This window comes from Nuphar pumila, chromosome 11 (assembly GCF_984573655.1).
Source record: "Nuphar pumila chromosome 11, dmNupPumi1.hap1.1, whole genome shotgun sequence".
Taxonomy (NCBI): Eukaryota; Viridiplantae; Streptophyta; class Magnoliopsida; order Nymphaeales; family Nymphaeaceae; genus Nuphar; species Nuphar pumila.
In genome coordinates, this window is record NC_143259.1 from 3218979 (window position 1) to 3291067 (window position 72089).

Sequence of the window (72089 nt, forward strand, 5' to 3'; positions counted from 1 at the left end):
AAAATCAATATTTTGAGATGCATCTATCCCAACAGAACCATTTTTAAGAAATCTTGCTTTATCTGTTTCCACTATCTGTGGTGTATGAGATGGACAATAAAACCTAAAGACTTTTGATCTTTCTGGATAACCAATGAAGAAACCACTAGTTGTCCTAGGATCAAAAGCTTTTATATGTGGGTTATACAATTTAGCTTCTGCTGGACATCCTCATATGTGCATATATGACAAAGAAGGTTTTCTACCTGTCCATAACTTGTAAGGAGTCTTTTGAACAGCCTTCGTAGGAACCTTATTCAAAATATGCACTGCAGTCCTAAGAGCTTCACCCCACAAGGTCAAAGGAAGGATTGAGTGATTCAACATCGCTCGAACCATTTCTTTAAGCGTACGGTTTCTCCTTTCAGCTACACCATTCTGGTAAGCACTACCAGGCATAGTATACTGAAGTACAATGCCTTCCTCTTTTAGAAACCGCGCTAATGGACCTTCCTTTTGTCCCATCTCAGTGAAACGACCATAATATTCGCCACCTCTATCTGACCTGACAACCTTAATAACTTCACCGGTTTGTTTCTCTACTTCTTTCTTGAAGTCCTTAAAAAATTGAAAGACTTCAGATTTTTCAGATAATAAGTAGAGATACATATACCGTGAGTAATCGTCTATAAAGGTGACAAAATACTTTTCACCCATATAACACGGTGAAAAAGGGCCGCAGACATCCGTATGCACTATTTCTAACTTTCTATTGCTGCGTTTGGCATCTTTCTTGTATGTGTTAGACTGCTTAGCCTTTATGCAGTCAACACATGGCACTATATTCGTAAAATCAAGGGATCCAAGGATTCCTTCTTTCACGAGTCTTTAGACTCTCTCTTTCGAGATATGTCCTAATCTTCAATGCCAAAGCAAATAGGATTGATCATCCTTTAGACCACGTTTATTGCCAATCATTATGTTCTCAATGGAGTGAGATTCCTGAATTTGGAGTTTGGTTCTTAATCGATACAAACCATCACACATATATGTAGAACCTATATTCATTGAATTTTTCATAATAATAAGTTCAGATTTTTACAAATTTAAAAGCAAAACCAAACTTGTCAAGTCTTGAAATTGAAATTAGGCTCCGACTATAAGATGGAACATAAAATGTATCGACCAAATCCAACATGAACCCGACTCCAACACAATTCTGCAGGTCCCAACATTTTTGACATGCGAACGCATCTTATTTCTTGAGAAGATGCTTCTTTCATGCTCCGTTGGTTCCCTTTTGTTCAGAAATGCTTGCAAAGAGTTGGCAATGTGCAGCGTGGCACCAGAATCAATCCACCAACTATGCAATGGAACATGAATTAGATTACACTCATGAGAAACGAATGACTTATTTTATTTTCGAGTCATTTCTTGAACTTCAAACAGTCCACCTTCTTATGCCCTTTCTTTTTGCAGAAGAAACACTTTATAGAAGGGCCACCTAACTGGGATTTGGCTTTCGCCTGAGAGTTTGAACTCTCCCCAGTGGCTTTCTTCTGATTCTTCTTTTTGAAGGAGTTTTTCTTTGGCCTCGACCTCTGTTTATCCTTATGAGAGGCCATATGTGCACTTGACACCCTCTCACCCTTCAATCTCTCCTCTTCTTCAACACACTTACTCAAGAGAGCATTAAAAGACCACTCAACATTATGTGTGTTGTAGGAGATTTTAAAGGGTTCATATTCAGTAGGTAACGAGGTTAAGATCAGATGGACTAAAAACGAGTCAGAGATGGTGAACTTCATGTCATTCAGTTGAGTCGCAATATTCTTCATTTCCAAAATGTGCTGTCGGATGTGACTGTCATCAGCATATTTCATAGACACTAATTTGGACATGAGGGTACTGGCCCTTGCCTTATTAGAAGTGACGAATTGAGCCTCAATGGCTCCCAGAAATTCCTTCACAGTCCTACAATGAGGAATTGCGCCTCGAATGTTCTTAGTCACCCGAGATTGCAAAAGCAACAGGCTAAGTCTGTTCGAGCGCTCCCACTTCTCAGAGGCAGCCTTCTGATCGGCTGTACTCTGCTCTGTAAGTGCGGGAAGTTCGTCAATTCTAAGGGCCAGATCTAAATCCATATAGCCCAAAGTGAATAACACAATTTCTTTCGAATCAGAAAAATTCAATCCATCTAAGATAGGGATACTACTTGAACCGTCGATATAGAAGGAACCTGATAAATCATGGAACGAAAACAAAAAGACATTACTATTATTGCTCAGACGAGACTCGTGTTGAAAAGGTAAAAGTGAGACCCTTTATTTTTACCTTTTCTGAGACAAGCATAGTTGAGCCATTATCGTTTCACTTTGGTGAAAACGACAATACTCATAATTGCTCCGTCTCTTCAATTCTTAAGGAATTGACTTCAGTTGGTGAAACTAGTAGATCATGAATCCAGAGGCAATTCAGCACTGTACATTTGGGTACGAACATACTTCATGGGCTGGAATGCACATCTACTATCACACCCTGTGTAAATTTTGGAACACAACGACCTACCTTTGGGTAGAATCGATGTTTCATAAATTCACACACAATCATAATTACGAATCTTAATACGGTCCAAAGAATCCTTAATTAACACGACTCAGATCACTTTGGTGATTACATAAATCGCTTAATCAAAATCTTTTACCGAAAAAACATATTCGTATTATGGAGCACGCCCATGCACACATTTTAATGCATGTATATTCATGACTTAATATCAGTTCATACTTCAACAAAAAATGCATAAACTAATTGTCATAAATTTAGTTATAATTCATGCTTAAAATCATTATGCATAACTTAACCAACGCTAAATACATGAATTAACATGCATAAGTCATACATTATTCAAAATAAATACTTTATAAAGCATGAAAATAACAAAAGCATGCTCATATGGGTAAAATCCAGGGTCCACATGTAGGAACCGGTCTAAAAGCACTCTGAACCGGTCTGAAACCGCCCCGAACCGGTCATCTAAGGGTCCGAACCGGTTCTGAACCTTATAAATCGATACTTAATATGAACAAAAGTTCATAAAACCCTATAACCGTATGCCAAAATCCTTGTATTTCTTTATATTTATGAAAACAGAGTCTCAGCATCTCAGAACCGGTGAGAAAATGGAAAGAACCGGTCAAAAACGGCTCTGAACCGGTTTCGGAAGGGGTCGGATCAGGTTCCTGATTCGATTAAGTCTCAATAGTGTTTGGATCCTGTTTTTATGGATCCAACCCAGTTTTAAATGGGATCCGGGTCTGACCCGACCCATACTTAATACGGGTCGGACCCGGCCCGAACACAAACCCGGGTTAGACCCGGTCCAAAACTGACCCGGGTCGGACCTGGTCCATAACAAAAACTGGGTAAGACCCGGTTCTTAATGGATCCGGGTTCGACCCGGTCCAAACCGGACCCAGGTATGACCCGGTCCTTAAATGGACTTTGGGTCGCCCCGGTCCGAAACGGACCCCGGGTACGACCCGGTCCAGACCGGACCCGGGTATGACCCGATCCTAACTGGACCCGGGTATGACCCGGTCCAAACTAGACCCGGGTACGACCCGGTCCAAACTGGACCCGGGTACGACCCGACTCTTAATGGGTCTGGATCGGACCCGATCCAAAATCAGACCGGGTTAGACCCGGACCTAAATGGACCCGGGTTAAACCCGATCCGAGAGAAAGACCCGATCCTTTCCGGATCAGACCCAGACCCGGTACCTTTATGGGTCCGGGTCAGATCCAAAAAGTAAAAGAGCAGACCTGATCCACCCAAAAGGGTTTGGATCGGGTCTCCTCGCCGGACCCGATCCGGACCATTTTTAAAACCTAAACAGAAACCCGATGGTTTCTGTTTCAGTTTTAGGGAAACCGAAAAGGGGGTTTTCTCCCTTTTCGGTTCCACGGCGACTCACGTCGCCGTAACAGCGACCGGCGACCTGTGTCACCCCACGGTGACGCGGGTCCGGCGACCCCCCCCCCCCCCCATCAGACGACGTCGCTCCACGGCGACGATGGTGATTGGGTCGTCCGATGGCTGAAGGGCATGGCAGTGCTTGCCAGTTCGGCGGCAGCCCCGGCGACATCAGCAAGGATGCCGCCGGCCAATGGCTGCCCTTGCCGGCAAAACGCCCCACGACGAAAACCCCGACGACAGATAAGGGTTTAAATAAATTTTATTATTATTATTGTCATCGCCGGTTTTGCAGGTTCCTCCGGCGATGGGGTGGGTGATTCGTGGCACCGGCAAGATCGCCGCTGTCACCTGCACCTTTCCGGCAAAAGGCCCAGACGCCGGCCATCCTCGTCAGACATCGTCGCCCCACAGGTATAAAAACGTACATTTTTATGAGTTTTGCCTGAAACCGAGAATGTAATGTCGCCCTTTTCGGTGACATTTGTCGGTGAAGACAGACTGTCGTCCCACGGCGACAGTCTGCAGCTAATCGATGGTTGTCGCCCCACAGCGACTCCACCGACGCCAAAACGCCTAAACGGCCTACACGGCCACGCGCAGCTGAAATGTGTGGTTGTGGGCCCATAACCCAATGTTGGGCGAAACCCTGTAAAACAAAACAAGACAGGGAGCGTACTTGGATTCGCCATTGTTCGTGTAGGTAGTTCGGCGTTCTCCTCAGTCGGTCGACGCCCACAATGAACCCAGGCCTAATGTCGACGGTGAGCAGGACCCTGTTCTGCTAAGCCAGAATGCGGAATTGAATTTGGGCAGGGATTCGTTACGAATTCTCATCAACTTCGTAACCTCTAAGCCCTTTATATAATGGAGGAATTGGGCAGTTACGTGAATGTGGTCTCTCTGCATTCACGTAACTCCCACCCACTATCTCCATTATTCAGCCACTTACGTGACCCATTAATAAGGTGTCAAAACCGGGTCAGACTGTGGGTTGGACCGGTAACCCAAAATGTCCAACAGCAAGGTCACCCCAAAGTGTAAGAAACTAAAAGACACGAAGATTCTTCAAGCTTATTCATGTCTACGGTGATTTTGTTTTTCTTTCTTTTCTTCTTCTTTTTAAAAAGAAGAAACCCTGTTAATAGTGGGGCTCGAGAGAGAATGATGCGTTGCTGTGTGGTCCACACTCAAGTGGTTAAAACCCTCTGCCACCCCCCTCTTGTTAATTAAAGAGTATGTCAGTTCGGCCTTGTAACAAGAGACAACCTTCTTCAACTTAAACTCCTTAAGCTGACCCATGGTTCAGACTTGTATGAGTTCCACCGTAGGTATAATAAGCCAGAAAGTAAACTAGGTTCGAGTCCTAAGAGGGGATAAAGGAAAGCAACTTTTCTTTTATTTTTACTCTGAGAATCCACCCGAGAATCATAGACCTAGTTGCATTGACTTAGCCTGTCGTACTTACCGTCCTTGTCCTGACAGCGTAAAACTCAGAGAAAAGCATTTTTTTTTTAGGTATATGGATTTGCCATTGGTGCATCTAAACAAAAAACCTGAAATCAAGCCGTCAGCCACGTGTCCCTCTAATTTGCATTTGATCCAATGGCCTACGATGAACCTAGGTAGAAGGCATTAACAGTAATTACAGTGAAAATATTGGCCTTTTGTAGGCCAAGAATAAATATAACATCTTAATCACAGTTCTAAACGGCCAAAATATCATGATATTATCGTTTATCACGATATTTATATTTATCAGCCCTATCTCAGGGGAAAATCCATTTTACTTTTATATGGGTTTTATTTTTTTCCCTTTTACATAAAATTATACTTTATTGAGTTTTACCAACAATTTTAAAAAAAATATATAAATTTCGAGAATTTGGCTGTTGTTATTTTGCCGCTCTAAGCTTTTGTCACTATAGAAGTAATTGTTTGATTAATTCATCTGGCAAAGAGATTGAGAGATACATGACCGAATTTGCTACTCTTTACGAACACAACAGATGCACGCCTCTTTTCTCAAAGATCTTCAATCGCTTGTTGAGGGGCTAAAGAAGTTGAGGGACTAAATCATTTTCATATATTAAAATATCAAAAATGGTTATTTTTTTATTAAAATTTAAAAAATCCACATCATCATGTTCTACTTTTCGAACAATTTAGAACTCACCTCAAACTCGTGTCACAAGTGAAGGTCGTGACCGTATCTTTGTGATATAGCATGAAGGTGTCAAAAGTAGGAATAACCAATAACCACAATTAAGCTCCAAGGGGTTTGGCATAGCGGGAGGGGGGCCTTGGCTGGGTGGTCAGGATTCCATTTTCATGGGCATCAACCCCTTGCATATAAGCAAGAGTAACGCTTGCTCGAAGCATGGCAACTCCCTGGGAGCAAGGGGTGCATCACGTGTTTAGACCGTCAAGAAAGCGGCCGTAAGTACAGCAGGCATAGCCAGTGCGACTAGGTCTCTGAACCCGGTGGTGGTTTTCCCATCCCACCAGAAAAAAAAAACAGTATCCACAATTAAGAGGCTACTGAGTTTTTGGAACGTAAGGCATATGACATACTACACTCTTTTTATTGAAGTAACCAGTTTCCTCCAAATACCTTAAGACAAGAAAGCACTCTTTCTCAACCTTCTAATGACATCTGAGAGGTTACAAGTCGGACATGGAGTGCATCAATTACCATCAGGAATCAAAACTAAGGAACCAGTGGTTTTCCTGGCTTCAAGATCTGCATGAGCCTGAGCTGCAAGTGATAAAGGGTAGGTGTGGTTTAGGCGAACCTGCAGCACACCAGAGGCAACATTTGCAAACAACTCCCCAGCAGCTTCAAGCAGCTCGTTGCGAGTATCTGTGTACTGCATGAGTGATGGCCTTGTCAAGAACAAAGATTTGGCAGCAAGAGAAGGGAGAGGAACTGGATCAGGAGCCCCAGATGACTGGCCATAGCTAACCATGTAACCCCGCCGTTTCAAGCATGCCAATGATCCCTGTGTCCACCCAAGAGTACAAAAACATGTCAGCAAGTAGCACTGCAAGCATGATATGTACATGTCAATGGTCCCACACATGAATGATGAAAAACATGACAACCATAAGCTTGGATCATGATCCCACACACTAGCCAGCCATTGTTGTGTGCTTCAAGAGGATATTGCAATGTGGTAACAATGTAGATAATAGAACAATTGAGTCGCTTTCAGTAGGAGAAAACGAATGAAATAAAAATGAGTGGATTATAGCCCATGAGGACTACGCCTTCCTGGTTAGGGGTGACTGTGGTTTGTCCCCTGACATGGAACGACCACAGTTCAAAGCCCACAAAGGGCATCCCTTGCTCCAAGGTTGAAGCTGGGTTGGGCAACAGGGACCTTAAGGGATTTACGAACTGGAGGCTTGCCAACATGTGGTTGGTGATTTGGGGGGTTGTTTGTTCCCCTTGGTGTAGTCAGAAAAATTTAAAAAAAAAAGGTGATCATCAACTAATATCAATGTTAGAAGTCCTGCTGGTAGCGCCTTGTGAGCATCCTGGTCCATGTTCAAGTCCATAACTACTGCTATTCATGACACTGGTCAACTTCATTTGTCACACAGTGGACTCACCCACCAGCAATCAGAAGTCCCTTGCAAAACCACATAGGCCTAATGAATGCAATCAGAACTGCAGAAACAAATCAATAAATCTCAGCCAAAAAATAACCGAATCTGATCCGTGGATAACTATAATCTGTTCATTAGATTCCATTGCCAAATTCCACTCGAATCCTAGATTAATGAAAAATAGTAAACGTGAAAGACTTTACCTGGAATGTATCTTTTCCAACTGAATCATAGACAACATTTACTCCTTTTCCATCTGTTATCTTTTCAACACAGGCTACAAAGTCCTCCTTGTTGTAAATTATCACATGATGACATCCATCCTCGGTAGCTTGAACTGCTTTTGCCTCGCTTGATACAGTTCCAATTACAGTGGCACCAAGAGCTCTTGCCCATTGGCATAGAAGCGAGCCAACTCCTCCTGCTGCAGCATGGACAAGAACAGTATGCCCAGGCTCCACCTGTACTACGCGAAGTTAATTTTTTTCTCATTGTAACAAATTAAGTTTTTCCTCATTGTAACATATTCTTGTATATAAAACACAAACACCCAGGTTAGTTTTTTCCTCATTGTTGCATATTGTTGAACATAACTCGGACAGGCATGCCTTTAGTATTTTCCTTAGTGTGAAAAGTCAGCCTGAACACCTTTTTTCATGTTTCTTCATGGCTCATGCAGATGACATGTGGTTTCACTTAATATTTAGAAGTTTTCAGATAACTGTAGTGATATTTTATTTCTGTTCAATGGGCATAACAAATGTGTTCTATTCAAAAGTACTAATTATAGGTTTTGTGCAGAAGCACAAGGATAGTATGTTAGACCACAAAGGTATGTCTTTTTCATTTGGAAGTCCAAATTTTCTATCACTAGTTCCATTTTAGAGGATCCATAGTTCAGTTTGTAGGCCACTTCAATAGACAAGCATTTTCCATGATTCAGTCAACTGAGCAGTTAAAGTGTAAGGTCAGTCCAAATAAGAACATAGAATACCAACCAATTCAAGTTCTCCTCTGTTAACAAAAGACCCCCTTGGTTATCTTGTTTAATTTCAAACTGAATTATAATTACAAGCAGCTGAATATCAAGCTACTTCAGCAAGTTCTAAATAGAACGGGACTATGTGAAACTCTGACGAGTATCTGAATACAACTTGCATGTTAGTCACATTTTTGCTACCAATTGTGCTATCAACAAATGGGTAGACCTTTGCAACTTTTTGGTGAACAAAGCTTACCTTGAAGCATCGGCGGACAAGGAATTGAGCTGTCATACCCTTCAGCATGATAGATGCAGCTAGCAAGGGATCAATGGCAGGTGGAACAGGCACAGCAACATTAGCAGGAAGGATTTGTTCCTCTGAGTAAGAACCCAAAGGATTACCAGCATAGGCAACAACATCCCCAACTTTCCTACCAGTTAATCCAGAGCCTACTGCTGTCACCACTCCAACTGCTTCATGGCCTGGGAAAGAATCAAGTGTAAAATTGGTAGTGACATAGGAAGGCATGGAAGCTAATGTGCTGGTCTGAATTTTCAAACTCACTATGACTGCATTTGAAAATTACATCTATTTTTTCTTAGTTGCAACAAGTATCAATAGTCATCATCAAAGTTCTTGCAAAATTAGTCGACATTACCTGCCTAGAGAATGAAAAGAGCACATCCGTTATGATGGTAAAACCACACTTCAATTGGAACTATTGTCCGATCGGATCATAAAATTGAAAAAACAGACTCTAAAAGACTCCTAAAATCATGTAATAGGATAAGAGTGTTTTCTTTTCCTAAAATCACATAAACAGAACAGCATTTTCAATACATGGCAATTCATTCGATGCAAATAGACACCATCAATCTGTGAAAATATCTCCAAAAAGATCAAGTCCAAAGACGACTTGATTAACCCACTATGTTCACAAATGGAAAATATGTGCACAAAATAACACTCACAAATAGTCACAAGTGCGCAAAGGCATAAAAAAGAATGTATTATAGAGAGAGAATGCTTTGCTAAAAGCATAAAATATACAAGGGGAGTCATCCCCTATTTATACATAATGAGAAGGGGCTGGCCAGCCGTTGGGGCCAGTCCAACGGCTGGTCAGCCTTGGGCAAAGCTCAAAAAAAAGGAAAAATATAAAAAGAAAAGAAAAACAAAAAAAACAAAAAAAAAGGATACAAATAAAACCTATATACATATATAATTAACTATATATATATACTATCATACACAAAGTATATGAAAAGTATATGTATATATATGTATTTACACAAAGTCTACAATAATTTTAACACTTCCCTCAAACTTACGGTTTAATGACCGAAAGTTTGCCAAGAAGAAAATTGAATATAGAAAAACAGAGCGCCTTAGTGAAAAAATCAGCCAGTTGATATTCTGATGTTACATAAGATAGATCTATAACTTTCTTCAGATATTCTTCTCTAACATAGTGGCAGTCCATCTCGATGTGCTTCGTACGCTCATGAAAAGTGTGATTCTTAGCAATATATATTGCACTCTTGTTATCACAACATAACTTCGTGGGTCCTTGAACATGAACCCCCATATCTTCCAACATTTGACGAATCCAAACAATCTCCATCGTTGTAGTTGTCATGGCTCTGTATTCGACCTCAGTAAATGACAGAGATACCTTTTGTTGTTTCTTGCATTTTCAATAAATTAATGATTCACCTAAAAACACACAAAAGCTAGTGGTGGAGTGACGGTTATTTGGATCATCTCCCCAATCAAAGTCGGTATAAGCAATTAGATTCAACTCAGAAGATGAAGATAAAAATACTTCCTTATTTATGGTTCCCTTTATATATCAGATAATTCAAAGAATTGTACTCATATGAACCGATGTAGGAGCATGTTAGAATTGACTTGCAATATCAGGTCTAGTGATGCTAAGATACATCAAAGATCCAACAAATTGTCTGTATGGAGTGGGATCTTTTAGAAGGACACCATCATCAATCTTCAACTTAGTTCCTACCATTTCAGGGGTTTCACAAATTTTATCGTTTGTAATTCTTGATCTGTCAATAATCTCAGTACAAGTTTAGTTTGAGATAAGAAATAACCATTGCGAGAGTATACAACTTCTATACCTAAAAAATATGTCAAAAATCTCAAGTCTGACATTTCAAATTTTTCTTTTAAAATAGACTTGATACTCTTAATCCCTTTAGCATCGTCACCTTTAATTAGCATGTCATCAGCATATAATAATAAAATCACGATTCTTGCATTGGGTTTTTTGACAAACAAGGCAATGTCAGTATGACATGAAGTAAAGTCATTTTCTATCATTAAACTATTAAACCGATCATATCAAGCCTTGAGAGCTTGTTTCAAACCATAAAGAGTCTTTGGCAGACAAACTTTACCTTTAGGAACATCAATACCTAGAAGAATATCCATATAGACTTCTTCATTTAGGCCACCATTTAGGAAGGCATTTTTAACATCCATTTGATATATGTTCTATTTTTTAATGGAGGCAATGGTAATAAGACACCTAACAGTGACCATACGCGCAATGGAAGCAAAAGTTTCATCGTAGTATATTCCATATTCTTGACTATACCCCTTGGCAAGTAGACGGGCTTTATATCTTGCAAGGGATCCATCACTCTTGGTCTTGACCTTAAAAACCCACCTACATCCTATTGTCTTCTTTCCACTAGGTAAATCTTGAAATTCTCAAGTTTTGGCCTTTCTAAGAGTTCTAAGTTCATTATTCATGGTTTCCCCCCACTCTACAATTTTCTTTGCTTCTTCATAGTTTTTAAGTTCCACATATGAATGAATGACACTAAGGCAAACTCTATGTTTGGTTGAAAATGATTCATAGGATATAAATCTAGTAGGCATTCTTCTAGTTCTTTCGGACTTATGAGAATTTGGATTATTTGTGGAGGTAGGCTCATCAGTTTGACTATATTTCTCAATCTCACTCCTAAAAGTATCCCTATCTCTATGTGTATAGGTAATAGGGTCAATAGATGTTCCCACTTCGGTTCAGAAGATTGATAATGACAGTTATTCTCTTCTATATTTTCATCATCACTAAGAGCATTATCATTTTTATATAGTATTTCATCATCACTAGAAACATCATCATTTCTAGATAACAACTCAAATAAAAAGGAGTAATCCACATCATCTCTATGATGTTCACATTCTTTAAAACCACTAACATTTCCCAAAAAGGTTGTGTTTCTAGAAACATACAATTTATCATTTTTAATATCATAGCATCTAAATCCTTTTTGTATTTCGAAATATCCAAGGAATGCACAAGAGATATCTTTTAGTGAAAGTTTATCATTTTTGTCGGTAAGAACAAAACATTTGCATCAAAAAACTCTCAATCTATTATAGTCGGGTTCCTTTTGATATAGAATTTCAAAGGGTGAGAAATTTTTTAAGGAAGACAATTTATAAGATAAACGGATGCAAGAGCCGCCTCGGCCCAAAATCTTTTAGAAATATTTTGAGAAATAAGCAAAGTTCTAATGGTTTCAATCAGAGTTATCGGAAACGCCTATGGACTAGGGAAAGCGCGCTTCGGAAGCGCGAAATGCGGCGCTTCCGAAATGCGTGGGAAGCGCATGTTCAATTTAGGAAGCACGCGTAGGGAAGCGCATGTTCAATTTAGGAAGCACGTACCCCTTTAAAGGGGGATGCATAAAACATGACGAGTTTGCCCTTTTTAAAAAAAAATAAACACATGAAAAACAAAAAAATTAAAAGAAACATTTTCTTAATAAGGGGGCAAAATGGACATTGTACAAAACCCGTGGAAAACATAAAACCGAAAGGGGCTTAGAGTTTTATTTTTTCATCTCTCTCTCTCTCTCTCTCTCTCTCTCTCTCTCTCTCTCTCTCTCTCTCTCTCTCTCTCTAGTTTTTGGACACTGACTTTCGGCGACCTCCTCCACCGACATCCAGCAATGAATTTGTTCATGTATGCTCTCCTCTCACTCTCTCTATCTCGATTCTATCCATCTCTTCTCTCACGACTGCAATCCCTTTAGTTGAGTGCATACTCAGCCAGTATGTTGGGTGGCCGACCAAAGGCTTGGCAAGCCAACAGTCCACCAGAGTCTCTTGTTTGGCAGTTGCCCTGGCCGCTTTCGTCGAAGTTGCAACTGGTGCGGCCCCATATGCGTGCCATAGTGGTGCCAGGGCTGACGCCAATGGTCCAAGACTCGTCGGGGTTGAGCTGGCGGCTGCCGCCGTCCGGAACGACAACAACCCAAAGGGTGTAGGGGCATTGGTTCCTTATCTCAAAGTTGGCTCCATGAGTGAGACGGGAGAGTGAGATAAAGGTGATGAAGTGGGGGAGAAGGCTCAACATGGCTTTGTGTTTCTCTTTTTTTGCTGGAAATGGATGAGATGGGTAGAAGGTTAAAGGGGTTATTTATGGTGTTGGGTTGGTTGCTTGCCTATGGTAATTGAATTCTTTAAGGGAAGAGTGTAACAGAAACAAGAGCACGTATTGGAATCATGTGGTTGTTTCACATAGTGACAACCAAAAATCATATTTCGAGGTGTCTAAAGTCTCTAATCATCGAAAAAAACCCAATTCATACATCACACAAACACTTCAATTTGCAAGTGCATCTCATAACATAGACAGCAAACATGCCATATCACTCCATGGACACGGTCAAACCTATGGCGGATATGATCAACACAAATTCGCTAACTTCGTATGTTTTTATGGACATGAATTACATGTATAGTCATTTTTACCTTTTAAAAGTTTTCATTGATAATGCATTCAACTTGGATTTGGTGTTTACTGTTTTTTGTCATAATAGTTTAGCATCATTGTTCAAGAAGTTGCAATTTTAAGAGGAGTTTTTTTTCTTTTGTTTTTTATGTGAATTCTGAACTTACAAATTGATCAAGTGTATACCAAGCATGATAAAAGAAACAAAAGAGATACTTATAAGTTATATATATAAAAAATATATTATAGGAAATTTCTTGAATTCATATTATAAAAATATATAAGTTATAATATAAAAACATATTATACAAAATGTATACCGAGCATGATTGAGCTTATCATCCCTATCAAGCATGAATTCTTTGATATACCGAGCCTGGGCACACCCAGGCTCGGCTCATTTACTCTATCAGAAGAGTGGGGCAACTAGTATGCTGCAGCTAGTTGTTTAAAATTTTAAATAAATATCATTATTGCTAGAAACAGTCGGCCAATATGAATTTTGTCTTTCTTCGTTGTTATGTTGTCTTTCTTTAACATTTTCTCATAAATGCAAACTTTTGAAAGACTTCCTTTCTTTTTTTTCCTTTTTTTTGTCTGCTTCAGTACATTATAGAATCATAGATCTTTCACCTCCTTGAATGATGTTTATTTTTTTGTTTTAGTAATTGGTAAATTATCAGAGTAATGATTTGTGTTCTTCACTCTCCCTCCTTTGTTGTGAATAATATCTTTTTTAAAGTGTTTTAAAATTATTCTTATACTTTTATGATGCAGATATATTTGTTTGTTCTTTACTTCACTAATGGCCATCACAAACTACGATCACGATGATGATTCTTTTTGCAATTTGAAGCATGAATCATCTAGTGGTGTTGGGAATGACAATGCAAGAAGGGACAAGGAGTCTTTTGTTTGTCCATATCAGTTTGAGGACAGAAAAGAAAATTGTTTTGATGAGGAAGATGAAAAAGAATATGACTTAGATGACTACTATGATGAAGATGACCTAGATGACAAAGACGAACCACCTAGCATGCATAAAACAATAGTGCTATGGCGCCATGTATTGAAACAAAAGAAGAGTGGGCAAGGAAAGCAAGGTAGAACTTAGGTTTTTATGTCCAGGCATTGCAAAAATATTTATCATGAATCATATACTCAAGTTTTTGCATATCTCATGGGAGCTCCAAAGGGGCAAAGTGTTGGGATTGCTTTTTATCCTACAGTTGCAAAAAATGCAGAATTGGCAAGAAAAATTAAGAGGCAAGTTCGACGAGTAGAGGTTTCATCAAGTGCATTTGAGTTGAAGAGATTAAGAATTGATAAACCAAAACTTATTAGTATGACTACATCTTCTAGAGGAAGCCAAAACAAAGTTGATATTCGTGATACATTTAAAAAGGTAGAAAGATACGATATAGATCATAAAATTATCAGGCTTTTTGTGCAAATGACATACCTTTTAATGTGCTTCGATCACTGTATTGAGAAGAGATGATATCTGCAATTAGTAAAATGCTTGGATATAAACCCCTATCATATGAAAAAGCTCGAATAGTGTTGCTTGACAGTGAGAAAGATTGTGTTACAGGGAGTTCAGTAAATTTCAAGAAAAGTTTGAGGAGTTTCAAGTTTCCATAGTCTCAGACGGTTAGACAAATATAAAGAACAAACACCTGATAAATATGCTTGCATTAAATTGTTTTGGCTCAATGTTCTTATATGCGAGCGACTTTTTTAATATGCAACAGTCAGCTGCAAATATTGTCGAGATTTTTAAGACGGGATTTAAACTTGTGGGGCCTTCTAATGTAGTGCAAGTGATTACAGACAATGCAGCAAATTGCAAGTTAGCTGGTAAAGAATTGAAACAAACGTATAAGTATATTTTTTGGTCACCTTGTGTTGTGCACACACTTAATTTGATCTTCAAGGATTTGGCACATGAGTTTCATTGGTTGGGAGAGATATATTTGCAAAGTAAAGAAATTATGAAGTATATCACCAATCATTCGAAAGCATTAGCAATCTTTAGAAGTAATGAAAAATTATAGCTAATAAAGATTGCTAAAACAAGGTTTGCTTTACATTATCCTACTTTGAAGCGTTTGCTTGATGTAAGGAGAGCTTGAGGCTTACAGTCATATCAGATAGATAGAGCAAGTGAAAGCAATCATGCAATGATGAGACTATGAAAAAAATGGTTGTTACAACAAAAACAACTGCTCTTGATGAAGAATATTAGGATTTTGTTCGTTTAGCATTATTGATTACAAAACCCATCTACAAGATGACTAAATTTTGTGATCAGAAAGGCCCTATAATTGGTGAAGTGTATGAAGGCATGGACAACATGTTGAAAGAAATCAAAAACAATCTAAAAGGACAACCAGATTTGTATGAAAAGATTCATAAGATTGTCTCAAATAGATGGGATAGAATGAATGTGTCTCTCCATAATCTAACCCACATGCTTACTCCAAAATATTATAAGTCAGAGTATCTCAAGATCCCAGCACCATGAGGGGTCAAACAAGTTTCTCCTGGTAAAAATTTTATTCAATCTATTTAATAAAGTTTAATGATTTAATTATTTTATTATTTCATTTGCATTTTATTGTTATAGTTAAACATTTTTTTTCTGCAGAAAAGAACAATGATATCTTAGATGATGCAATGCTCGCGCTTGAAGTCATATCTGCTGGAAATGAAGAGCTCTCTACACTTTATAAATGCATTGAATCTTATAATGACGGTCCTTAATTGGTGGCATTTTTATGGTGGTGATACACCCGAGTTGAGAGCATTAGCCGTTAAAGTTTTATCTCAACCTATTAGCACATCTTATGCAGAAAGAGTGTGGAGCACCTATAACTATATTCACAATGTTAAAAGAAATAGGATCAATGAAGATCGTGCTGATACTTTAGTGTATATTCATTCCAAACTTTGATTGATTTACATGTACAATTAAAGTAAAGTATTGTACTTTTATTTTGCTATATTATAAAATATTTATCTATCATTGATTATTTGTTAGCAACTTAGCATTCATATTTTGTATTCTTGTTATAAAAAAGTGCAACAATCGCTACAAAGAAGGACCTAGTCGAAAATGGGATATCAATATGAAACTTCCTATTATAGAAGAAAATGCGTTGAGATTAGAGGACACGTGTTGGAGAGATTTGAATGATAGTGCATAACAATCAAGCACTATTTCCAAATCCAAACCCAAAGATGCACAACCAAGAGCTCCATTGCCTCCGATAATCATACGTACAAATGAGGTTGAAGAGGATATAAATCAATCCAACAAAGCTAGAAGAACTAGTGCAGACATAGTACAAGAGCGGTCATTAGTTCTCCAAGGCTAGATTGATCGTTTCTTTAGCAGAAGACCTAGGCAAGGTATGCGTTATATGCATCTTGTGTTTTTTATTTAACTTTATTCTATATATGTATTTTTTATATTTTAAATTAAAGTTTTTGAACATTTTAATTTTTTAACATATTCATTATAGGAAATGAAGGAAGGAACAGAAGGCATGGTCGTGGAGGGCAAGAAAGACTTGATGATGCAGAAAGTTCTCGATCTACTGCTGACCTGAAGGGGAAGAGAAAAATGACAGATCATTGCTTGTTGATAATGAAATGGACTCTTGAATTCTTAATAATTCTTTTGATGATGTAGTTGGAGTAGTCCAACTTAAAAACTTTTATGCTACTTTTTTTTGTCATGGTCTTGTAAAATTTTGTTGGTTTGATATGTAATTTTATTTTGAAGCTTGCATGATGAAGTGAAGTAGTGGATTATGTTAATTTTAAGTTTATAGTTTAGAACTTTATAGCTTAAGTTTACAGTTTAGAACTTTATAGCTTAAAAATTTAACCATATCCCTATGTAATCTTTGAGTTTATTGATTTCTCATTTTCTATGTTGCAGAGATCACAAAATTCACAAGAATCACATCAAATAATAAGCCATTTGATTCTTTCATTAAAAAATGTACATTTTTTAATCAAATTTATTAGTTTTCTTAATGCATTATTTAGTATTTGCATGCACGTGAATTATGATTTTTTCTTGATGTATTATTTTTTAAATGCTTGAAAGTTGCAATATGATGAATTTGTTAGATAATTGCAACATGTATTATTTATTGTCTTAGATACTCATGTTTTATTTTGTCAATGATAACATAAATCTTATTTTTTGATAAATTTAAAATATATCATTACATTTTCGCTTCCCACTCGAATCCTAGGTCGCTTCCGAGATGCTTCTTGGTTCGCTTCTAAGTCGTCTTGTGCTTCCCGCTTCCTAAAATTTTAGAACTGTCTCGCTTCCCGCTCCCGCTTTCTCGACTGGCAACTCTGATTTCAATTATATGTCTATGTTTTCTTTCGGCTAAACCATTTTGTTGAAGTGTTTTGAGACAAGATTTTTTATGAACAATTCCATTAATTTCAAGATAATTTTTAAATTCAATTGAAAGATATTCACCTCCGGAGTCGGTTCTAAGAAATTTTAAAATACCATTAAATTGATTTTTAATCAATATATGATAGGTCTTGAAGGATGCAAAAATCTCATGTTTATGCTTAAGTATATCCAACAATATCTAGAGTAATCATCAACAAAAATGACATAATATGCAAATCCTCCTTTAGATATAATGGGTGCCGATCCCCATAGATTTGAATGCACAAGTTCAAATGGTTTGGTTGTGAATATAGATCTTTGTTCAAAAGACAAACTTCTCATTTTACCAAAAATATAATCATTACAAGTGAAGTCACTTTTACAAAGATATTTAACAAAATATAAATAAGAAAGCTTGATGATATTAGGATGCCCAAGTCTTTTATGCCAAACATTTATATATTTATGTTAGAGCAATATTACAAAGAGAATGTTTTGAAACTTGTATAAACTCCATATAGTATAGATCTTCTTTTCTAAAGCCTTCCCCAATCAACTTCCCGGACTGACGATCATGTTGTACCCAACATTTATTTGATGAGAACTTGACATCATACCTATAATCCGAGAGTTGAGAGACTGAAAGCAAATTTAAATTTAGTTTTGGTATACATTTAACTTTGAAAATAAAAAAACCTTGTTTTTCAAAAATTCCAATTTCTTTGATTTCAAGAGAAACGCCATCCACGGTTGAAACAAAAGAAAGGTGATATATTTTTGTGTATTCGAAAAGAGCAAAAATATTTAGAGTCATATAAAAAGAGGCACCCGAATCTAAAAGCTAAGGAATCTTACCGGTAGGAGAAAAAGTTGATATGGCAGCACCGAAAATTGATCTTTTGAAGAGGGGTTGAAGGACCTCCATAACTTGACTCAACAACAATGCTCCATTGTTGGAAGTAGATAGATTCTCCTCCTTGTGTGGTTGACATGGCCACCTTCTTCTTCCACTTTGGATAAATCGGCTTAATATGTCTCGGTTCTTTACAAAAATGACAAATAATTTTTTCATATTCCCTTCTTTGGTTCCATCTTCCATTTTGGCCACCTTCTTCCCTTACACCTTGATTTTGATTTTGAAATTTGTTGAAGTGAGGAGGCTTGTAAGTCCTCAAATTATTTTCCAGTCTATAAACGTCATAGGCTCTTTCATTCTTATCCTTAGTTGAAAGGATAGCTAAAACACTTTGATTGGATTTACTCATTCCTATTCAAGTTTTTTTCCCACTTAGCTTAGTAAGAACATCTTCTAGAGGTAGAGATAAAAGAGAGGATCTTATTTGCTCAAATTCGGGTCTAAGTTCATTCAAGAAGTTGAAAAAACGATCTTCTTCTAATTGTTTGTGTCGTAGCTCAATAGCTTCTCCACTCCACTTTGGTTCAAGGAGAGCAAGTTCATCCCAAATAGATGATAATTCAGTAAAATATTATCTAATAGTCATCTCTCTTTGTTGAAGAGTTAAAAGACCTTTTTTTAATATAATATGTGTGAGACAAATCTCTCAAGGTATACATTCTCAAGATATTCTCAAACTTGAGATGACTTCTTGAATTTTAAAATATTGACATTAATCCTAGTCTCAACCGTAGAGAAAAATCAAGAAAGAATTTTATAATTTTTTATTTCTCATTCTACATGTTTCTTATTGTATTCTTCAAAAGCTTTCACTCTTTCTTCTCCTTCAAGAACTTTTATTTCTCTTTTTTCAATTATAGTAATTTTAGGCTCGGGTTTTGGAATCGTACCTTTGATGTAGCTCAAAGCCCTTTTCCCTTGATATGTGCTTCCATATTTCTGGCCCAAACATGATAGTTGGGGTCGTTGAGCTTGAATCCAAGAGAGAAATGTGAATCATTTTCCACCATGGAAGAGCTTTAGAGAGACAAGTGAATCTTTGCACCACAACGGGTTTTTTTTAGCTATCTTCTACTATGAAAAAGAGGAAGGTGTTTGCAAGGAAGTCTTTCCATACCAAAGCAACAAAAATGAGGAGCAGGCATGCTTCTCGAGACAGCAACCACAATGACTGCAGCACACGCGCTTGCTTCTAGAGACCAAGCTCTGATACCATGTGAAAATATCTCCAGAAAGATCAAGTCCAAAGACGACTTGATTAACCCACTATGTTCACAAATGGAAAATATGTGCACAAAGGCACATATGTGAACAAAGGCACAAAATAACACTCACAAATAGTCACAAGTGCACAAAGGCATAAAAAAGACTCTATTATTGAGAGAGAATGCTTTGTTAAAAGCATAAAATATACAAGGGGAGTCATCCCCTATTTATACATAATGAGAAGGGGCTGGCCAGCCATTGGAGCCAGTCCAACGGCTGGTCAGCCTTGCTCAAAGCTCAAAAAAAAGGAAAAAATACAAAAAGAAAAGAAAAACAAAAAAAAAGGATACAAATAAAACCTATATACATATATAATTAATTATATACATATATAATTAACTACATATATATATATAATATCATACACAAAGTATATGAAAAGTATATGCATATATATAGTTAAATATATATGTACTTACACAAAGTCTACAATAATTTTAACACAAACTAGATGAAAAAACTCATACAAAACAAAATTTTCATTTCTCCTATTTCAGTCAGGAAAAGGCAAAGGGTCCTATATGCACCTGGAGTGAAAGGCAAGTTAGCTTTGTAAACTCCTTTCCTGTAATAGACATCAATAAAGTTCACTCCAATTGCTTTGTTTTTTACACGTATCTCCCCTTCCTTGGGATCTCCTATTTCTACATCCTCCCACTTCAATACCTACAGTGCAAAAACCAAGAAAAGATGATCAATCATTATTTGAGCATAAGCACACAAGCATGAAAATTCCCATGTTAAAAATAGTGAAAATAGAAAATTGCACCTGCAAGTAGGGAACTTCTTAAACAACCAAAGATTCCACTAAAACCAAAGGTACTTAACTAGAAAGGATCTCTTAACAATGACCATGGTTCTTAATTACAACCATGAATTCAATAGCTAACAAACTCATGTACATAACTCGCAAGTGGGAATTAATGTAATTATGAACACAAAGAGCAATTCGGCAGCTTAAAGGCATGTTTCCTGGGATATGTGTTCTAGCAGAATTCCAAAATCAAACTGTAGTGTGGTGCTGATCAACAGAAGGTGGTTGGGACCTGACCCCAAGGAGTAAGGAGACACCCTCCCGACTAAGAGTTTCAGACCCAGTTGAAACTGATGCAATTTCTTAATAGCTGCAAACCAGAGGATGTAAACGATCTCTTGTAGTGGAGATGATCTCCAGAGATGTAACCATTTCGACAAAGCATTGCTGGAGCCAGGAACAACTCCTTTAACTAAGGAGGAATTTGGAGTTGGAATCAATACCCATTAAAAGGAGCTCATGTGTTTGGTTGTCCAGCATCCCTAGAAGAGGAATGGCCTTAGCTAGTAACTATTTTACGTGTCTGACTCTTAATGAAGAAGAATCTTATTACAGCATCTTCTATCATGACCTTATTTCCAGCAACTATTTCACATGGCCTGGTCAGATAAATTGTGGAAGATCAGAAAGGCTGCCAGTTTGGTATCCATTATTTTGGTGAGCTTGGCTAAACACATGGGGAAAAGAATGGTGCAATGTCTGGAGATGGTGGCTGCTGCAAGTCACTTCGAATGTATAGATTTAATCCACTCATTCAAAATACCATCAAGGACTGGACTGATATCAGTTTTCCTGGGACACACGTCTTGGATTGGAATTCTTATGATAGGAAATTCTTGTTTGAAATTCTGCTTTGGCTCATTTCTGGTGACCATTAGTCACCCTACAGCTGCGGTTCAGACTTCTATATTTCTAATACACTTCTTTTCTAAACAAAAAAGAAAAAGAAAGCAAAGCCAAAGTGGGTCAAGAAGCAAACGTTTTCATGAAAAGGACTATTGAAAACCAGGGACACAGGAAAACTGAAAATTCTTAAAATTAAGTTTATGAACCAAAAGAGAACTCATCAATCCGAACCTAATGATGAAATTGTTTACATACGCCAAAACCAGTTGCTTGGTGGGGTGGAGGGAACAACACGCAGATAAATAATCCCCAAAAGAAACATACATAAAGAGAAAAGGAGAAGAGAAGAGCTCTGGAAAGAGTACATATGATCATATGAATGATGGAAATAACCCAATACAATTGAAGGGTACATACAATCAAACGCCAATATCATTATCAATCCAAAAAAACCCACAAAAGAGACAGAGAGAGAGAGAGAGAGAGAGAGTATACCTCAGGGCCCCCATGCTCATAAACTTTAATAGCTTTGACCATCTTTGCGGATGCTCTCGCTTGCACCACCAAGCTACAAGTGTAGAAGGATCTTGGGCTCCAGTTCTTGATCTGGGTATCCACAAGGAAGGGGGTTTTGTGAAGAACCCTCGTTAGCACACCCATTTCCTTCAAACGTTTCTATTCTGCCCCTAAGGGGTTTGGCGTAGTGGATGAGACCTAGGCCGCTAGGCAGGTGGTGTAGGTTCAAATATCATGGGCGGATGCCAGCACACCTACTAAAACCAAAGGAACAAGAAGCCTTTGTATTTTAATGCATGTATTTGATATATTCTGAGCTATTAGAGCTTTCAAAAATGAATATCTGTGAACCACTTGAAAATGAGTAGTTCAGATAGAATCGAACTTTTGATTGATCCAGGCACTTGGGATTCTATAGATCAAAAAGAAAAAAAACGGCATTGGATTTTAGAAGAGGGAAAATTCCAAAATGGAACGTCATTTCTTCCGTTTGGGTCAAGTGTTCCAAGCAATGTTGTCAGTGTCTCCAGGTTGAGTCGCCCTATACGCTATCATACCGGCAGAAAATCGAGACAGATGTGACCCAAACCAGCTAATTTTCCAAAAAAAATGAAAATTAATTTTTTAATATTATTTCAACTTTTTAACATGTGTTATTCCCTGGTTAAAAGTTGGGTGATTCAAATTGTACTTTTTAAAGAGGGTGAATTTTTCTATTGAAATTTGTACTTTTTAAAAAAACTCTTAAGAAAAAAATTCTCTTTCTTTTGGAATTGTCCAAAAATCCTTCAATTTTTCCTTACTACCTTCACTTTTCCTACATCTTTTTCACTTTCAAACCCGCCCTAAATGCTTGGTGCTTCATGTATCAAGGTGTTTCTTTGAACACATCTCTTTTAACACTTGCTTCTCCTCCTTGCTCCATGCATTGGTTCTCAAATATGCATTTTTACTCTGGTAACTGTCTATTCAAAAGTTTGAAGCCGGTTCCTTTTTCTTCAAAATCATTTTTAACATGTTTTAGAAATGCCCAAGGTGTCATGCAAGTATTCATCGGATCAAATCTGTGTAGTCTAATTTGCTATCAGACCTATTTTCACTGAGAACCCGCAGACTAATGTATGTATTCATGCATTTAAGATCCAGGTGACTGTATTGATGTGTTTAATTTGCCAGCAGTTCTTGTTTGATAAGTAGAAAAATGGTTGATATGAGAAATTTCTGAACCGAGCCCGAGCAACGAATTTGACATTGTTGTCCGGAGAATTTAATTTGGAGGAAAACAGGTTGAACTTTTTTTTTTCTTTTTTGAAAGCAAGCTGGGGTTAGGCGGACCCCTACCAGAACAACAGCCGCCCCCATGTGGCAGAGGGATTCGATCCTGGGGCTTCAGTTTGACATAAGACCCCACTTACCACATGGGATACCACCTCGCTGGTGAAAACAGGTTGAGCTTGGGCAAGACAATGGGCATCAAGTGCATTTCACATTGGTCACTTTGAGTGTGCCGCTCCACCTGACTGCCCTCCATCTCTGGGGAACATCCTGTCAGCTGTGAGCCCAACAGCTAGGGGTGCAGTGGTACACCAAAGTGTGCAATGTGATTGCACATGATCTGCCGTCAACAGCGATGCGTCAGTTTCGCCACAATTGGTGCCAGGGATCACTAGGCGACATAGTGACAAACGTTTTAAACAACAATTTCTCGTTTTTCAAAAACTCACGAGAAATTGAAAAAAAATCATAAATCTCGCATTTTTTCGGCAAAATCTCGGCAATAAAAAAATAAATTAAAAAATATAAAATTTATTTTTTATAAGAAAATATTAATAAAAATTATTTAAAAATAAAAAACACATTTTTTCACGATAAATGGCCGTTTAAAACGTAAATATCGTGTTTAAATCGCGATATTTATGTTTTTTCATAAATCTCGTGAGCAATTGAAAATCTCGCGAGAAATTGTCGTTTTAAACTTTCTGGCAATTCAGTGGCGGAGCCAGAAGTTTTTCGTTGGGTGGGCAGACTTCGGGTCTCAGGGACAATGCCAGAAGTTCCCGGCGATGACTCCATCGTAGGTGGGCTTGCCGAAGGTGGGTTTGTTTGGATCCTCGGCGGAAGGGAGGGCTACCCTCTTCGAAGATGGGTGGTCATCGATCTCCATGGCGAGGGGCTGACCACCATCGTCGGGAGCCTATCTCTTCCACTTGTTGTTCTGGTCTCCCAGACCTTCATCTAGACGTCAAAAATTGATGGTGCAGGCCATCGGTTTCAGAGAGAGAGATGGTCGTCTTCTCCTGTTCTATTTTGTCCTTGGCGGCAGAGGGAGAGAGACATATAGAGAGAGGAAAGAGAGAGTCTAAAGCTGCATACAGGTCGGACTACAGTCCAGACCCGTGTGAATTTAGGTCCGAATCAATTCATTTATGGGCTAAACAAAGACTCTTTTAAGCTAATGTATGTAAAAATATAAGGTAAAGTAACAAAATTATTGGATAATGTGCAAAAAAACTATTACTGATATTATACCTGACACTTGTTCAAATTTTTTTTTTGGGGTGGGCATGCCCACCCCTGGCTCCGCCACTGTGGCAATTTCTCATGATATTATCGCGAGATTTTCATAAATCTCGCAATATTTGTCACACTGCTAGGCGAGCAGATCAGATAAAATGTCATGTATAAAAGCAACACTTGTTCTGTGTTGTGGGACCCACAGCCTATTGTTGGCATTTTATATTAGCATCAAAAAACAATGTTTTATCTGATCTGCTCTCAGGGATTTAGAGCCTACCAAAACAAGGGTCTTGTTAGGCGCTTGATCTGCTCTGAGGTGACTAAGGTGCATAAAAGAAGGCTCCTCAAACAACATAGATCATAATACACGACCATGCTTTGGGTCCAATGTCTTCTATGGTCCACTCTAGGATGTCGTTTACTCCTGCCTCAACTCCATGTAGTCATTTTTCTTTTTCCAAGTGTTGTTACTTTAATTAGGGCCATAACTAGGAAAACACCATTAAAAAAACATCTTTTTCAATATGACTTTGAAAAAAGAAATTCATCTTTGTAGAAATAACTGCACAAAAAAAAACTCATCCATTTGATAAACCGTTAAAAAAACAAAGAAATTGTATTTTGAAAATTAATTTCCATAAAAATTCAAATATGGATCCGATTTCATTGGATCTCGGGTTAAGAACACAGTGAGTCTTATACTTCCTATATTCAAACTTGGTTTTCAGCAGAAAGGATGATATATTATGTCCATTTTGAACTCTTTTTATAAATTAAAACCAAATTAAACCCATGTATGCTATTTTCCAATTTTTATATAACTTATTTTTTTATGTTGTTTTCTTCATCCACTTTTTCAAATGATAAACTTTTTCTAATTATGTATTCAGTAACCATTTCACATATTGCTATGGTCCCGGTGGACATTTCCCAGGGTTGCCTCTCTTGTCAGTTGAACTTTTAAGGGTGTTTGTTTTATGCCCTACGAAAGAAACTCTGTTTCATATCTTTAGTAGGAAAATATGGCTTGTTTCCTACAAAAGGTGAAAGAAACATGTCTATGAGAAATATATGGTGAGAGACGCATAACAAATGCAAAAAAACAGCTTTCCTGTCAAAACAAGTTCTGCCCCTCCCTTGGGGAAGCACTTAGGGCTAAGAAACAAGTTGAGCCGTCTCCATGAGCTTGTTCGTGTTCGTGTTCAGTTCATGTAGCTGGCTGAGCTACGAGCAGCTCGTTAACCAAAAAATGAGCTGAACATGAACCAACAGTGCTCGGCTCTGTTCAGCTAGTGTAAGCTCGTACGAATGTAAGATACAGACTTTTTGTGCAATATCTATCACAAAAACTAGTTTTGTATCCTTGCTAGAGATGTGTGACATGTAGCTTATAAAAAAAAAATGTCACAGACTCGCATGTAGAAGACGGGTTTTCAGTTCAAATCCCATTGTTATCAACGTTAAAATACATGTTTTTTTTTTAACTCGATCTCAAGCTGAACTAAATGATAAATGAGCCGAGCTTGAACAAGGTGGCTTGACTCATTCGACTCTTTTACCAGCCCTAGAAACACTTTCCCTTCAAAGTGGCCCTTTCAAAGGAAAGAGGCTTCCCTTGAGTGGGAGTGTAACAAACAATGTGAAGTTAATGAAGCATGCACACTGCATCTACAGCCTAAAAGATCAGCCCACACTCGCCACATGCGCGCACTTCCGCACATAGATGCATACAAATTCCAGGTGGTTCTGTTTTTTTATTTCACTACAATATGACCATGTGCAATCTGATGTTCTACTAAACTCTTTTACTAACGTACTATTAAAGTCACCTATTCTGCACATCATGATCATCATCAATCAGCTAGCTTGATTTTAACAAGCAAAACTTTCCCAAGATTGGCAATGGATACACCTTGCAGAGGATCGTTAAGTGGGAGACCATCAATTCTTGGTCTATAACTTCATCTTATTCATCTTGGAAGCGTGTGATACTAAAACCGAGAACTCCACCTGCATAGATCTCAGAGCTTTGATTGACCAATTGCCACGTCCATTAAGTCTTGAGAATCACTTCTCTTTGTTTCTTTCAGTGACAATTTGGCTAAGCTATTACCAGCTGGTAACCTGATGCAAAGGGAGAGTGCAATCACGAAGTTTTTCACATCTTCTGTGGTATGAACTGCACTTAAAGTTATGCGCAACCTGAAAGAAACAAACTCAACCTTTAACATTTTAAACTAAAACATTGTGATGTAATTCATCACACTTATTTCAAGCGTACAACGGAAAAATGACTGTCTGAGACAGTATACAAGTTTTTTATAATTCAGCAATGTTTATATCGTGGTGGAACGAGGATGTCAAATTAGCTATTAAGGTTAAAAGAGAGTGTTATAGAAATCTAAGTAAGAGTCGTGATAATGAGAATTTGAAGAAGTATATGATAGCAAAGAAGGAAGCTAAAAAAGTTGTTCGAAACGCGAGGGCTAAGGTATATAAGGAGGTTTATGACAAGTTGGATACCAAAGAAAGCGAGAAGGATATTTATAGGCTTGCAAAGATGAGAGATAGGAAATCGAAGGATTTGGGTATGGTTAGATGTATCAAAGATGAAACGCAAAGGGTTTTAGTCAAAGATGAGGAGATTAAGGAGAGATGGAAAGATTATTTTGATAAGCTATTTAATGATAGTCATGCTCAAGATCTTGGAGACTTCTCCATTCCTTTTCATGAGATAAATCGTGACTTCATGCGCAAGATTCAAAAGAAAGAGATTGCAGAGGCTTTGAAGAAAATGAAATCAAGAAGGGCAGTTGGCCCAGATAGTATACCTATCGAGGCTTGGAAATGCTTGGGAGAGAAAGGTTTAGAATGGTTGACAAATCTTTTTAACTTGATTTGGCGAACAAATAAGATGCCTAATGAGTGGAGGAAGAGTACTTTGGTGCCTTTATATAAGAATAAGGGTGATATACAAGATTGCACAAACTATCGTGGTATAAAACTCATGAATCATACTATGAAACTTTGGGAGAGGGTGATTGAGTCTAGGTTGAGGAAGGTTGTCATGATATCGGAGAATCAATTTGGTTTTATGCCTGGAAGATCAACTATGGAAGCTATACATCTTCTTAGACAACTTATTGAAAGATATAGAGAGAGGAACAAAGATTTGCATATGGTTTTTATTGATTTAGAAAAGGCATACGATAGAGTACCTAGGGACGTTCTCTGGTGGACAATGATGAAGAAAGGTGTTTCTCTCAAGTACATTAGTATAATTAAAGATATGTATGAAGGAGTAGTAACCAATGTCCGCACTTGTGGAGGGGTGACAACCAATTTTCCGATAACGGTTGGGTTACATCAAGGATCTGCTTTAAGCCCTTTCCTATTTGTGATAGTGATGGATGAGCTTACGAGATCAATTCAAGAAAATGTACCGTGGTGTATGTTGTTTGCTGATGATATTGTTTTGATTGATGAGTCTAGAGCTGGGGTTAATGCTAAGTTAGAATTATGGAGACAGACATTGGAAGCTAGAGGTTTTAAGTTGAGTAAGAGTAAGACTGAATATATGGAATGTCGATTTAGTAAGCAACGAAGTAGTGATGGGAGTGTAGTGAAGCTTGGTGAGCAAGATATACCGGTGAATGATTATTTCAAATATTTGGGATCCATCATTCAAAAGTATGGAGAAATTGATGGAGATGTAAATCATAGGATAAAGGTTGGGTGGATGAAATGGAAAAGTGCTACTGGAGTGTTGTGCGATCGTAGAATGCCATTGCGGTTGAAGGGAAAGTTTTATAGGACGACTATTAGACCCGCTTTACTATATGGTACGGAATGTTGGGCTGCCAAGCGACATCATATTCAAAAAATGAGTGTAGCTGAGATGCGGATGCTTAGATGGATGTGTGGAAATACAATAAAAGATAAGATTCGGAACGAAGAGATACGTAAGAAGGTAGGTGTTGCACCCATTGAAAATAAGATGCGAGAGAATCGTTTACGGTGGTTTGGACATATTCGGCGAAGGCCTAATGATGCTCCAGTTAGAAGGTTAGAGAAATGGGAAAATATATTAGTTAAAAGAGGTCGGGGTAGGCCTAGGAAGACTTGGATGGAGATGATAGGAAAGGATATGAATGCTTTGAACCTCACCGAGGACATGGCGTTGGATAGATATGATTGGAGGAAAAGGATTCATGTGGAAGACCCAAAATGAATTTCTTTTTTGGTTCATATCGCTGACCCCAATTGTTTTGGGATGAAGGCGTAGTTGTTGTTGTTGTTGTTGTAGCAATGTTTATGAATTTCAAGTATACTCCTGAAATGTCTTGGCCAAGTTGGGAGCATAAACTACATTCAATGTTCCTTTTTTTTCCACAATAAGTTCTCAAGCTCAAGCAACCATTTTTTGGGTCTCTGATCAACTGGGGCCTCATGGCAGTCTGAAACAAGATTGGCTCATCAAAATCTTAATGGCTTCTCTTTTGCATGAAAGGTGGGAGAGCCACAGGAGCTTGTGAAACAGGATAGAGGTATTGGTGACAAAAAAAGAGAGCAGGAAATTGCAGTTTCACAAAGTAAAGCTCGATGACAATGGAACCAAGGATTCCACAGATTGATCTGAATGAGTTCTCTTTTGAATGAAAGGTGAAAGGACTACAGTAGCTTGTGAAGCAGAGCAGAGATATTATTTGGTGACAATAAATTTAGCAGGAAATTGCAGTTTCAAAAAGAGAAGCTTGTTGGGAACGGAAACAAGGATTTACAGATTGAACTGAATAATGACTAACACAATACCTGCATGAATTGGGGGCAACCGTGGGTGGTCTAATCGCGATGACATGAAAACCAGACTTCAGCAAATGCCTGTCAAATAAAGAACCACTCAATAGCATCAATTTGTCACAGCCTCAGAAGCTGTCTTTGCATGTTTATGTGAACCAGAATGCACATAGATATGCATGCGACAAACCCATGGGCATTATGGTCAAGGACCACAAGTTGCCATGTGCCCAAAGGCCAACATATTCAGGAGTGTGCGTGTTTGTGTGTAGATGCACACATGCATGAGTATCTCAGTGTTATGATGAATTCCATCATGAACTTCCCCAAATATAGAGAAAGTGTCCAAGAGACATATCATCCAGGGGAAAAAACAGTTTATGACTTGCACCATAGAACACCTCTCTTGTGCAAGGCATGTGGAGAGAGAGAGAGAGAGACACCTGCTAGCAAGAAGTGTCATTTCTTCACTCCCTATAACCAATGAAATGATAGGGCTTGATATCTGGATTTGCGTAAAGGAAGAAAAGTCTTGCACTCGACTCCAAACCATTTTCCTGCGCCATTTCTCCTTTTTAGCAACAGCAAGAGCAGCTGCCACATTAAAGCAAATCCCAGAAAGGCATTTAAGAAAAAGTTGTAGGAAAAGGGTTCTTTTGCCAATTTGGAGAAACACTTAATTGCTTCCATGCCCTGAACATCTTGTCAATGCTTAAGATAGAGCAGACTCATGATGCTGAATCAGCAACATTGAGTAACATAAGAATTGGTTACAAATAATATGTTTCAAGATGATAAAATTACCATGAGCAGCAGCAACAATGGGAACTGGGAGAGCGGTTGAAAATATAAAAGAACGACCTCTGGATTGTACAAGCTGTTTCCATTTTTTTCTGTCCATGTAACAAATGCAGCCATAAAAGTTAGAGACAGCTATAAGGCTTCAATAAAATTGAAGGTTAAAAACAACAAAAACCAAAAAATGTCCAAAACAGACTTTACAGCATCAAGTGTCTCGCATGGTCATGAGGGGCCTAAGGAAACCAATTACACTTATGGCAAGAAGATGCCAAAAGGGGTTTTAGAAGAAGTTTTGACTGTTCAGTGTATTTAAGAAGCATATTGAGCATGAGAAACTTGTCTATGGAGGTGTTGTCAGTGATGCTCCTGTTTGGTGTTCTTTGTTTTCATATTATTTTGTTCTTTTGGGTCATCTTGAAGTCATCTAGTTTCACTAGATGTATCTAATAGCTAGATCAGCTCTCTCAGGAGACATGGAGATCATTTTCAGTTCCATAATTTAATTGCTAAAACTTGCCATATTAGGCTATTTTTAAGTTCATGAGCGAAAGGCGCTTCAGATGATCTTTGGTGGAATTTGTCTTTTCTGTTTCAGACAATTGCCTAGAGGAAAGATATCACTCCTCTATAATCTAGCAATACTTTCTTTCCAACATTCGGGTCTTCCCTTACTAAGAACTATTCCAGTTTTGAAACCAAGCAAATCCAAGTTAAATTTGCATGGACAGAGAATCTTTAACTTTTAAGAAATATAAAGCAATATATATATAATAGAAGATTATGCAAGCTAAAAAAAGGAGAATTCTCAAAAGCAATGTGGTTGGGAATTCATGAAGCAAAGATCTATAGATATAATTCATGTTTGCCTGGATAATGAAACCAATATGAAGGAACATCAATGGATAATTGCAAATTAAACTGCAATCTTTAACACTTTGGATTAATTGTGGTGTATTAAAAATTTTTGTTTCAATGCAGGCATTCACCTGCAAGCAATGAATCCTCCACAGCAACCTACAGCCTTACTTAATGTGCCTATGCAAATATCCACGTCTTTTTCACAACCATACATCTCTGCCACTCCGCCACCATTTTCACCACAAACAAGTGTTCCATGAGCCTGAAACAAGTTCCAAACAATGAAAGGGTAACAGAAGTCACATTGCATGGGAATATCAGATTCATATTTGATAACTGAAGCAAAAGTGATGCAACTTACATCATCAAGAACCAACAAAAAACCATGCTTCCTGCGGAGCTCTGCAAGTTCAACGATAGGTGCAAAATCCCCATCCATACTAAACAAGCTGCATGGTGGAGATGGCAACAATAATTTATGAAACAATAACATGACGAAATTGATCTTTTTTTATTTTTTGATGGTGAAGCACCACTACAAGGAAATGTTGGGTGCAGCAATAATGAATAATCAATCTCCAAACGAATAAAGCTACTACCACTCCTACCATAGCATACTCTGACAGAGGGGTTAAGTGCTGTCCAATCCCAACACTAACACAGTTAACATGGTCCAGCCAATTCATTGAACATGTATAAGAACTCCAGAGTTACTTAAACTTACCAGAACAGTATGAAAAGCAACTCCAAGTCAATTTTTTGAAAATCTCAAACCCGAAGAGAAAAGCTAGGTTGCAGTCACTGTGGCTAGAAATTAATAAAATTACAAAGCATTCTACAGAAAACTCATACATACTCACCTATCAGTCACAACCACTTTCTTCTTCAATGTGCAACTTGATCTGATAAGCCAGAACGGCAATGTAAATTTAACATCATAAAAAAAGTATATGACCCACATAATCCAACACAACTTACAATAATGCACTGAGATGAGCCATATCAGAATGCTTGTAGACAAAAGTTTTCACTTCTTGTAACCGCTCAGCATGTCGAATGCCATCAATAATTGATGCATGGTTCAGAGAATCAGAAAATATTGCAACTTTCTCGTCTTCCAAAGGTTTTCTACCATCAGACAGAAGAGAGCTGACGCATCCCACTGATGCCATGACAGCCATGTTGGCAGCAAAACCCGTAGGACAAAGAAGACAATCCTGAAAAGTAGTTGTAGACAAAGATATCAAAAAGTATATTGAGATCAAATTGTTTGGTTATAAAAAGAGATTGAGAATAGCAAAAAGCATATTATATTAAGAATTTTATCATTGGAAATAAACATCTACTAGACAAAAAAAGAATCTGGAACATACAATGAACCTGTCACAATTTTCAAGTTCTAGACCTAGCCCACAAAAACTTCAGTAAATCCCTTCAGGAACATAAACTTATCTCACCAGGATGTATACATGCATCAGTGATATGACAATTTTCTAGATTTTGGAACATAAAACACATGCAAGCACACACACGCATGCACAGGCAATGACATTTGAAACATATGAATATCTAATCAGTTTTACCTTATCAGAGTTTGCATGTGAAAGATGAAGAAGAAGAAAGAAGAGAACAAAGTGAGATGAAGAAAAAAACTTCATTACCAAGCAAAAAGAAAAGATACATCTTAAAGGGTCGACCTCCCTTGAGGTTCCACCACAAGACAAAATCTCTTGACCCATAACCACATAACCACTAACCCATACTAAAGTACAGAAATACCCTCAATAAATAATCTATGTACAAAAGAACAAAGAGGGTAGCACATGAATAGTGATACAAATACTACAGAACATATTACACTTTCTCAACAAACCCTTTTGACCCACCACTTGAAAAAAAATGATAAATAAGCCTTAAAGATGAGGACATGCACTTTTGTCAGTCAAATCTGCAAGAAAACCTATACGACCAACACGCAATTTAAGTACCTTTGTCTATCCAATACAATATGTATTTGACACTGGTATGGATTAAAAAAAGAGCATTCCTAGTTGCACGACCAGTGAGAAGCATTCTATAAGACGTGTAAAAAGCCTAAAAAATTTTGCAGCCTTGAAATAATCAATTTTCTTACAATCAATTCAAAGGGAAATACTAAATGGCTTACGTAATTTTATGAGATCAAGAAATCTGATTGAGAGGAGAACTGCTAGTCCCTAAAAAGGAATCAGTTATGGCATCAATGCTTAAGATTCTCTACCCATCTAAAAATGTAAAATGAAAGACTATCAAAATAGTAATTCTGTCAATCATACAGTTGGCTACTTGGCTCTCTGGACTAAAGTTAGCTCTTCAAAAAATACTGAACCCCAAGGGGAATGTGTTTAAGATAAGATGCATTTGCAAAAATTGGCCACAGCATGGAAATAGCTGGCTGACTCCTAATTGGCAGGAGATCAAACAGGCAGGCAGGCCATGACTAGAAGCATCAACAAAAGCTTCTCTTTTTTAGGCAAGTACACTTTATGTGAATAAATTTATTTCAAAGTCGAATCAGATAGGTGATATACCAAGGATGCAATGAAAAATCACACTACTAGGTGTTATCCAGACTAAAAAATGGCATGTAGGTACAGGGACCAAGACGCTGTTTCACAATACAACTCTTAACTCTGCAGGTAGCATTGACCAAAGAAAAAATAAATATATGAGTATTGCCATATGAGGTGATTTGAGCATGTAAACAGCCATGCCATGAAAAAAACAATGTGAATTAGGTTGCAGGAAACTGTGGAAACAGGAAAATGATAAAGACATGGAGCAAAAGAGATACAACCAAGGCTGTGAAGTACATACCTGCCATGTGTCCAAAAGCCCAAAGGGTGTAACATACCATAAAGATAACACTTAATGAAATTTATTAAAGATGGGTAACTAACCAAATAACATAGAATGAGAAGCTACATAAATTACTGAAATAGCACACTGTCCATATGTTTTGCTCATGATGTATAAAAGATAACTAGAATTAAGCATAAACATGCTTCCAGACGTCTTTATTCTTCTTATCTGAAAATGGTTCATTGAAAGAAAAATGGTCATCATGAGTCTAAATGATGCAACAAAAGGTTCACCTGATGTCAAGGCATATCATAAGATACGCCCTTCACATTTTATGATGTGTATCAGATGGTCATAAGTCTAGATGTAGAGATGCCACATAGACTTCTAAAATATTGGATTAGATTGTGGGTTAACTTGCATGCATAGTAGCTATACTCATCCTCGGTGTTTACTGAAGAACCTTGTTCCTCGGAAAATCGTGAATAATCAGATAAAAAATCAGTCAACCTCAGCTGCTCAACTTCTCGGCACATCGTGATTAATCAGCAAAGCAAGATAAATCATGACTAATCATTTCCATCATTTTCAAATTTCTATAACAAATCACAATATTTGTTTTCTTATGATCAATTTTTCTTAAACCTTAATTTTAAAAAAATCAACAAATAACAAATAGGTTCAAATCATTTAAGTAATTCTAATTAGGCATAGAGAAAACACACTCACAGAGAGTAAAAGCTTAATAAAAGGATAAAAATTGCAATTTTTTCGTTTAGGACAAGAGGTAGTTGAATAGGGTATGATATTAAAACAGTGTAAGCTGTAACACGTTGCAGTGTCATAAATTTTGGTAGGGCCCTAACACCTCTCCCTCTCTCTCTCTCTCTCTCTCTCTCTCTCTCTCTCTCTCTCTCTCTCTCTCTCTCTCTCTCTCTCTCACACACACACACACACTGATCGTTTGACTTCATTGCCTATTAATCGTTGTAAATTGCTATTCATTGACCAAGGTAACGATTCAACGATTTTAATACAAAATCGCATTAGCTTCCGCAGCAAGATGACCACTCACGGTTCATCACCAATTTGGGCGATGAATCGCCGAGTCCGGCTAATATGCTTGCACATAAACAAATGAAGAAGTACGACTCTCCAAGCAGAAAGCAGGTAGATGAATAAGGTCTAATGACAACAGGACTTCAAGCAGCCCTAGGACCCAGCTGAAGCATCACAAACAATTAAATCACCTGAACGTTATTCATATAAAAATCCCACAATTCTATTCATGGTGCATCAATTTCAAAAACTGTATTGACCAGCAAGTCTAAAAAGTCCACCATCCCAACACAGAAGAGCACCATAACATCCTTATAACACAAAAGAATACCCAAAAATGATACAATCCTGTAGATACACCAAAGCCTCATGCACAGCCTAAGAAATGGCTTCATGTGCAATATAAATGCATCCCAACAGAGATATTGATACATCAGTAGTTCGGTATGAATTTCCAACTCAAGGTTTTCTTCTTAGATGGGAATGTTAGATGATGGTTCTCTTGGAACAAAATGGTACAATCAAGCTATCATTCCGCATGAATTTCATTGGTCAGGAAAGAGGCTTGGTAAATATGGTTAAAATTTGCATGAGTTCATGCACAAACAGTGATGTAGAAGTACATACACAGAAACGCCCATTGACTAAACAAGAGAACAATATTTCTAATCAAAGACGGATACCTCTTTCTTCTTCAAATCTGCCAATGATGATTCCAGTACCCTATGGTAATAAGTATAACCACATATCAAAGCAGAACCTCTTGGGCCCATTCCATGCTCTTGAGCAGCCTGAATTCAGGTAGTATATATCAACATTTCAATAGAAGCATAACCAATCTAACTTCAATAGACAGCCTCAAGACAATAAAGCAGTCTGAACACCTTAGCAGCAGCCTTCCGAACAGCTGGATGAGAACTCAAGCCCAGGTAATCATTCCCCGAGAAAAGCAATAGCTTTTTAAACGTAGAGGATGATTTGTTGGCCGTGCCCACATCCAAAGCCTCCTCCCCTACAGAAAAATAGAAGTTGGCATTGGAATGCATCGAAGAAGTTGGCATCAGAGAAACTGTTTGCCTTCTTAAAATATATAAATTGGAAAGCCTTTGAAGGATCAGAATGCTTTCAATAATATTATCTTGACTTCAAACAACCTTGAAATTCTTTTTGTCTCCCTCTTTCGAACGTGCCAATATGCAAAATTTGAGTCTTACAGCGTGTTCTAATTTACGCGTTACAGATTCCTCTCTCAACTTTTTATTCTTTTATCGGGAAACTGCTTAAATCAATATCACGATACAATTAGGCAACCGTAACGATCTTCTTTCAACCGCGACTGATTTTTTAATCCATTTCTGTCCTCTGACGTGGGTTTCTAATTCTTTATGCAATCGCTCATTTTTTAATTCCTGACCGGCAAGTAGCGAAAGAAGCATTCTAGAGTCTACAGACACATGTTTTTATCATGAGCAAACAAAAGTCAGGCCAACCAAAAATAATACTGAAGGTAGATATAGTACTAGTTTCCACTGCATCTTCTTGCAGCAAGCAACTAGTGCCTTGGTGAATAATGATACAGTTGAGTTGCTTGGGTACCCCACGCTGAATCCTAATTCAATTCCATTCTGAGTTTTCTATGCTTGGATGCCATGAATTTCTTTTTAGACAACTGATCAGCGACCGTGAACAAAACCCAAGTCAATGATGCCAATCGATTTGGACCACTAAAACAAAAATCGGAGGGTATGTTACTCGAGAACTCGCAAACCCCGATTTGCTGCTAACACCCATTTTGATCCAAAAAAGTGAAAAGTAAAAATAAATCTGATGAGAACGACAACATAATGTTTAATCCGAAAACCCAAGACTCGATAAACCCATCTTGCTACAAGTGCCAGTGTGATAAAAAACCGAATAATAAAACTATTTGAGAGAGAGAGAGAGAGATGAAACAGTGTGGGACGAACATAGCTAGAGGAGAGAATTGGGGGAGCAAGGAAGAGAGAGAAACCCAACCCACCCAAGCTAGAGGACTCGTCCATCCATTTGCGGAACGTGGGCTCCTTTACCGCTACCTCCACACTCGATCTGTCCCACACCTCTGGGCCGTCGAACGTCTCCAACCCCTCCGAGTCGAGACCATCTCGTCCTCCATAACTGGAGGTGGGTCGCGATCCTTGAGACGAGACGAACAGGGTTCTCACGGAACGAACAACCTTCCGTGAATCCAACCTCTCCAAGGCTTCATCCACCCACGAATCCCAACAACTCACCATTTCTCACTCCCAAAAATCTCAAAAAGAAGGAAGAAGAAGAAGAAACGGTTGGGTTGTCCTCTGCTGCAACTCGGAAAGGAACTCATAATGGCGGTGGAACCAATGTCCGAGATTTCCAGCTCTAATCCTGTGAATCTGTAAACCCAACCGCGGGAAAATATTTTCCGACGTTTGCGTAGGGACTTTCCATGGATTCGGCAAACTTTTACCATGGCCTTCCACGGAAAAAGGAACTTATCCAAACATGAGCTAACCAACTAGAAGGATTGGGGATGGGGCGGAGCGGGGCAAGGCAAAGATGGGGATGAGGCAAGCATATCGAGTCAGGTTCAGGTGGACTTGAATATTATTTGGGTGGCACTTTTTACATTTATATCTTAGAGTTTGAGTCCAGGTCGGGTCAAGTACCTGAAACAAACCTGGCCCATTGATAACCCTATAAAATTAGATAGGTATACCTGACCCATTTCAGAAATTTATTTTACTTAAAATACATATAAAACACTCAGGTGGAGTCCAGTACCCAGCCTGCATATTGCTCGGGTCATAACCTTATGAACTTAGTTGGGTATACCTGACTCGAAACAATCAGACCCTACTCAACCCGATCTTCATAAACATATGGGGTTGTGTTCTGAAATTTCTACCTGATAATAAACAGATCGGTTCTTGGGTAAGGAAAATATAAGCTAGAACCATGACCCATTTTCATACTCAACCACGTGCTTGAACATGAAACTGGATTATGCTTAAACCCGTTTCATACCCAACATAGGCCCGAACTTAACCATCATTGGAACCAACCCAAACTTGAACTTGGTTACTGATCAAACTTGTCTCAAGTAAGTATCCGTCTTTAAATTTTGGTATGCCCTACAATAGTGACTTTGAAAGCTTTCAAATTTACAAGTGCATATGGTTAATATTTGGTGTTATTGAATACATCAAATTATATGAAACTATTGAGCTGAAATGATAGGTTTTAGATTTTTTTGTAAAGTAAATATCATGGATGTGATATGCAATATTTGTTTGTTTAGGGTGAAATGAGTTTTGAATCGTATGATTGTGACACATATGTAAGAGAAAAAAACTCTCACAGGAAAAGAAAGTTTTACTTACGTGAGTTTTTGAAATGAGAAGCTTTTTCAAAGTAAAGTTTTTTGCTTGTTTGTGTAGCATGAGTAAAACAGAGTGGAAAAATGTGAAAAAAATGAGAGAGACGAAGAAGGTGGTGGTGAGGATTGTAAAAATAAATTATCTTGCTATGAGACACTTCTCCACCACCCCCACATGGAGGAATGTTTTCTATCAAAAAGTTGAAAAAAATCCTCTGCGAAAAAAGTCGCTCTTGTTTGAGAGGGTCCTAAAATGCATACCCGAATTTTAATCGAACCTAGGCCAGAACCCAAGACCAAAATAAATTTGGATCAAGTTTGGATCTCACTTGTAAACCCGAATTGGTTTAAAACCTGAACTGGTTTATACCAGAACTTGATAACCCATGTGAGCCCATAATTTCAGTGCCTGAAACTGACCGAATGGACCCAGGTACACCCTTGTGGAGACAGCCGGGATATCAACATTTTGGAAATGGATTTTCTTTCTTAGAATGTCTAAATACTCATGTCAGATTTAAATTTTCATATGTACGGATGGTACAACCGTAGAAAAATACAAAAATGTTTATATAACACATTTTCTTGTTTGGTATGCAATATGCATAGAAAAACTGTGTGTGTGTGTGTGTGTGTTTTATAGAATTTTCACCTTATTTTTTTCGGTGTTCAAATGTGCCCATATGGTTAGGATTGGACTTTGGGTATCCAACAAACAGTTGTCCTATATCTGGTTCAAGTAGTGCAAATGGAGCCGCATCATTTGGGACAATTTCACAAATCTTGGGAAACTATTGGATTTTTTTTTAATATTGAAAAAATCATATATATATATAATATCTTCAAAATACCACCAATAATTGTTGCAACGGTTAGACATCCTACTGAGATGGATCTTAAAATGAGATATGAATTCACAATGTAATTGGATTCAAATTCATCAAACTGGACTTTCTTGAGTTTGATTCTTATTCGGACTGCAGCATTTTGTTTGATCTACATTATATGAAAAAAATGTTTTTTTCTTTTTATATTTACAAGGAGAAACCGCCCCCACCAGACTCTCTGATCCAAAATTATCATATGAATGTGGATCCAAATTCAATTCAAATCTTGATTTGAATATATTGTTTAGAACTCAGACCGAACAGCTGTGATCCTTCTCGTATCTTATTGTGTATCCAGTTTAAACTCTTCAAATCCGAATCCCTTGTACATGTGAAACCAGACTATAAGTAGGGCTGAACACCAAGCAGGGCCAGGTTTTGCGGACCCAGTCTGGCCCATCAAATTGAAAGACCCAGCCCGGTCCACCTCATGCTACATCCGTGCTCTTTGAAACGGGCAGGTGGTCTGTGGCCAGCTTTGGACTGGATCAACCCGTTGCTCACCCCTAGCTACATGTAAAATCATATCCGGCAACTAAGTAATGCATTGGGTTAGCCTGCCCGTAACGGGTTGGGTTCGGGCTGCAAAATGCAGATCAGGCTCGAATGAACTTGGGAATCGCGGTCTGATAAGCCTGATCCATTAACTGGATCACGCCTAAAGAACCCAACCCATGCTTGATTATAACTGACTCAGGCCAAATGTGGGTCAAGCCTGCCAAGCTCTAATTGGATCAGGCCAGGTCGACCAGATGGTCACATCTCTCTATCTCATTTACATGGAGAAACCACCTTCAGGATGTGCTGACTCTGCTTGTTGTACTTATGATTGTTGCCCTTATAATATAAAAAACGGATTGGTTTCGGTTCAGATTTACACCATATCAAATTCGACTAATTGGACTTTTTATAATTACGTTTGGACAGGGCATGTTTGGTAACGCCTCACGGGATTTGGTCTATCGTGCAAACGAGAGAACGAATTTCGTCCATATTGCAAACCCAAACAACGGAAAAAATGAGTGGTGAGAAACCAATTCTCAGTTGCCTCTAGAAATAAGACCTTTTTTTTCTTATGACGAGGAACCCTTGCTAAAGCGAGGAAAACCACAGGTGAGCCCTACAACCACCCTGCCTTATGTGGCCCACTTCTGAAAGCTATGGAAACACCTAATGTGAACAGGAGAGTTTGATCTGGGGTCTTTAATGTAGCGCAACCACCCCTCTTGGCTGCGTGGGCCACCCGTGGTGGTTTCTCTTTACATGAGAATCAAAATCACAAGGAGCCTCTTATTGTTCTCATTTTTATGACTATCAAATTTGATTTAGTCAAACCGGATATGAAATCATTCAAACTAAATTTGATGTCATTTACAACAATCCGATCCAATTGAAATTAGTTTTGGCAATGTCTTTTCAGTTCTACGATGTTGACATGTATTTGCATTTATTATTCATATAAAGCTATTGAAGTGAGTGCCATAACTTTCCTTTAAAAAACAAATGAATGCCATAACTTTTTTTTGAAAAAGCTTGTTGGCATAACTGCACCCGACAGCGATGGTATGTACCACACAAAGGCGTAGCTAGGGTGCTCCCAGTGCCTCCCGAAACAGTTAAAAAAGATATATATTTTTTTTAAAGCCCAGCCCTGATTTTATATGAAATAGATTTTTATTCATTTTTGTAGCCCAGCCCTGACGGCAGCAAATAGTTTAATTTGTCCATATGAAATAGATTTTTATTAATAATTATAGTCATTTTTTATTTTATCTCAAAAAATATATTTTCTTTTTTAACTGTTTCGGGACCCCACTATCGCACAAATAAATTTTTTTTTGCTACACCCCTGTTTGCCCCCCCCCCCCCTCACATAAATCCTAGCTACGCCCCCTGGTACCACAGGCAAAGCCAACCCAACTAGGTCTGTAAAAATAATAATAATAACTGCACACATACAGTAAAGGTAGGGGTGGCAAAATCTGACATGATCCGTCAACCCGCTTCTTAGTCGGGTTCGGGTTTGGCTTAAACGGGTTCGTGTCATAAATAGGTCGACCAATCTAACTCATTTATTAAACGGGTCGGGTTCGTGTTAGGGGTATGCCAACCTGCCAACTCGATTGACCCGTTTAATAAACGAATTAGGCGGACAGGTCAACCCGTTTACCCAAACCTGACCCGCCAACCCGTTTACCCGAACCCGACCCATTTACCCAACCCGACCAGTTTATTAAACATGTTAACTGTGTTGTGTCGGGTTACCCGTTTAATAAATGGGTTGGGTTCATGTTTGCTACAGCCAACCCGTTTAATAAATGAGTCGGGTTCGTGTTGAGGTATGCTGACCCACCAACCCGCCGACCTGACCTGACCCGACCCGCCAACCGGACCCGATTGCCACCCCTAAGTGAAGGGATGCTTGGTGCAAATTTTTTGAAAATTGTATCTACATTTCCCAACAAAAAACAAGGGGATGTATAGCAAAATAATTTTAACTTGTATTTAAATGTATTTTAGTTTTATTTGTTTATTTTGTGCAAGCCAAGAAAAAACCATCCTAACAGCGCTGTGGCGGGTCCTTGGTGGATAAAACCCCCAAGGTTTCTCCTTGCACAAAGTGGGACATGCACCTATACCTAATGACAATGGGTTTTAAATGTTGAGATTCTGTATTTGAAAACTTTTATTTATTAAGTAAATGTTCAATCAAGTTACCAACTGGGGGCCTGCTTGTTTGGTAGGAGCTGTTAGTGCACGTCACTATGTGATGGGATGTTGCAAGTTCAAAACCCAATGACATGTGTCTGCCTAACTAACCCCAGCTTGTCTTTAAAACAAAAGTTCAATCACGTTGGGATCCCGGGGGACTTCAAGGGTTTTTAGCCTGTGATTGGTGGAGTTGATGTGAGGGTGGTGGTGATGTTTATTTGGATTTAAAAAAAAAATCGCAATCAAATTAACATATAAACCAATTTTAATTTGATTTTTGCTATTTGATGATGAATCTGACCAGATTACAAACTAAGATGCATAATTTCTTATCAAATCTAGTTAAACAGAATCAAGTCAATCGGATACTTTACCCAAATCTATATTGTTGACATCTCTACATGCTTGAAAGCCTTCCACTAGAACTTAGCTAGTTGACCCGGTTCTGGTTGTCCAATGTTGTGTTACAAACATAATTTGAGGGGTTTTGATACAGTTTTGACTCTTAGTTACTTTTTATGATAAAAAAAAATGAATGGCAAAAGAAAATTCTAATAATTGAAAGAAAATGTGGTTTTGAACCAAAAAAAAATGATAGAACAGATGTACATGTGAGAAGGTTTTGAACCATGGGAACCCACACGGAAGAATTTTTTTTTACTTTTAAACGGCTATTTATCATGAAAAAATATGTGTTTTTATTTTTAAATAATTTCTACTAATATTTTTATATAAATTAATTTTTTTGATTTTTTAATTTATTTTTATTACTGAAATTTTGCCAAAAAATGCAAGATTTATGAAACAAATTCAATTTCTCGTGAGTTTTTTGAAAAATGAGATTTTGGCAAAAAAAAAAAAAAACTTATCGCTATGTGTGAAGATAAGAAGAGCATCGCTCAAATGCATAACTCCCATTCTAGGTGTCCCAAATGCATAAACTCCAATCTCAACTAGGAGTTCTCAAACCAAGCCAAACAAGACTTCCTATTACACTAGTAGGTTTACTCATGTCTAATATGCTAGGAGGCTCAAATTTCATGTTAATAAAAAAATATTATTTATACATTTAAAAATTTTGTTATCCTTTTATTTATTTTTAATTTGTTAAAATATAACACACCATAATATTTCTCAAGATTATTATTAGTATTTTTTTTAAGAATTTTATAACTCTCCAAACCAAACATGGCAGCCGAACACTACTCTAACACGGGTATCCGCAAGTAGGGATGATAGTGGATGGAGAAGAAACGGTGCCCCACCTCGCTGTAAACACCCCAAATTTTTTGTATGGATACACCCGTCTCTCCCTGATTGAACCGGGGATGAAAGAGGGAATAAAGGTTAAAATCAAAATATATGCGGGATGGAGGCGATGATGAACTTACCCTTTCTTTCACCCTGATCTGTTATCGTCTTGAATCCTCGCCTTGCCCCGTCCTATCCCCAATCTTTCCCTTAGAGATGACAGTGGACCTAAGAAAACAAGAGCATCAAGGGGTGGCAATCCGGTCGGGTTGGCAGGTTGACCCTGCGGGTTGGAGGGTTAGCACACCTCAACCCGAACCCAACCTGTTTAATAAACGGGTCGGCTGTGTCAAACACAAACTCAGCCAATTTATTAAACTGGTAACCTGACACGACCCGCCAACCCATTTAATAAACGGGTTGGGTCGGGTAAATGGGTTGGCGGGTCGAGTTGGCGGGCAGGTTGGGGTCGGGTAAGCGGGCAGGCATGTCGGGGTCGGGTAAACGGGTTGGTGGGCGGGTGGGCGTGTCAGATTCAGGTAAATGGGTTGACCCGCCCGCCTAACCCATTTATTAAACGGGTCAACCAGGTTGGCCGGTTGGTATACCCCTAACATGAACCTGACCCGTTTAATAAACGAGTTAGGCGGGTCAACCCATTTATTAAATTGGTTAGTTTAAGCCAAACCCGAACCCGTCTAAGAGGCGGGTTGGCAAGTCGTGTCAGGTTTTGCCACCCCCTAGCCTCACCTCGTTTGGACCAGGAATGGAGGTTAAAATCAAAACCTGTGCGAGAATAAAGGCGATAATAGAGGGTAAGATTTTAAGACGGAGCAGGAGTGAACATCTTGTCCGCTTCCCACCCACCCACCCCGGACCACAGCCATTCTTATCAACGAGTCCGCGAAATTTGACCAACGACTATTGGTCAAAAAGGAATGGCATTTACGTTACAATTTTCAATATGTAAGGGTACTTTAATAATCGAATATCACGCAGTTCACGTAAGCCAGATCTAGTAATCTGAGGTGGGGCCCGTGACGTTTTTGACCGCAGAACGAAAACGCCTTTTCGTCCGTCCGATCGAAACTACGCCTACGGCTCAGATTCGTTTAGAAGTCGTCCGCCGTTTCCCGGAAACTGTCTTTATTTTGGGATAAATTACAGAATGACTCCCAACGTTCCCTTTATTACATTCAGCTGATCTGCATTCTGTTTTTTTTTCATTTAAATGATAATAAAACCTAAGGTGAGGGTTCATCGTTAAAAAAAAAGATAATAAAACCTATGGGCCCAACGAGGGTTGGCATAGTGAGGTGGGGGTCTTGACCGCTGGATGGGATCAAGGTTCGATTCCCATGGGTGTCTCTTATCTGCACAAGCTGATGCCCAACATAGACCTAGGGAAGGGGATTGTTTTACGTTACCGGCAGGACAACTGTAGCCATGGCACACTAGCTAGCGTGACCAGCTATTTGTACTAGACGTGGTTTCTTCCAGTTATAAATAAAAGATAATAAAACCTATCGTTTTCTGTTTTTTTTAACCAAAAACAAATATAAAGGTAGTTTACTTTGTTTGATTGGCCAAGAGACAGAACCTACATAGTAGATATTGTTAACAATTTGAAGAAATTATTATGATTTTGTTCATGATATTTCCTAACGATGATATATTCTAAAAAATAATAATGATATATTCAAAATATCACTTATTTAAAAAAAAAACCGTGATAATTGTTTAAAAATGGTACTTATTTTGAGGATGTTTGGTTTTTTTGTGATATTAATAATTTTCAACTATTTTATATTTTCCATGATTTTTTTACATCCTAGGGCGTGTTTGATATGCACAAATGCCTGGGATTCATATTTCATGCAAAAGAGGGCTCAGGTGGGAAAGTTTTTTCCCATGAGGAAAGATGGGATGCAGGATTGATATGAAACAGAACTCTTTGTGAAGCAATTCATTTTTTTCTTGATTGGCATTCATTTTAGTCTAGGTAAGGAATGAGACCCATTTGTTATGAAAGAGGATCTCTTTTCTACAAGGGGTGGACCAAACATCAACATGAGAAATAGGGATGGCTGGGCCAAAGGGCGGAGGACAAGGTCTCCACCCCTGCCCCATCTCAAAATCCTGCCCTCCATCCCCACACAAATTTTGATTTTAACCTCCATCCTCAATCCAAACAGGACAAGGCGGGGCAGGGCAGGACCCCATTTCCTATTGTTCCATTGCCATCCCTAAAGAAGGATTGGGGACGGGGTGGAGTGGGGCAGGGCAAAAGAAAGCATAAGTCCATCCTCGCATGGGTTTTGATTTTAACCTCCATCCTCGGTCCAAACGGGGTGAGGCAGGGTGAGACCCTGTTTTCGCCCGTCCACTGGCATCCTTATGAGAAATAAATGACAAAGTCTATATAATAAATGCAAAAAACATATTTCCTATCTTAGAGGGTTCACACCTTCTTCTCTCATGGGCATAGTGACAAACATTAAAAACGAGAAAATCTCATTTTTTAAAAGCTCATAAGAATTTGAATTTTTTTCATAAATCTTGCATTTTTTGGTAAAAATCTTAGCAATGAAAAAATAAATATAAAATTTATTTTATAAGAAAATATTAATAAAAAATATTTAAAAATAAAAATATAATATCTTTTCATGATAAATAACTGTTTAAAATGTAAAAATCGCATTTAAATCACAGTATTTATGTTTACATAAATCTCAAAATATTTTGAAAAGCTTACAAGAAATTATTGTTTTAAACTTGCAGGCAATTTCTCACGATATTATCGTGAGATTTTCATAAATCTCATGATATTTGTCACTATGCTCATGGGAAAGCACTTTCCTTCCTAAGCATACCTTTCTAGGAAAAGATAATTTTTCTCAAGTAAGGGTGTAACAAACGCTCCCTTATAATTTTAATATTGCTTACACTAATATTTATTTTTGAAAAATTTTCTTAGAAAGTTGTTTGTATCGGAATCAGACCTGTATGATTTGGCCAACCATTCAAGTGAATCATTTTGAATGGAACAAAAATTAATTAAAAATTATTATGTATCAATCAGAATGTGACACGTGTTAAAGTTATTAAAATAATATTCATTTCTCTAATTTTAAGCTATTTTATATTTATTAAAAACAGCTAATTCAGGTCAGTATCATATCGATTTTCTGGGGATACGATAAGTATCGGCGGATTCAGGCCAATATGAACCGATACTGACAACACAAACATTTGTTTTTTATAAATTTACCAAGAGATCTTGCATCAGCTGGATACCAATATTTGTGAAATTGGTCAAGACAGCCTTTGAAACACAATCGAAAAAAAACAGCAGCTGAAATTAATAACCAACAATAGTCTAGCGGCTTCCTTGTTAATTACTTTTTTTTATATTTTTCGCAAATAAAAAATTCGGCGTATTGACGCTTCTCATAAAAGCAACACACGGCCTCCAAACCAAACCCTCTCTCGCTCCCTCTCTTCGGAAACATCAGAAACGAGAGGAGGAGCTTCAAACTCTAATCAAGAGGTAACGATCGATTCCGTTTATATTTTCCTCCATCTTCTCGTGTTATTCGATCGATATTTGTTAGTTGCATCTTGCGAAGAGAGATTTATGCATGTTAGATTCGAATCGTGCTTTCTTGTATTTTCCTTTTAGGGTTTGGGGTTTCGGGGATTAGGGTTTGTCGAGAAATCGAGAGATTGATTTGGATGAAATGGACAGCCGTTACGGTTTTGGATTCTCTTTTTCGTTTTTTCCCCTTTTGAGGGAAAGTTGGTGATGGGGGTTGGTGTTGCGAAACCCTAAATCTTTTGGGTTGTTGACACGATCTCCAATGGGAGGCGATACGGTGTTTAGTTGATCTACGTATGGTGGAATTGATTTTCTTTTTGTCCTTTTTTTCTTGTTCGTAAGCTTGTCTCTTTTGTAGAAATTCTCTACGAGTTCCTGTAGATTATAACGTTGTTGATTTTTGGCTTGGTGGTTGGGATTCCGAATTGGGGTTCTTTTGATGTTCGGTTGATGGAGAGATTCTATGGGAGGCGGGTTGAGAAAGAGATCCCTTGTTTTGTGGCTCTTATTTACGTTCGTGTGGTTTTGGTTCTTTGTTCCCAGAGTAGGTTGTTGATTTCTGTGACTGGTAGTTTTATGTTAACATGGGTGATCAAAATTTTAAGTGTTTAGCATGTTGGGCGCCGTTTACATTGAAGATGGGCGGAGAGGTTACTGTCCTTGGAATGAATATTAAGTATTTATTATCCTGGGTGCGGTTTATAGTTTGGAGGGGTGGTGAGACTGCAGTCTTTGGTATCATGCACCTTACAATTGGCACCATCCTGTTGTTGTTATGCCTTATTTTCCCTCTTTGTTTGTGGTTTTTGTCGGAGGTGCTTTTTATGACAAGTTTTAGGCTTATTGTTACTTATGTCCGAGCTGATGAATCATGTGTCATGCTTTCTCTGTCAATTTTTTTATTAATTAGATTGTTTAAGATATTTTATGTGTCTATTTTTAGGTGCTGCTGAAACTCCTGTCCGCTTAGTTTGGAGTGATTCTGTCGTTGGACGTCGTGTTATTGAAAATCTTCAATCATGTTTGGACGTGCACCAAAGAGGAGCGACAACACCAAATATTATGACATTCTTGGCGTTACCAAAAACGCATCTCAAGACGAGCTTAAGAAGGCCTACAGAAAGGCTGCTATAAAGAATCACCCGGATAAAGGTGGAGATCCTGAGAAGGTGAATCAATTAGTGGATGATGCATTTTCATGAGTGCTTAAACAGGAAAATATATGCCTTTTTCTCCCTTTAGGAAACTGTTGACATCTATTGACAGCTTTTTATTTAAGCTATTAATATTCGTTTTTGCTGGGTTCAGTTCAAAGAGTTAGCTCAGGCATATGAAGTTCTTAGTGATCCTGAGAAGAGGGAAATCTACGACCAGTACGGTGAAGATGCACTCAAAGAGGGGATGGGGGGAGGTGGTGCTTCCCATAGCCCCTTTGATATTTTTGAGTCATTCTTTGGTGGAGGCTTTGGTGGTGAGTTGTTTTATTTCCAGATATTTCCTACCCTTCATACTTTTCCTTGTTACTCATCTTGCATTTCTCAGGTGGTAGTTCAAGAGGAAGGAGGCAAAAACGTGGTGATGATGTTGTTCATACTTTGAAGGTCTCTCTTGAGGACTTGTACAATGGAACTTCTAAGAAGCTGTCCTTGTCAAGAAATGTGCTCTGTTCAAAATGTAAAGGGTATGCCTTTTAAACACATATCTCAGCTGTGTTCATAGTGTTGTCTGGGTTTCTGTATTAGCATGTTCTCCGATTGGGAAATCAATGTCTTGTTAAATAAATTAGATGCTCGAGAAATTACTACAGCGATCTCTGGAATTAGAACATTTCTTAATCAATGATTAATACAGTGACCTACAATATATATGATGTTTTAACTTTATATGAACATTTTGTCTTTATGTCAATTTTAGTTGAATAAATAAAGAGCTGCACGATGCACTCTTCTGAAATAACGGTAGGTTGCAAGGCTCTTAATGAGGAACTGCAATTAGTTTCTTAATGTTTTTTGGAATGACTGGGCGTTCCTGTAGCATCCTGTATCCACTAGAGCTTCCTGCAAAGATGATTCTGTAACCTGGTGGCATTGCTGTCTGATCAGCACGGATTGCACAATCTCCATGGCTGGCATTGCGTTCAAAGCCTAAATCGGCTTGAAGGCCAGGAGCTGGAAGTGGTTCATTTTATTGTATTGGGTGGAACCATCTCCAATGGTTTCTAGCTTTCTTGGCATTGGAAAATGCCAGAATAAAGACATCCTGTATGCCTACCTATATTCAATCTTTATTCTCCAGGTACTCCATTTCGACTCCTGTTCTAATTCTCTTATTTAGTGATCATAGGAATCTTCATAAAAGTGACTACTCCCATATCCACAGCCATTTCCATGTGACAGTTATTCTAATGGAACCTCACTTTCAGTTTATTGTAGCTTGATTTTAGATTTATGTGTGTATTTGTGTGATATCAACTGTGTGAATAGATATTCCATTTTCAAGAGAAAACACTACTATATTTGTGCAAAAAGTCTATTTTTCTCTTTTGGGCAATGCCCAACCAAAGGAAGGTACATCTACAAACCGTCCAAATCGCTTTTGAAAATCAATTTGAGTGTTTTTTGGCAAATGCGACTGTACGGATGCAATCTCCATGGTCAAAAACCTAAGAACTAGTTCTTGTAGCAATTTTCTTCGATGTTTACATACTACATAGGTTTTTATACAACAACAACAACAACTACACCTTCATCCCAAAACAATTGGGACATAGGTTTTTATAATGTGCTAAAATCAATGGTTTGAAAGTTTTGAAGTTTCCTAGATCGTAAAAATCTAATCTATACATACAAAAGATTTGCAATAAGAGTAAGTTCTTAGGTTTTTTTATCATGAATATCACATCTGTACAGTTAGAATTGCCAATAAGTGCTTTCAAATATGATTTTTTAAAAGTGTTTGGTTGGTTTGTACCTTTCTTTGGTTGGACGGTCCCCCTTCCTACCAAGGTAAACATTACAAATGTGTTTTATGCATGGATGTCAATCCCTTTCCTCCGCTCTCTCTGTTGGTGTTGCATTGCTGTGATAATCTTGAATCATCATTGGGTTAAATAACTTTGTGTGCATGCATGCATGTGTGAGTTTGAGCATGCACAAATGTTTTTATAGTTGTCTTGTCATAGAGATAGTTTTTTCTTCTTGTATTATTTAATACTGCGTAGTCAGTAATGTAAACTAAATGATGTTTTACATGGGCACTTCCGAGTTTTCCCCTACTCTCTGACCCGAACCCTCATGCTTCTGGTTACTCTGAAAAAATACTGGGGGTTTGAATTTTTCTTGTTAATTATTTGGTATTTCTAAAGTGCTTTTTGGGTGGTTGGCTTTCACTTTTAAGGCACTGTGCTACCTTGATAGGTTTCATTATTTTGCTTACCGCTTTGTGCAATTGCATCAGTTATAGAAATGGCTTATCACTTACTATAATTTTCTGTAATATGTCTCTTCAGTAAAGGTTCAAAGAGTGGCGCATCTGGGAAATGTTCATTATGCCAGGGCTCTGGAATGAAGGTCTCTATTAGACAGCTTGGACCAGGCATGATCCAGCAGATGCAGCATGTTTGTCCTGACTGCAGAGGCTCAGGTATGTGTCTAGGCCACTGCTTCTAATCATGGTTCTCCCTTTGTGTGTGATCATGTTTTGACCATTGAATCCTTGCTGTAGGCGAAGTTATAAGTGAGAAAGACAGATGTGGACAATGCAAAGGAGAGAAAGTTGTTCAGGAGAAGAAAGTGCTGGACGTGCATGTTGATAAAGGAATGCAACATGGTCAGAAGATTGCATTTCAGGGTGAAGCTGATGAAGCTGTAAGTCCTGTTTTTTTATTGTGCTCAAACTTTTCCATGAACAATTTTTGCTTTGCGTGTGATTTTTTCTTCTGGTGTTTGAAGAACCGATCTCCCGAGCTGGTGGAACCTTGGTCTTATATGTTGCCTTCAAATATAATTGTCACAGACTCACCTGCTAGTCCGGGAAAAAAAATTGAACAAGGGGAACATTTTTTGAAATTTGTCTACCTTAATGTTCTTCCTCACTTTCTGTTTGGGTACATGACAATGTGACATCAATAAAAACATCCATACAACACATTAATATATAATTATATATATGCACGTTCTATTTTATGTATGTATGTCATCTATTGTAAGACAACTTTGGACAGTTGCTTAGAAAGTCTTTTTGAGCAGTGCTATATCTGCCTCTATGTAAAGAAAAAACAATTATTCTGACATCTTTAACTGCAAGTAGCATGTTTTTTATGCGATATTGTAGAAATGCAAGTATGATGGATAAGTAATGGTTAGACCCATTAATAATAAGTCAGTAATGACATTTTAAAGAACATACATTTTTTCGTAGTTATGCTGTGTAATTGTACCTGCTTGTTTGAATATTTTAAAATTTTACATCCTTCCAGGCTTTTGTAACAATCTGAGTATCAGATGTGTCATACTAGACACTAGGCAATATACCTGCTTGTTTGAACATTTTAAATTTTACATCCTTCCATGCTTTTGTAAGAACCTGAGTATCAGATGTGCCATACTAGGCACTAGGTAATGTTGAGCTGCTTTTCATATCTATTACTACGAGGGGTTGCTGCGCCCATGGAATGATCATGTCATTTTGTGTATCTCCAGGCAATATTGAGCTGCTTTACTTGTTTTGTTTTATCTGGGCCATATTACAAGGCCATCTTTTTAGTCTTAAAATGTGTTTTTGCAAATTTCATTCTAACTTTTGTCATTATAGCATGGTCAGCAATCTTGTCCTTGGCAATTTCTCGGTGAGGTTTCTCTTGGGAATTTTGTTCAAAAAGTGATTCTGTTGGGAAAATCCTGAAACTTTTAAAAACTGAAAAAATGTAAAGAATAATGAAAAAGAAAACAAATAATAGCTTTTGTATTTTTTAAGGAAAATATAAAATAGGTTGGAAGAGTTGTTAATTATAAAAAGAAGAAAAAATAATATGTATACTTCATATTCATATATATAAAATTAAGACACTTTTTTCAAAAAGCTCACAGAAATATCATGATAACATCACAATATTTTAAGTTCTGGTGATATTTTCACATATTGTGGCTGTTGCAAAAAAAGTACTGTGATATTTTCAAAATGTGACATTGGTGACAATGCAGTATGCTAATGTTAATATGTATACCACTTCAAAACACAAAATGCATAGGATCCTCGAGCTTGCATAATGTTTGTCCATGGAATCGCCCATGTTTTTTGGTGCATTTCTCTGTGATTTCTGCTCCCTGATGGCAAAGACTGAGCTAGCTAGGGCAAACGAAAACGAACAATAACTAAACTAATATCTTCTCATAAAAAATTTAAACTAATATCTTCAAAACACAAAATGCATAGGCTCCTCGAGCTTGCATAATGTTTGTCCATATCACCCATGTTTTTGGGTGCATTTTTCTGTGATTGCTGCTCCCTTAAGTCCAAGACTGAGCTACCTAGGGCAAACTAAAACAAAAAATAACTAAACTAATATCTTGTCATAGAAAAAACTAAACTAATAGCTCAAAATAGCAATTGTAGCTGCCTACCACTTTTTTGGTCTACCGCCAGCATACTGCAAGTGAAAGGGTGTTTTGGGGTTGTTTTTGCAAATCTGACCCTGTAGATGTGTTACAGTATGGCCGATTTGCTAGGAAATGACACTTGGGTCATGTTTTTCGGTAAAAAACATGATTTTTAAGCCTTGAATATTTATGAAAATCTTAGACTGTTGATTTTTAAACTTTATAAAAATCTATCTGCGTGGCGATCCAAGAGTTGATTCCTATAAAATAAAGCATGTAGAACACATCTGTTTGATCAGATTTAAGGAAAATATGGAAAAACTCTTCAAAAGCCTGGTACGCTAACGGTAGGCCAGAAAAGTGGTAGGCAAGTAACCTCCCCCTCTCCCTCTCCCTCTCTCTCTCTGTGCGCAGCAAAATCACAATGTTTTCAACATCACCGATATTTGTACCTATGAGTTTTGTAAATGGCTGGTAAGTTGGTGGCTTCTTGTGATTCACTCTTTGCTCAAAATGATTCACAGTCTGAAATTTGAATGAGAAGTAATATGAACAAATGCTGGTATGATTGTAACAACATGCACAAATTTTCCTTGCTGGCAACTGTCTTGCTTTTGGCTGCCGTAGTGCTTTAATATCTTGTTCTTTACTGCCTGCAGCCTGACACAGTTACTGGAGACATTGTATTTGTCTTACAACTGAAGGAGCATCCAAAGTTCAAACGAAAATCTGATGATCTCTTCGTGGAACACACACTCAGCTTGACAGAGGCCCTGTGTGGTTTTCAATTTGCTCTCACACATCTTGATGGCAGGCAATTGCTCATTAAATCAAACCCAGGAGAGATTGTCAAGCCTGGTAAGAATTCTATTTATCAAGTCTTGCCATGCTTCAGCCAAGTGCTTATGATTGCGTGTTGATGTGTTGGTTCAGAAGCTGGAGCAACCATCTTGTGACTTGAATTCAAGTTTGATCAACTAAGGTCATTTATTATAATTACATCATATGAGTGAGTGTGACATCATTGGTGAGAAAATTCAGCCAGCTTTCTGATGGTGGAGAACTGCCGAAATGGAGGGGTTGGTCAAAGAGAATAAGCTTCCTTTTTAACCAGCATTTCGGTATGAAAGTGGGTCACACCTCCGTAAGGAACGAGTTTCCCACCACATTTTCTCACCGTGGGGCCCTTAATGAACACAAAGAGTTTTCAATGGGCCTACTGATTTTATGAGTTCTTCCTGAATATCAAATAAATGAAACACAAATGTTTTCTTATGAAAATTCTCATATGCTTCTATCATCATATGAAACACAAATCACATTGGGATATTATTTCTATTTATCATGTCTGAAACAAATGCCCCCTACACAAGAATTCCATGATTGGACAAATAATGGTACTTCAAAGGGTAAATTACAAAAAGGCGGCAAGGTTATCGGCTTCTTAGAAAAACCTGCCAATTTTTTTGGTTATTACATGCAACTGCTTGAATTTTTCATCTTTTTCACAAAGGCTTGCATGGTCCAAAAATCAATTGGTTGAGCATGGTTTAGTAAAATATAATTTCTAGAATACCCTTAACATCTTGTCCATTAACAAAAAGAGATATAAAATTTGATTATTCTATCATTGAGCTGATGCGGCACTGGTTTTCTGTTAATGAAAAATAATTTTATGCATTTTGCAACTGTTTTAAATGCCCTAAGAAACCACAGGTGGTTGAACACAATTACCTAAAAGTTGGGTAGGTTTCTGTAAATAGGTGTCAGGTGATAGGTTCACCGTGTAACGTTGTACAAAATTCACACGCTATTTCAAAGTTCACTCCCATTGGCAATAGCCCGTTGCATTTGTCTTACCTAGGAATTTTCATGAGTTATAATTTGTACACATGGAATAAATTTTTCTAGCACTTGTCATTTATAATATCTGGTAATTTCTAGTTGTTATTTGTTTGCTTAGAGATTGCTACAGCTAGAATCACAAGTTTACCTGTTTCATTTGGTTATAAATATCTTACCTGTTTCGATTTTTATCATATTATGTTGCATTTGTCTTTAACTAGGCAGTTTCATGAGTTATTCAATGAGTATTTGTACACATGGAATAAATTTTTTTAGTGCTTGTTAAAATCTCGATTTATTACTAGTTATAGAGATTGCTACAGCTAGAATCACAAGTTTACCTGTTTCGTTTGGCTTTACATATCTATTTGTACTATTTTGTCATATTATTTGTAGGCCAATCCAAGGCTATCAATGATGAGGGAATGCCACACCACCAAAGGCCATTCATGAAGGGTCGGTTATACATCCACTTCAATGTCGACTTCCCAGATTCTCTTTCAGCTGACCAATGCCGGTCTCTGGAGACAATTCTACCACCAAGGCCAAGCAACCACCTTTCGGATATGGAGTTGGACGAGTGTGAGGAGACCACATTGCTTGATGTCAACATTGAGGATGAGATGAGAAGAAAACAGCAGCAACAGCAAGAAGCATATGATGAGGATGAGGAGTCATCTGCTCCGCGTGTGCAATGCGCACAGCAGTGATTTCAGTTATTGCTTACCTTGTGATTGGGGTAATATTTGCTTCTCGGATTTTTTGGACTCATTATTTCTATTCAGTGTATGATGTAGGGAGTACTTAATTTCTTCAGTTTTATCTTCCTTTTTCTCCCTATCTCACTTTGATAATTTCTTCAGTTTTATCTTCCTTTTTCTCCTTGTCTCACTTTGATTGTGATTTTGGAGTCTCTATTCCCTTGGAATATGAATGACATCCTGACATTCAGTTTCGTTCTATCAAGTATCCGATTGTTGCTCTTATTTATTTTCCTATCAGATAGGCTGCTGATATATGTATTAGTTTTGGAAATACGCTGGAAAAACTTGAAAAGATTCTTGGAAGTAGCCTTTGTACAGCAAATGTGGCTGCTGTTGTGTATCCACCCACCACCACCACCACCACCACCACCACGCATCTTCACACCACACACACACACACACACACAAGCATGTATCCAATGTTAAAACAAAAATTTGTTTGGCGCTAATGGTTCTATAAAGTCGTTCTATGTTTATTGACATGATTGTTTTTGTATGCAATACCTGAAAGCTTTATTCATAAATATAATTTGTATGTGAAAATGTTGTTTTGCTTCTCTTTCCGCATTAGTGAGCTATTGGGTTGTTGAGTTTGTGATTTGGTGGTCCCAATAATTATGGGAAAGTACAAAGGACTTTGAAATGAGACGCTGTATGTGATACATGATTTGACGTTGGCATGAGTTAGCATATGTTTGAAAGATCTTATATATGTAATACATAATACATAGTTTGACATTTTTGAGTGCTTATTTGTTGAGGTCTTTTGAGTGGCAATGAATTAACACAGCATGTGTTTCAGTTTTCTGTAGTAAGCCCTGTCGATTAAGAACCAAGGAAGCATTTTCCTTTACAAATACTGTCAATACTGTTTTTAAGCTGATACCAGAGAGAGAGAGAGAGAGAGAGAGAGAGAGTACATTCCTGGCTATCCTTGGATTAGTTTTAAGTTGTGATTACAACAAAACGGGAGTTCAGTTGAATCTCAAAGTCGCTACAAAATATCATCCTGTCATTCGCCGTTACGTGATCCAATATTGTCTGTTGTTTTTGGAACGATGGAAATGTTTCTGGTTTCTTACTTGCAGTGTACATGTATCCTACATGACTAGATAAGTTAACTATCTAGTTTTTCGAAAGGCATTTTTCACCAGTTGTACGATACGGATCAGTTCAGAGTTACCTTTCATGCTGATGAATGGCCATGGTGTTTGCCTAAGTCTCAGCTATCCATTCTTTTGATGGTAGAGCTCATCACAAGGATTTACCAAATTCATGTTGAACTCGATTGGGATCTTCAACTAGAACTATTGTTTACGGATTGGTTCCCAAACTGTGTATCATAATCTACAATCTTACACCGATGGTTGTGGCTAAATGCTTAATCATTGATGGTTTACAGCAATTTTTTCTTTCGACAAATGCTTATGAAAACAATTAAGCTTCAAATACGTGGTGCACCATGCAAAAGACAGGGATGTTCGGTTCATGAGCAAAGTTGTTGTGGCATAGCTGTTCGGCTTTTTACCAAAAATTTGTTTTCTTGAATAGTCTCTGCAATTTCAGCGTTTGATTCTTTGAATTCAAAGCAAAGCAATTCAACAAGTTAGCAAGTGCATGGTAATTATCAATAAGATAAATAGGTGCAGTTACCAATAAGATGAACAAATGCAGCAAGAGCTTTTTATGAGATTATGATATGAAATGTGCACACACAATAGCAGGGGAGTTTCATAAATTTACCAAGCAACTGGTATTAGATTAAAAAAGAAATATGGCCACAATTACAACGTAAATTTGAAAAATTTATTTATCCATTGGGTATGCTATGATCTTGTGCAATCAACAATTTGGTAAATAGTTGTCGGAAACCCTTCCCCCAGCCCCCCCGAAACGTGGGCAGGTGGAGAGCTCACAAACCCTTTCCCCAGCCCTACCGCCCTTTCCTCTTCTCTACCAATTGTGGGAAAGGGGTCTCTTTCAACTGAGTGCTGACTGGCAGCACCCACCACCCTGGCACCGGACTACAGCCAAACCCTCTCGCAACCACCCGCCTCTCACCCCACCCAACCTCCAAACGACCAGAAACCAATTGGTGGGTCAATGCTGACAGCCACCGGTTGTTGCCAGCATTCCTTGGCCGGCGACAACCATGGCCATCAGCGGTTATGCCCGTTGGAGGCTGGTAGAGTGAGGTTTCAAAACCCTAATTCCACCTTTCCCTGCCCCCTTCCCCATCGCTCCATCCTGGGTGGGAACCGATTTAATACAAAACCGATTCTCACCACTCGGTTCTCTTCCTGTTTCGTCACCCCATACTGGTTCATATGCCCTGCAACCGGTTCTCAACTTGTCAGTTATGAGTAACCAAACTCATCAAACAATGGCACAAGTAACACCAAACTTTATTTAAACCATTCATATTCTATCCAAACCCATTCCACTACCTATCTAAGCTTCAACTGAATCCATGATCCAAAATTAATCCAAACCTTAACCCCACCAAATCTATATCCAAATCAAGATCGAACCCAAACTTTTACATATCACAAGATTTAATCTTACCAAGAACACAAGCAAATAATCGATTCTGATGCATGCCACTATTGAAGATATAATAACGAAGATTGCCTAAATATGATCCAATGCCTCTTCCTTTTTCAAGGCTCCAAGTTTGTATAAGAATACACGCAGACATTTCATATACTAAAAACTCAGATTCAGAAAATCACAAAAAAGTGAATTGTTGAGTACATCGAAGGACTTACATTTTATATATAAAACAAAAATGAGAAGCATCACAACCACTTTTCTTGAACAAAGTCTTTAGCATGCCTTAGACATTGATAAGAAAATAAATATAAAAAAAGAAAAAACTTTTGGATAACCCTAAGCCTACCCAAACCCAAGTAGATGAAACTCAATCCAAATATCCCTCTTTTAGAATACATATGAGACCTTTCTCATGACTCAAATGCAATTTAAAAATATTTGGATCGAAACTCATCTTGAATCCAAATCTCTTATACTTTCTGAAATCACCTTTGACCTTCGTATCTTCATCCTTGAAAACCTTAAAATTGTCGTAACCCTGAGCTTGATAAATCCAATCTCAAAACCTTTTCATGTTCAATTTTTTAACTAAATTCAAACCCGTCCCAAACCCATATTGTCTAACCCAAGCCTGCTCCAAACTTTCAACTTATTTGGACGGACTCAAATTCCTTTAAAGTGGATCCATATTTATTCTCAACCAATCACTCCAGATCTATTTGACCCATTTTACTTTAAAAGAATCTCAAATGACTTTGGTTAGTTTAAAAACATGTTGAAGTTGCTTGGTTTGTTCAATCTAGAGAGCAACATCGAGATTTGGTTTCATATTGTGGATCTAAAACTCATAAGGTGAAATGAAATTAGAAAAAGCACACGCATGATTCAAACTTGAGAGAAAGTCTTTTTCAACCCGAGAGAATAATGCAGAAGCAAAATAGAAGACTCGGGTCCATAAAAGATGTCTTTGGATCTATTTTTATATTTGAATTTTGCCTAGTTTGTATTTGGATATTGGGTTCAAATGTTTAGATCCATTTTCAATAAGAAGTTAAATAGATTTAAGAAACCGTCTTAGATAGGCTTTATCAAAATTTGAAGTTGCATTTATCAATATCAGAAAATTTTCATCTATAAGTAGAGGAAAAATCTAGGGGTTTACTATGATGAACAAAGAGGAAAGCAAAGTTTCACTATGATGAACAAAGAGGAGATACCGAGCTCTACATGGCTCTCCCTTAAAACCCTTGAGGGAACCTGATACACCAATATATCAAAATGGGTCATGGAGCGAAGCAGGTTCAGAATGCAAGGCACAGGCAACATTTTGCTTTCATCTAGCCGTCCATTCCAGACTCTCTAGATGCCATACATCTGAATCATGAATAACTCTAAAAAAAAAATTTGGGAGCCCCGTCTAAAATACAAGTAAAGCAACCATAGTCACCCATCTGAACCGTGAATAGCTCTGAAAATAAAGTTTGTGAGCCCCGTTTAAAATACAAGTAAAGCAACCATAGTGTTGGATGTCATTCATCGCAAGGATGAAGGGCGCCCTAGTGACTACTGAGTAGTGACCCTATACAGTCTTTTTTCAAAATTTCCGGTTCCTCATAGCTTTTACAATATAGAATGCCTGAGTTTTCTTTACTGCTACCTGTACCAAACACTCAGTCTTCATAAGATAAATTCCTGAGTACCCCAGCTCAACCCGCATAGGCTGGACAACGACCCACCTAAGAAGCTCGCTAAACTCACCAGGTCTATTGTGCTTTCATTCTTACCTGAACCCAGTTAAAACATTTGCATATATATAAAATATAAAGGAGGAGGGTTGCGGTAGGCCAGTGACAACCAGCGTAAAAAAACTTAGTGAACATGAACCAATATGAGAATTTCATTGGGGCGTTCCCTACTGAGCGACGCGCTGTACTCTATAGGACTGAAGGCAGTGATAAATGGGCAAGGGTTGCTAGGTCGTCGCCCGGAAGCAATGCGTCACACGGGCGCCCGGGTATGGTGTCAAATAGGCAAGGGTTCCCTCATTTTGTTGGATGGGCGGGGGTAAAGAAGTTAGTCCAAGACCATAAAATTAGGTTAGCCACTTGGAACATAGGGTCTTTAACTGCTAAGTTGGTAGAGTTAGTAGATGTTATGTGTAGGAGAATGATATTTTATGTTTACAAGAGACCAAATGGGTAGGTAAGAAGGCAAAAATGATAGAACCTCGAGAATATAAGATTTGGTATACAGGAATAAATAGAAATAGGAATGAAGTAGGGATTGTTATGAGTCGTGAGTTTATAGATAATGTAGTTGAGGTCCGTAAGAAGGGTGATAGGATTTTACTTATTAAATTAATATTAAGTACATATATTATTAATATTATTAGTGTTTATGCACCTCAAGTAGGTTTAGATGATTCCATTAAGCATCAATTTTGAGAAGATTTAGATAGTACAAGGGATATCTTATGGTAAAAAGCTTTTCATCGACGGTAACCTTAATGGACCTGTAGGCATTAGTAGGGATGAATTTGAGAGTATCCATGGAGGCTATGGTATAGGAGAAAGAAACAAAAGTGGAGAAAGGATTTTAGATTTTGGTTTGTCCTATGATATGATCTTAGCAAACACTTGGTTTAAGAAGAGAGACTCTCACCTAGTAACATTTAAAAGTGAGGTTAATACGAGTCAGATAGATTTTGTCCTACTTAAAAAGAGAGATAGGAGTTGTTGCATCGATCGTAAGGTTATACCGAGAGAAAGTGTAGCTACACAACATAGTGTCTTAATTTTAGATCTTAGAATTAGACAATGTCGCAAAAGGGATAGACATAAGATAGATCCTAGAATTAAGTGCTGGGCACTGAAAGGAGCTAAACAAAGAATGTTTGTAGAGCAGGTTGTTAAAGAAGTTGATTGGTGTCTCGAGAAGGATTCATAATCAATGTAGAATAAGATAGCGGGTGGCATGATAAATGTGGCTAAGAAGGTATTTGGTGAGTCTAAAGGCGGTGCACCGCTATGTAAGGATACATCATGGTGGAACGAGGATGTCAAATTAACTATTAAGGTTAAAAGAGAGTGTTATAAAAATCTAAGTAAGAGTCGTGATAATGAGAATTTGGAGAAGTATATGATAACAAAGAAGGAAGCTAAAAAAGTAGTTCAAAACGCGAGGGATAAGGTATATAAAGAGGTTTATGACAAGTTGGATACCAAAGAGGGCGAGAAGGATATTTATAGACTTGCAAAGATGAGAGATAGAAAATCGAGGGATCTGGGTATGATTAGATGTATCAAAGATAAAACACAAAGGGTTTTAGTCAAAGATGAAGAGATTAAGGAGAGATGAAAAGATTATTTTGATAAGCTATTTAATGGAAGTCATGCCCAGGATCTTGGAGACTTGTCCATTCCTTTTCATGAGATGAATCGTGACTTTATGCGTAAGATTCAAAAGAAAGAAATTGCAAAGGCTTTGAAGAAAATGAAATCAAGAAGGGCAGTTGGCCCAGATAGTATACCTATCGAGGCTTGAAAATGCTTGAGAGAGAAAGGTTTAGTATGGTTGACAAATATTTTTAACAAGATTTCGTAGACAAATAAGATGTCTAATGATTAGAGGAAGAGTACTTTGGTGCCTCTATATAAGAATAAGGGTGATATAAAAGATTGCACAAACTATTGTGGTATAAAACTCATGAGTCATACTATGAAACTTTGGGAGAGGATGATTGAGTCTAGGTTGAGGAAGATTGTCATGATATCGAAAAATCAATTTGGTTTTATGCCTAAAAGATCAACTATGGAAGCTATACATTTTCTTAGACAACTTATTGAGAGAAATAGAGAGAGGAACAAAGATTTGCATATGATTTTTATTGATTTGGAGAAGCCATACGATAGAGTATCTAGGGACATTCTCTGGTGGAATATGATGAAGAAATGTGTTTCTCTTAAGTACATTAGTATAATTAAGGATATGTATGAAAGAGTAGTAACCAATGTCCGCACTTGTGGAGGGGTGACAACCAATTTTCCTATAACGGTTGGGTTACATCAAGGATCTGCTTTAAGCCCTTTCCTATTTGCTATAGTGATGAATGAGCTTACGAGATCAATTCAAGAAAATGTACCATGATGTATGTTGTTTGCTGATGATATTGTTTTGATTGATAAGTCTAGAGCTAGGGTTAATGCTAAGTTAGAATTATGGAGACAAACATTGGAAGCAAGAGGTTTTAAGTTGAGTAAGAGTAAGACAAAATATATGAAATGTTGGTTTAGTAAGCAACGAAGTAGTGATGGGAGTGCAGTGAAGCTTGGTGAACAAGAAATACCAGTGGATGATTGTTTCAAATATTTGGGATATATTATTCAAAAGTATGGAGAAATTGATGGGGATGTAAATCATAGGATAAAGGTTGGGTGGATGAAATGAAAAAGTGCAACTGGAGTGTTGTGCGATCGTAGAATGCCATTTCGGTTGAAGGAAAAGTTCTATAGGATGACTATTAGTCCTGCTTTACTATATGGTACGGAATGTTGGGCTGCCGAGAGACATTATATTCAAAAAATGAGTGTAGCTAAGATGTGTATGCTTAGATGGATGTGTGTAAATATAATAAAAGATAAGATTCAGAACGAGAAGATACGTAAGAAGGTAGGCGTTGCACCCATTGAAAATAAGATGAGAGAGAATCGTTTATGGTGGTTTAGACATATTCAGCGAAGGCCTAATGATGCTCGAGTTAGAAGGATGGAGACATGGGGGGGTTGGGGTGTCTCCTACCCCTGTATATATGGGTTAATGTTTGCTACCCTCGTAAGGGACCCTATACTAAAAACCTATAATATTTCTAAATTTTAATGCTTTTTATGCGTGTGAGCCTCCAAATGTAATCTATATGTTTGGGTTAGTAGAATTTGGTGTTGACCCTCATAAAAGCATATTTTTACGATACAAAAATGATCCAAGAGTCGATTCCTAGTATTTCGACCATGGGGTTAGAATCGGTCAAAGCAGCCTCTCAGGGTTCCGGTTCCAACCAGGGATTTCTTTACCCACGAGGGTACCAAATACTTTCCACACACACAGTGATGAGTAACTACCATGCATTGGTTTTTTCCTTAATCCAAACTTATAGATACATGTGTTGTTACTTATTCACTAAAAACTATGCTTTAGATTGAACCAATTTGATGAAAAACCTTGATTTCTAATTTAAAGTTTTGGTGAAACATGAGTCATCCATCTTCAATCTAGGATGACTAGCGAGATAAGACTGATTAAAAGTTACTCATTACAATATATATATATATATATATATATATATATATATATATAATGAGTTAAGATTTTCTACAGTCATTTTGTATGTGCAAATGAACTAGCAAATGGGGTGGAACCCCTCGTTTGTTTTTTTCTTTTTTTTCCTGGCATCTAACACCATATAGGTAAGCTACATGTTTTGTTTAGTGAGAACTGACTTTTGGATAGTTAGAATCCAACTTATATACAGTTTTTTCTGGTGATCCAAAAATCAATGGCTATGAAGGTATCAAAATTTCTCAACTCATAAAAACACGTTTTCGTTGAAAAAGCATGTTCCAATACTCAATTCCTATTAAATCTAGCATGCTGAACACAGCTATGAGGTTGTCAAAACAACCTCACATCTTGAGATTCAAACTAGAGTGTAGGTAGAAGCGATTGTATCAAATATATATATATATATATATATATATATATATATATATATATATATATAGAGAGAGAGAGAGAGAGAGAGAGAGAGAGAGAGAGACTACTTATTTGACCTGAGGTTGCCGACCAAATGAAGGGTCATTAAAATTCACAACCTGCTGATGAGTCACAATGTCCAAGTGGATCATGGTAGTTAGTAAGACATCTGCCACTATTACATGGAGCCCAGCGGGATGCAAAATGGTTCGATTTTGCACCTCTGGCCTGGCACCATTGTATTGTGCTTCCTCATCAAAACGGCCCGAGTCACTCAAGTAGTGATTAGATGTTGAAAAAAGCCTTTCTTATGACTCCATAATTGACAAGTGCTCTGTCAATGCCTTGTACCTTGGCCAACTTTATTTGGTGAGACCAATTCTTCGATTACTGGATGCAGAGCCTAACAGACTAACGCCGATTCTAATGGGGTGTTGGGTGCACCATTTATCCAGGTGAATGGGCCACTGGGTCCCACTTTGAACTAACCCACTTTGAAGTTTTTAGATTTTTCTCCCTCTTGGGGCTGATCTATGATCTATCTGTTACCAGGCTGTGGGTTTCTCAGTGTAACTAAAAAAAAGAGTGATAAATAGTAGTAATAGTAACAGCACAATATATATATATATATATATATATATATATGTATATATATTAATATTAATATTAATAATTGTCATTATTGATATTACTGTTGCTACTAATATTATGTTTTTTGCAGTTAGTAGCAGTAAATGTAAAGGTCAATAGTTATTTATTTATTTATTTGCTAAGCATCTGGTTGCAACACGCTTTTATAAGGATCACCTTAACCAGTTGGTCGGATCATATATGATTAAATCAGATTAGGATCCGTATGAACCCATCTCACTAGCCCAACCAATGTACTGCTATTTATCCACGCTTGGGTTTTTTATCCATATCCACCATCAGGTCCGACAACTCCGCTTGTGTATAACTGTTTAGTTATACACTGCCGGTCCCAAGCCCGGATAAAGGAGGAGGGTTGCGGTAGGCCTGTGATAGCCAGCATAAAAACTTTGTCATACCTTATGAATATGAACCAATATGAGAATTTCATTGGGGCGTTCCCTACTGAGCGACGCGCTGTACTCTATAGGCCCGGAGGCAGTGATAAATGGGCAAGGGTTGCTAGGTCGTCGCCCGGAAGCGACGCGTCACACCAGCGCCCGGGTGTGGTGTCAAATAGGCAAGGGTTCCCTCACTTTGTTGGACGGGTGGGGGTAAAGAAGTTAGTCCAAGACCATAAAATTAGGTTAGTCTCTTGGAACATAGGGTCTTTAACTGGTAAGTTGGTAGAGTTAGTAGATGTTATGTGTAGGAGAAAGATTGATATTTTATGTCTACAAGAGACCAAATGGGTAAGTGAGAAAGCAAAAGTGATAGAACCTTGGGGATATAAGATTTGATATACAGGAATAAATAGGAATAGGAACGGAGTAGAGATTGTTATGAGTCGTGAGTTTATAGATAATGTAGTTGAGGTCCGTAGGAAGGGTGATAGGATTTTACTTATTAAATTAGTATTAGGTACGGATATTATTAATATTATTAGTGTTTATGCACCTCAAGTAGGTTTAGATGATACCACTAAGCGTCAATTTTGGGAAGATTTAGATAGAGTAGTACAAGGGATATCTTATGGAGAAAAACTTTTCATCGGCGGTGACCTTAATGGGCATGTAGGCATTAGTAGGGATGGATTTGAGAGTATCCATGGAGGCTATGGTATAGGAGAAAGGATTTTAGATTTTGGTTTGTCCTATGATATGATCTTAGCAAACACTTGGTTTAGGAAGAGGGAGTCTCACCTAGTAACATTTAAAAGTGGGGTTAATATGAGTCAGATAGATTTTTTCCTACTTAGAAAGAGAGATAGGGGTTGTTGCATCGATTGTAAAGTTATACCGGGAGAAAGTGTAACTACACAACATAGAGTCTTAATTTTAGATCTTAGAATTAGACAATACCGCAAAAGGGATAGACATATGATAGATCCTAGAATTAAGTGGTGGGCACTGAAAGAAGCTAAACAAGGAATGTTTGTAGAGCGGGTAGTTAAGGAAGTTGATTGGTGTCTCGAGGAGGATTCAGAATCTATGTCGAATAAGATAGCGGGTGGCATGAGAAAGGTGGCTAAGGAGGTATTGGGTGAGTCTAAAGGCGGTGCACCGCTAGGTAAGGATACATCGTGGTGGAACGAGGATGTCAAATTAGCTATTAAGGTTAAAAGAGAGTGTTATAGAAATCTAAGTAAAAATCGTGATATTGAAAATTTGGAGAAGTATATGATAGCAAAGAAGAAAGCTAAAAAAGTAGTTCGGAACGCGAGGGATAAGGTATATAAGGAGGTTTATGACAAGTTGGATACCAAAGAGGGTGAGAAGGATATTTATAGGCTTGCAAAGATGAGAGATAGGAAATCGAGGGATCTGGGTATGGTTAGATGTATCAAAGATGAAACTCAAAGGGTTTTAGTCAAAGATGAGGAGATTGAGGAGAGATGAAAAGATTATTTTGATAAGCTATTTAATGAAAGTCATGCTCAGGATCTTGGAGACTTTTCAATTCCTTTTCATGAGATGAATCGTGACTTCATGCGCAAGATTCAAAAGAAAAAAATTGCAGAGGCTTTGAAGAAAATGAAATCAAGAAGGGCAATTGGCCCAGATGGTATACCTATCGAGGCTTGGAAATGCTTGGGAGAGAAAGGTTTAGAATGGTTGACAAATCTTTTTAACAAGATTTGGCAGACAAATAAGATGCCTAATGAGTGGAGGAAGAGTACTTTGGTGCCTCTATATAAGAATAAGGGTGATATACAAGATTGCACAAACTATCGTGGTATAAAACTCATGAGTCATACTATGAAACTTTGGGAGAGGGTGATTGAGTCTAGGTTTAGGAAGGTTGTCATGATATCGGAGAATCAATTTGGTTTTATGCCTGGAAGATCTACTATGGAAGCTATACATATTCTTAGACAACTTATTGAGAGAAATACAGAGAGGAACAAAGATTTGCATATGGTTTTTATTGATTTGGAGAAGGCTTACGATAGAGTACCTAGGGACGTTCTCTGGTGGACAATGATGAAGAAAGGTGTTTCTCTCAAGTACATTAGTATAATTAAAGATATGTATGAGGGAGTAGTAACCAATGTCCGCACTTGTGGAGGGGTGACAACCAATTTTCCTATAACGGTTGGGTTACATCAAGGATCTGCTTTAAGCCCTTTCCTATTTGCTATAGTGATGGATGAGCTTACGAGATCAATTCAAGAAAATGTGCCGTGGTGTATGTTGTTTGCTGATGATATTGTTTTGATTGATGAGTTTAGAGTTGGGGTTAATGCTAAGTTAGAATTATGGAGACAGACATTGGAAGCAAGAGGTTTTAAGTTGAGTAAGAGTAAGACAGAATACATGGAATGTCGATTTAGTAAGCAACGAAATAGAGATGGGAGTGTAGTGAAGCTTGGTGAGCAAGAAATACCGGTGGATGATTCTTTCAAATATTTGGGATCTATCATTCAAAAGTATGGAGAAATTGATGGAGATGTAAATCATAGGATAAAGGTTGGGTGGATGAAATGAAAGAGTGCAACTGGAGTGTTGTGCGATCGTAGAATGCCATTGCGGTTGAAGGGAAAGTTTTATAGGACGACTATTAGGCCCGCTTTACTATATGGTACGGAATGTTGGGCTGCCAAGAGACATCATATTCAAAAAATGAGTGTAGCTGAGATGCGTATGCTGAGATGGATGTGTGGAAATACAATAAAAGATAAGATTCGGAACAAGGAGATACGTAAGAAGGTAGGCGTTGCACCCATTGAAAATAAGATGAGAGAGAATCGTTTACGGTGGTTTGGACATATTCGATGAAGGCCTAATGATGCTCCAGTTAGAAGGATGGAGAAATGGGAAAATATATTAGTTAAAAGAGGTCGGGGTAGGCCTAGGAAGACATGGATGGAGGTGATAGGAAAGGATATGAATGCTTTGAACCTCACCGAGGACATGGCATTGGATAGAAATGAATGGAGGAGAAGGATTCATGTGGAAGACCCAGAATGATTTTCTTTGTTGGTTCATATCGCCGACCTCAATTGTTTTGGGATGAAGGCGTAGTTGTTGTTGTATCCACCATCAGGTCCGACCCATTCGACTGATTGGTGTCTTTATCTAAGGAGCTGTAAAGGATCAGATGGGTCCGATCCGATCAGATAATGGATTATCTTGACCAGGACCCTGAAAATTCCTCCATCTCTCGCTATGTATCCAACTGACCTGAGCCCATAAACTTATGCGCTCAACATGCAACTTGGTTAAACAGGAGTCTGGAGCTGTAAAGGATCATACTAGGCCATTGGAAATATGCACATGAGGCCCTTCTTAGATATCAAATCCGGGGAATAGACATCCCTTGTTTGTATAAGATAAGGGTTTAACATGGGCCTCATGCCAAAATCTAATGATTAAATTTGAGATCCAAGGCATTCAAACGCATTGTATGCCATAATTGATAATAACAAGATAATACTCAAGGCAAAAATGATGTGATATGAAGATTGAATAGAGTTGTTTCATGTGTGTTGATTGCCTTTAATTTCAGACCCGTTTCTATCCATGACCAGATCCAAAAATATTTTGAATACCATACAATGGAATTTCAATCAGGTTCCCTTTCATATGTAGCACCTTCTTTTTTTGGAGTTTGGCATGTTGAGAGGAAATCAGGGTTTTGTGAGTTGTAAATCCAGAAGACTCTATTCACGAGGGAACACATCAAATTGATGTGAGCCAAGGAGGGCTCAATTTAGGAGAAAATGATGTTACTTTACTCTTATGTACAAAATTAAAAAAACAAAACAAAAAATTACATAAAACTCAAGAAAATAACAATTCTTAATCATTCAACTCCTCAATGTCCCTCCTGCACAAGACTCTCATCCTTTTATAGATAAAGTCTCCTAAATCCCAATCCAACTAAAGTACCTAATTTGATAAACTCTTAAAAAAATAAAACTTATTTTAATTAAGATACAAATCAAGCATTAAAGATTCAATATTCATTACAAAATTACCCAAATAAAAAAATAGCCAAACTAAAATAATATGAATCTCAAATGATCTAGAAAAGATGTGAACCGGACTAGGTATTTCGCCCATTATATTTTTGGATTTGCCAGTGAAGCTTTTCCCTCTTTCATCGCTCTAGGAGGACTTGGTGCATAAATCTTGTGTCTTCCCTTGTGTCTATCTTGTGGTTTGCTTGGTGTTTGATTGTGGCTTCTTAACATGTGGGGGTAAGTTTAAGCTTCTATTGAAACAAGACATGAAAAGGTTGATCTATGTCCACGTCCACACGTACAAAAGAAAGGTGGCTTGGACGTTGACTTTAGATCTTAAGCCTTCATTACTACGCCATGAAGAATCACTTTGAACATCAAAAAGTAGTGGCCAATTGTGCTTTAAGAATTACTGCTCAACATTGGCCGTGGATACTCTTGTCTGCACAGTCATAAGATCTCCTTGATGGATTCAATGTCTCCCCAAAAATGATTCTCACCATTCAACTTTACTTAATCCACCACAAAAAAAATTCATGATAGCATTTGGAAATCCCCAAAGAAATAATACACACTATTCCTTCTTTTCTATGGAAATTTGTCATAATCACTACCTACAACTAGAGGTGGCAGACTGGCATGAACCGGCACAGCCCGGCACGAAGCCCACCGGTTCAGGCTCATTAACGAGCCGGTTCATGAACCGGACCAGTTGAGATGTGCCGGTTCATTGAATCAGATCGTTTGTGAGAAGGTCAAACGTTGCCGTCCCAGTGGAACCAGCACAGTTGGGCCGGGCTTAAGCAGGGCCGGTTCACGGGTTGAACCGTTGACAGAATTTAAAAAAATAAGAAAAATTAAAATAAAAATAAAAATGAACCCGCCAAAAACCGGCAGAATTAAAAAAAAAAACAAGAAATGGACACCATGATTTTACGTGAAAAACCCTATGACCAATCTCCGAAATTTCACCATGAAAAAAAATTACAAGTAGATTACAAATTAAAATTAGAAAGAAAAAAAATCTAAAACTATAAATATCACAACTAAAAATAAAATTAAGACTACTTGTCTTCTTCTTCAAATGAATATGGTTCACTGGATGGGTTGTTAAATGGGTTGAGGCTGGTTTACGGGTTGGTCCGGTCCGGTTCACTGGTTGAGCCGGAACCATTACTGTAGCTCTTGGGCCGTGCCGGGCCGGTTTCGGTCCGGTTAACGAAACAAACCTGCACATTAGCCACCTCTACCTACAACCGACCAAAATGTGAATTACAAATGTTTGGTAAAAATGGAATACACGATTCCTGATATTTTACATTGCCTCGAGTGCATATCATATCCTTTCATTCAGCTGAACCTTGATAACGTGCTCCACATGGGCATGAGGTGACAGCAAATCCCTTTCATAACGTTGAAGTGGCCAAAGACTTGCAAAAAAGCTCCCTCTGATTTTGTTGGTTTTCCATTTTCCTATAAAGCACACATAACTATTGAAATGCAGAAAATATGAAGAAGGATTTCGGGCCAACAAAAGTTGATATCAACCATTAAATTTGAACGATCAGCCTAATGCATCTTTCTTTTAGTTTTTCTATAATTTGTTTTGAGAGTTCTAAGTTGAAAATGTGTCTTTTTTTTTTTCGACAGAGAAAGCTGGGGTTGGACAGACCTCTAGCAGTTATACATACAACCATACCATTTGGGGTTCGAAATTACAACATCTCAACACAAGGTGATGTGCACTAACTGCTCCTGCAAGACAAGCAGAGCTCACTCCGCGGTGTTGGTTAGTTGAAATGCGTCTTTGTCTAATTTTTCTTACTCGCTTAAAGTGATGCTTCATTCTTTTTGGAAACCCAGGGAAAACTGAGTTCATTGGCATAAAACCTTACCCCTCCCGCAGCTTTGACCTCGTAGTCAAGGCACATACCTATAGGTTTCGAACTTGTGACATCCCATTAACTTGGTAATGTTTGCCCCTACAATATGAGTGGAGCTCTTGTGGGCTTGGTCTAAATGGTGCTTAATTTAGTTCAACTTTTTGATAGCTGGTCTTATTAAGAAAATTAATGGATATAAACAAGCATTAGCATTTTATGTTCATTAGGCAGCCTCTCTACCTCTATATTGAAAAATGCTTTTCTTTAGGGTGCCGAGTCCGAAGGAGCTTGTGGATTTGAAGAAGTAGAGGCCATTAATTCTTAAAATTGGCAGCTACTAACTCTTAAGAGGGGATAGTTTTTTTCATGAAGCACGGGAAACAACCCTTGGGATCAGTGACCCAGTCGTCGTGCTGGCTAAACCTCCCAGTTGCCCTACATGGAACGAGGACGGAGTGGCATCTTAATGCCGTTACCATGACGCTGGTAAACAATTGAAGTTTGGTCCTAACATGTATAGAGATTGGAACTCAATGAAGATATCAAATACAATATGTGGTTTCAGTCTAGTTGCTTGCAATAAATAAGGGGCAGATGACATATATATATATATATATATATATATATATATATATATATATATATATATATATATATATATATATATATATATATATATATATATATATATATATATATAAGAATGAAAACCTACGCAATAAAGACCTACCAAACTTTTTTCACTAAGAAATATTTTATCAGATTTTTGGTGGCTTTTTTAAATTCTGACCTTGTAAATGTGATCTATGCGCTTGTTTTTACACGAAACATTTCTTGGAACGTTTGATTCCGTTGCATGGATAAGTTTTTATAAGGTTTAAAAAATCAACGGCCTACAATTTTTATAAAATTTTCAGGGTCCAAATATCATCTTTATCCAAGTGTCAATTTTTAGTAAATCAATCATTCAGTAAGGTCAAAATTTCAAAAAAAAAACATCAAAAATCTGATAAAATGTTTCTTAGTGAATAGGTTTGATAGGTTTTTATTTTCTTATATATATATAATCACTAGCTAGAATATGAGAACTGAAATATGAAAACTAAAAATATGAGCATTTTCAACACTTTTTTTGCAAATTCAACTATGTGGATGTGCTTGGCATGGTGAATTTGCTAGGAATAAATCATTGGATCATGCATTTTCGATGAAAAAATGCAATTTTTGAAAGATTGAATATTTATGAAAATTATGAGCCATTGATTTTAAAACATTAAAAAATCTCATTTATACATCAAAATAGGATGATTCAAGACTGGGTTATTATAAAACCAAAAAAACCAAGCATGTAGATCACATCCATACAGTTAGATTCAAGAGAAAAGAACAAAAAATCCATGAAAATCAGAGTTCACACATTGACAGTTCTCGTATTTTAGTCTCTCTCTCTCTCTCTCTCTCTCTCTATATATATATATATATATATATATATATATATATATATATATATATATATATATATATATAATGATGATGATCAACAGTCGCTAAGAACCAGGTCACCTGCCTCTTTATGGGGTAAGCAGGCTTGGGGAGAATGTACTGGCCCCTTCGTCCTATGCTCGACTCCCATCGAGTGTGCGGGTGCCTTTAACTAGCGGATTCTGTAAGGGCTTGAGTGTCACCACTACATGCCAAGCATCCACCCTCATTAGTAGGGTATCAACAGGTCGGGTTTGGTTCGGACCCAGGTGAAAAAGAACTTGGATCTGATTCAAGGT

The 72089-nt window shown here is 37.8% G+C and overlaps 3 protein-coding genes across 4 annotated transcripts; 1 reads left to right on the forward strand and 2 right to left on the reverse strand.

Moving 5' to 3' along the window:
• Window positions 1–6501: 6501 nt before the first annotated feature.
• LOC149821648 (GroES-like zinc-binding alcohol dehydrogenase family protein) lies at window positions 6502–22308 on the reverse strand. 2 transcript variants are annotated; one of them, XM_089980858.1, is made up of 5 exons: window positions 22088–22308; window positions 20460–20598; window positions 8806–9032; window positions 7771–8028; window positions 6502–6957 (listed from the first exon to the last, which is right to left on the reverse strand). In XM_089980858.1, exons 1-5 carry the CDS (start codon window positions 22250–22252, stop codon window positions 6643–6645), a joined length of 1104 nt encoding a protein of 367 aa, XP_089836984.1. In that variant the 5' UTR covers window positions 22253–22308; the 3' UTR covers window positions 6502–6642. The 2 variants fall into 2 exon arrangements, with proteins under 2 accessions (XP_089836984.1, XP_089836985.1); XM_089980859.1 differs by lacking the exons at window positions 20460–20598; window positions 22088–22308 and adding exons at window positions 19557–19637; window positions 19784–19824.
• A 4041-nt stretch (window positions 22309–26349) lies between these two features.
• BIOF (biotin F) lies at window positions 26350–37346 on the reverse strand. Its single transcript, XM_089980860.1, has 11 exons — window positions 37002–37346; window positions 35866–35993; window positions 35665–35772; window positions 32060–32298; window positions 31942–31983; window positions 31443–31530; window positions 31210–31343; window positions 30227–30315; window positions 29866–30016; window positions 29438–29506; window positions 26350–26827 (listed from the first exon to the last, which is right to left on the reverse strand). Exons 1-11 carry the CDS (start codon window positions 37255–37257, stop codon window positions 26647–26649), a joined length of 1485 nt encoding a protein of 494 aa, XP_089836986.1. The 5' UTR covers window positions 37258–37346; the 3' UTR covers window positions 26350–26646.
• A 9331-nt stretch (window positions 37347–46677) lies between these two features.
• On the forward strand, window positions 46678–55251 carry LOC149821650 (dnaJ protein homolog). The gene is made up of 8 exons (XM_089980861.1): window positions 46678–46775; window positions 47767–47992; window positions 48132–48294; window positions 48366–48504; window positions 50332–50465; window positions 50547–50689; window positions 53080–53278; window positions 54662–55251. Exons 2-8 carry the CDS (start codon window positions 47843–47845, stop codon window positions 54973–54975), a joined length of 1242 nt encoding a protein of 413 aa, XP_089836987.1. The 5' UTR covers window positions 46678–46775; window positions 47767–47842; the 3' UTR covers window positions 54976–55251.
• Window positions 55252–72089: the final 16838 nt, after the last annotated feature.

Excerpts from the sequence above, each read along its gene's own strand:
- LOC149821648 (XM_089980858.1), bottom strand. The coding sequence starts at position 22,252 with ATGGGTGTGCTAACGAGGGTTCTTCACAAAACCCCCTTCCTTGTGGAT. Across the intron at positions 9,033-20,459 it reads TAACTTGCCTTTCACTCCAG|GCCATGAAGCAGTTGGAGTG; the intron begins GTGCATATAGGA and ends ATTCTTTCCCAG. Across the intron at positions 8,029-8,805 it reads TTGTCCGCCGATGCTTCAAG|GTGGAGCCTGGGCATACTGT; the intron begins GTAAGCTTTGTT and ends CGCGTAGTACAG.
- BIOF (XM_089980860.1), bottom strand. The coding sequence starts at position 37,257 with ATGGTGAGTTGTTGGGATTCGTGGGTGGATGAAGCCTTGGAGAGGTTG. Across the intron at positions 30,316-31,209 it reads GGAGGATTCATTGCTTGCAG|AAAAAAATGGAAACAGCTTG; the intron begins GTGAATGCCTGC and ends TTACATGGACAG. Across the intron at positions 30,017-30,226 it reads CATTGTTGCTGCTGCTCATG|CTGCTCTTGCTGTTGCTAAA; the intron begins GTAATTTTATCA and ends TTAATGTGGCAG.
- LOC149821650 (XM_089980861.1), top strand. The coding sequence starts at position 47,843 with ATGTTTGGACGTGCACCAAAGAGGAGCGACAACACCAAATATTATGAC. Across the intron at positions 47,993-48,131 it reads AAGGTGGAGATCCTGAGAAG|TTCAAAGAGTTAGCTCAGGC; the intron begins GTGAATCAATTA and ends TGCTGGGTTCAG. Across the intron at positions 48,295-48,365 it reads CTTTGGTGGAGGCTTTGGTG|GTGGTAGTTCAAGAGGAAGG; the intron begins GTGAGTTGTTTT and ends TGCATTTCTCAG.